The sequence below is a fragment of the Micromesistius poutassou genome, assembly GCF_964030765.1.
Source record: "Micromesistius poutassou genome assembly, chromosome: 8".
NCBI classification, from domain to species: domain Eukaryota; kingdom Metazoa; phylum Chordata; class Actinopteri; order Gadiformes; family Gadidae; genus Micromesistius; species Micromesistius poutassou.
Window position 1 is genome coordinate 10103724 of NC_140278.1, and position 72089 is coordinate 10175812.

General features: G+C 42.5%; 2 protein-coding genes across 2 annotated transcripts; both read right to left on the reverse strand.

The window, feature by feature from the left end:
* Positions 1-4983: 4983 nt before the first annotated feature.
* LOC311351279 (alpha-N-acetylgalactosaminidase-like) lies at positions 4984-9485 on the reverse strand. The gene is made up of 9 exons (XM_084471392.1): positions 9366-9485; positions 8981-9137; positions 8374-8514; positions 7765-7976; positions 7586-7680; positions 7306-7467; positions 6842-7039; positions 6105-6245; positions 4984-5959 (listed from the first exon to the last, which is right to left on the reverse strand). Exons 2-9 carry the CDS (start codon positions 9133-9135, stop codon positions 5780-5782), a joined length of 1284 nt encoding a protein of 427 aa, XP_084327518.1. The 5' UTR covers positions 9136-9137; positions 9366-9485; the 3' UTR covers positions 4984-5779.
* A 681-nt stretch (positions 9486-10166) lies between these two features.
* LOC311351765 (uncharacterized protein) lies at positions 10167-12194 on the reverse strand (the record flags this gene model as incomplete). Its single annotated transcript, XM_084471909.1, has 3 exons — positions 10167-10970; positions 11043-11668; positions 12176-12194. 3 exons carry the CDS (start codon positions 12192-12194, stop codon positions 10167-10169), a joined length of 1449 nt encoding a protein of 482 aa, XP_084328035.1.
* Between the last annotated feature and the right edge of the window lie 59895 nt (positions 12195-72089).

The following is a 72089-nucleotide window of genomic DNA, read 5'->3' on the forward strand; positions in this document are numbered from 1 at the left end:
TCTCTCTCTCTCTCTCTCTCTCTCTCTCTCTCTCTCTCTCTCTCTCTCTCTGTCTTTCTGTCTCTCTCTGTGCCTGGAAGCAGCTGACTCGTTGGCCCCTCGCCACCCCTCCAGGACTTAAGCAGCTCCAGCGGTCAGCCAGCCATGTAGTTGTCTGGGCGCGGGTCCAGAGAAGGGGCTTGTCTGCAGATAAAGGACAAGGTGGAAGTAGTTAGGGTCCACCTCAGGCTGTCACCACTTATCACGGTCACTACAGGAAAACTACATAATAACAAAAAAAATTGGGTAAATTTAAATATATGCCCCGCTGTTGTTTTTATATTTTGTGTATATGCTATTAATGGGAATTTTGGTTTACATGTCTCAGGGTTGTAAAGAAATTGCAACTACTCAAGTAACTCCAATTGAGTAGCTTTTTGGAGTAATTGCACTTATTTGACTGTTTAAAAAGATATTTTCTCTAAACTTGTTTTCATAAGGATTGCTGTGCTTTGTTACCTTTGAATGAGCCCTCTATATCTAAATAGGGAGAGGGTCGTCTTCAACAGAAGCTACCATGTTGCACCGTCGGACAAACGGCTCTCGAGATAACGTGCTTTCATTTAGATTTTTTTTATATTTCGTAAGTATAAGTGTTTACTCTACTTTGCTTAATTTAACTAAGCCGTAGATACAGAGTCCACATAGGCGCTCGCTGAAAAAAAGGATATTTTTATCCTTGCGCACATCCACAACATCCAAAGGCCAATCAAAGAAAACCGCCTGTTGTTACACTGATTCAACCTGATGCTTACGATTGGTTAGTCGGTTATCAATCACTCAAGTCTCAATCGTGCATTCATTTATTTATTTTATCAAGAGACTCACATAGGGTTTTTTAGTGTTGGTTTGGAGGTCATGTGCTTTGTTAAAAGTAACAAAGTAACTTTTTTCTCACAACCTACTTTTTACTTTTAGTTCTTTTAATTTAGTTTTTACCTTTTTATACCACTCAATTCTAATTCGAGTACAATTTTATAAAAATAACAGTAATTCAAAATGCTAGTAAACAGTAATAAATCAAACATTTTTCAGTACACTTTCTCTGTTTGATGTGTTGTTTATGTCGGCCATGTTCAGCTAAGTGTGTGACTCCATTGTCTCCATTGTCTCCATTGTCCAACCCTAATTGCTTGCATTATATAATCATTTGAGATAATGAATTGGTTGTACGTGCCCACAGTCAAGTCCCAATTATTAGTTTGCGTCATCAATGAACAGAAGGGCCACAGAAGAGGTTGAAACCTTGGGTAACCCCACTGTACGTTTCTATTATGACCAGACCTACTTTGTTCTCTTCTGAGACAATGTGCCATCGAAATGCTACCAAGGCCTTATTAGTGCAACAGGTACAGTTTTGGCCAGCATCTGCCACAGAACACTGATGAGAAACACATAAACAGACCGTGAGAAAATAAACAGACTAAATGAGCACCTCTCAACTGAAGGAACATAATGTTAGCCTCAAAGCAGAATTGTCTCAGTCATATTTTAAGGTTCATCTTGTATTTTGCGTCAAAAATGCCAAAGTCAAATAGATGACTTAAGCAGATACTGATTATGGAATGTAAAAAGCACTCTGATGCCCCGATGCTTTCCCCACGTCTTAAGTTACCACACTCACACCTTTTTCAGACTGGCTTATTCTGTCTCCCACAGGGGAAGCCCACCCCCACTGTGTCTCTACAACCCTGCGTAAGACAACAGCCACTGGGGCTGTACCTGGAGCTGTATGTCACTGACACAGCAGAGGGTCCCTCAAGAGTCACGCATGCCTTCCTTTCATCTGTACTTGTACATGCTCACTTTCTCTCATCAGTGGATTTGACCTATGCCTCGTCCCATGTGCCCCGACCATGAGATGGTAAGTCAGGGGAATTCCTGAGGGGTCATAGGGTGGAGGAGGCTGTGTATTCGGGGCAGTAAGTCAGAACAAGGGGCCGGATTAGCCCGTCCGTGGGGGTGACTATGGTTAAGCTCCTGCGGGAAGTTTTGGATCAGAACCCGGTGATCCGCTGATCAACATTTAGCAAGGGAACTGGAGGAACCGAATGCTGTGAGACTGTCCACGGCGCACAGACACACACTGCCTTCACACAACAACAACAACAATAAACACATACGGTCTGCAACATACACATTGGTGGCAGGGACTTCCATCTCTCAGCGTGTCTGACAGATTATCTTCAGAATGGCACTGTGTAGGGAGGGTGTGGTAAGGTCATCACTTACACTGACAAAATATCTTTAAATAGAGCTCGAGTCACGCTTCACCGCGATCACAGTATTTGAGGGGTGATGTTGTCGTAATCAAACTTGAGATCCCTGGATCTAAATGGAATGGTTCTCCACACTTGCAAAGCATGTGTTTTCTGTTTGTGATTCCTTTGTGTTCGTACTTTAAGAAGGTGTAGGGGCTGTGATAAAGTCGAGGTATGCAAATTAGCACATATTAATTCTGTTTTGTGACAACCATCCACAGTCATGTATACTCTATTGCCGAACACTCCTACAGAACTGTGGGTTAACGCAACAGCCTACAGGAATTCCAATAAAACAGCACAAGTCTTCAAAACAAGCAGGTCTTATTTGCAGAACATTCTCATCCTATTTTATTAGGGCAGATGCGTTTCCTCCGGGGACGCTTGGTCAACATGGAGCACCGCGGCCAAGAATGAGAAGAAAACTCCAGAACACAGAATGTTCTTCCATAAAGTCTTAAATAATAGTGTGGCTGCGTGGTTTCAAACGTGAAATGTACACACGGAGGTTGGAATGAGAGGAATCAGCAAATGTCACTAGGAGTGTTGAAGTGGAGATCCTGTAGAGTGGGTTCCTCAACAGCATTTTCTCCACCTTGTCTCGTCCTCTCTTTACGAAAGCAGTTCTCTGTGTTTCCTCTTGTTCCATCTCCTCGTCTCTCTCTTTCTTCTGTCTCCTTCTACAACCCCTAAACACTATTTAGACATAAATACTAAATACTACTATTTTGCATGTGACTCCCCATCATGTACAGTGAGTGGTGGGCGGGCTGGGATTTGTCCGTCAGGTCCACTCCCAGACCTCACCAACGGTAATTGCTGTGCTGAATCAACATATGAGGACGACGCCGCAGAGGTGCCTTCATCTTTGCACACAACGGGGGAACCTCGTGGTCAAAGTTTAGTTCTGTGGGTGCCGGGTGCTGTTCTGTACACCAAATCAAAGTATTTTTTGCCGCACGACAAACGACCCCTTCATCTGATCAGTCGGTGCAACAAGGGGGACCGTGCTATTTCTACAACAAAGCACTTCCACACCAATTCTCTGGTGGCCGACCCCAGAAAAACAGATGCTCTATATTCCCGTAATTATCCAAACGGTTCCAAGATGTGAACGTTGAAATATTCCCCGGTGCGGCTCTTCTGACTCCGATTCTCATTTTATCCTGCCGCATCTATATCCTCACTGAACCGGTTCTAACATGCTTTCATTTGAGCTTCTTTGATCTTTTTAATATGTAAATGAGGTCAACGGACTCATCCCAGCATGCATCAACATGAGGCTCCTGAATCAATTCACAACACATGATGTCATGGGCCACTCTCAGCCTTGCCCTTTCTCTCCATCTCCTCTCCTTCATCGCTTTCCTTCTTTTCACTGTGCTGCCGAGGGGCCGCTCGTCAATCCATACCTGTGTGAGCAGTCCTCTGTGTGAGTTGTTCTCTGTGGGAAGTTCGGTCTGCCCGTGGAACATGAGACCTGGGAACTTCATGGCTTCCTCTTTTACAGAGCCATAAAAGAGCTGCCCTGAAGCGCTGCAGGGGAAACGCTGCATGTCTTATGCGGTGCTGCAGGGCCCTGCGGCCCTGCAGAGAGAGCCAGTCACCTGCTGGGAGGCATCTGCTGCATGACCCACCGTTGTCACTTCCTGCCAAGTTCAACGGGACGCACGCGGTGATGTATGGAGGGCCGGTGTGGAGGGCCTCCGGTCTGATCCATGCCGCCGTATACAATGGCCTGTAGAACATCTCAGCTGGTACGCTCAAGAAAGAAAGCATGAAGTATTTGGTTCATGTTGTGTGGAGGGGCTGGTGCGTTTAAAGAGCTGCATTATGTGTTGGCTTCAGGTCAAGCACAAGAGGAGATTCTGTGCACAATCATGTGCAAAGGCACAGGAATGAAACAGGAATAAATAAATAAATAACACACTGATGCCTATTTACCCATTTCATATTAATAGCGTGGTGACATGATGGGAAAATGCAATTATATGATTCGATATGAATCATGAGTAATTTAATCACTTCTGAAATGGAAGAAGAAGCAATGTCATGGCACTTGAAATATGTCTTTCAATTTTAATCCTGTTAATCCCATATTTTGCATTATTAGTGAACTGCCACAGGCACAGTTTTGTCTAATTATTTTATTGAAAAATGTAACATTCCCACATTCAAGCAGGATTTGGTGCTGGCCCCCAAACTGTAAACATTTTCTTTTTTGGGATGAGTGCAAATCCCTCACATATTTTTGAAGAGCATGTGTGTGTGTGTGTGTGTGTGTGTGTGTGTGTGTGTGTGTGTGTGTGTGTGTGTGTGTGTGTGTGTGTGTGTGTGGGGGGGGGGGGGGGGGGGGGGCTCTCAGCATGTTCGGTGTCTTCCTGGTGGATCCATCCGTGAGTGATGGCAGCTGGCAGAGGGGCGCTGACCCCAAACGACCCCCCCGGCTGACCACAGGGTCCGTGGGAAAGACGTGGGTGGACCTAGGCTGAGCTTCCCTGGCTTCAACTCACTGGACCATTGGCAGAGCGATGCCCCCAGAGTGATGCAATGTGGGTAAAATATTATGCATGTAATACTGTATGCCTCCAACTGGGCTGGTCTGAAGGGGTCGGTGTTGATGGTAGATTTAATTTTTTGCAATGTCACTCTACTTCATTTGTTTCAGAAACAACGCAAAAAACAGATGCATTCATTATTTATTCATATGGAGCATTCGTTTTTATGGAGCATTAATTCACATGGAGTATTTATTCATTTATATTCATTCAGTAATATGCAGCATTCATTCTTTCGTATGGCACATTCATTTATTCATATATATTCATTAAGTCATTCAATAATATGGAACAAGTCTTGGTGTGATATTTGGAGCTTCAAAATGTGGTAAATGAAACCAAGTCACACTGTTTATTTTTCTTTTATTTAAACTATTTTAAGAACACACTGCTTTGTTTCAGCTGCAAAACACAAGGTTTCCAATGCCTTAAATTAAATAAGGTTAAACTTACACTAATACCAATTTACCATGCAGCAACCCATCCATAATCCACGAGAATCCACTGCTAAGGCTGCATCTTAGAAAGCTTATCCTAATATTGCACCAAGACACACACACACACGCACGCATACACAGGCTAGCCTAATCTATACCATGACCTTGCATTTCGTCTCAATGAAAGGTGTAGGAGGTTAATCGGATTATGGCTATTTATGTGTCTGTGGGGACTACAAGGAACAGTGTACTTTTTGTGGGTAATCTTTAAGTCCACACTGCCCCTCAGTGGTAGGTAAGCTTCTCCAACTGCACTGCTGAACTGGTATTGCCGTGATTCGAGATTTATTTCCCTTGCACAAAAGTGATTAAAAAATTACCAAAATGATTTAAATAAAAATTAATACATAAAAATAAAAAATCATGACATAAAAAACACCCTGCTACTTCAGAGCACAAAGGACAGTTTAATTATCTTGTGAAATTAGGACATCCTGTATTTTCTGCGCATGTATGGATATCTCCCTGTGTCCTTGGGGGGCCGGGGGGACTGTTTGGCCGGGTAGACGTACCACATGACGACACCAGAGGGGTTGATGGACACCGTGAACTCGGTTTCGTCAGTCAGGCCTCTCAGGGTCTTCCCAGAGAACACATCGTACGCCTGGCAAGAGGAAGAGACAAAGAAGAAAACCAAAAGAAGAAAGTTGAAATGTATAAAATAGAAAAGAAATAAGAACGAACAAACAAATAGACGAAGAAATAAAATAAGAATGTAATAAGATAAGAAGGATAAGATATGAGCAGACCTCGAAGCTGCCGGCTGGGAAGTTGAGCTTGGCCAGGGAACTGTGGTACAGATATGGCATGTCCTGGCGACGGCTCAGGAACACCAAGGCATTGGCTGAGTGGGACAACGGCCTCCAGTAGACCTCGATACGACTCTTCTCCTATGTGACCAGGGACAGAGACGTCATGACAAGACACAATACGATGACAGGAGATCAGGAAGAGACACTGTTTTCTCTGCATTTGTCCAACAGTTGATTATCCGATGTACTGTCCAGAGTTATCTAACAGATATACTATGGGAAGTATTATCTATAATATCGGTGCATCTTTATTTAAAAAAAAAAAGGTAAATCAACTCCATTTAAACAGTGTGGCTACTCAAAGTGCTTTACAGTGAATACCACAATAAGTGATAGCACACACGGATGCACACACCATGGTCGTACGCACGCCATACATGCACTAGTATGAGCTCACTGACTTTTCTAACATTTTCGATTATGCCACCAATGTTTTTGAATAATTAGGAAGGGAACAACCTCTTTTATGTTTGATTGTTTTATACTTTACAGTTTGCATTATCAAACCGCCGCTACTAGAAACACTGTCCTGGCCTGCTTTTAAGGTTATCTGTGGCCTGCAAGCCATTTAGCAGATAGCCAGTCCGGGCTGTTTGTATCCATTGGCCATCCATCATGGCCATCCTATGGATCAAGAATGAACTGTGAGACTGGTCTGTGATTGACCCAGTCACCTGTAGCAGCCGTCTCCCCTGGATCCCTCGGGGGTCCTGGTTGATGGCGATGGCCACTCTGTTCTGCAGGATGGCCCGAGCATCGGCGCTCAGGGTCCGAAGGTCATTGGACATAAGGAGCGGGGCAGCCATGATGGCCCACAAGGCCATCTGTGTCCGCGCCTGATCCAGACTGAGACCAAAGTTTCCAATGATGAGCTATGGAAAAACATTCAGAGTCAACAGAGGCTGGAGCAGCAAGAGAAGGCATTTAAAAAATTGAAGTTTGTTTATTTTGGAGAATACAGGAAAAGAAGAGAGAATTCAGAATATAGTTTGGTTTAATGAACAATGTATGTTGCAATGCAAATGACAGTGGTGGTGGATTTGACTATCACTACTACATAGTCGATAGGGGGAGACAGGTAGGCCTAAAGCTCAGCAAGATTGAAACATGACGCGTAAAATACAAACAAGCAACCAACCATGTCAGGATCATTCCAGCGTCCAGGGCCGGCGGCGGGCTGGAGATCGTCCTGGTTTGTGGAAAACCAGTCAAGGATGCTCTGCACGCTGGCCCACGAGTCCTCGATGTCGTCAAAGTTTCTCCACAAGTTGCATATGTCCCCTAGCAGAGAGTAGTTCACCTGTTTCGAACAGGTAGACACAACTGTAAAATTGTCTCGTATATACATAGATGTTCTTAGCACATTCTATTATTTAGCCTTTGCTTGGTTTGTATATTTATATTTATGGATAACTCACATTTGGGGGGAGTCCACCTACGTAGGCTGGCCAGCTGCAGGAATAGGCTATAGGTCTGCCTGTCGCATTCAATGCCTTGGACATTAAAGGATAACCTATATGGGCATATTGACATTGTTATTGTAAAATGTCTTTCCACTTTTATGCAATTTGATAGTGAATACCTACTTCAATAGTACCTATCAACTGCTCAATGGCGTTTGAGTTACAACCATCAAACTTCAAGTAGTCCACGCCCCAGCTGGCGAAGGTCTGGGCGTCAAGCTCTACTTTGTCCAGGGTTGTGCCAGGGAAGCCCATACATGTGGCGCTGCCCATGTCTGCGTAGATGCCAAGCTTCAGGCCACGATCGTGAATGTACCTCGCAAGGTTTGCAATGCCCCCTGGGAATCTGATTGTAAAAGGGAAAAGGCAAAGATCACACGGGCATTACGTGTGATCCCGAGAGGGAGTGTTACGATGCAAATATCCAGTACAAATTTAAAGTTGATCCTGCAATTTTTTGCCTTTTCGCCACATTGACATTGCGAGTTTAAATGAAATGTAAATCAAATGTTCCTTATATTGTTGCCAAAGGACAATAAAGTCATTCGCAAAATGCAGTATTGGAAATTGTGGCATTGAAAATCACTGTGACTAAGTGGCACTTGTACTGGGTAGAGACTGCTCTGGTTAGGAACTGTACTGGGTGGTGACTGCAATGGGTGGGGACTGTGCAGGGTGAGACTGTACTATACTAGGTGGGAACTTGGTAGGATGAATCAAATAACCAGTAGAACCAGTATAACCTGTCAGGATCAGGCTGAAGCCTCCCATCGCTGCTTCTCTGCATGGACATCCAGCAGTCATCTATCATGACATACTCGTACCCCAGCTCCCTCCATCCATCCTCAGATAGTCGGTCAGCCATGTCTCGGAACAGTTTCTCACTTCGGACAGACAGACAGACAGACAGACAGTCTTTATATTCATAGCCTTCATCAGTATTCCTCAGTATTAATGAAGCATAGGGAACCACAATACAACTTTCGTTGCATAACATTTACCCTTTTAATCTTGAGTTTCTGTTATTGATCAAATTCTAAACTGACATTCTGAATGGTATTGGTATAGGTGCAGCTTAATCTGCCTTAATCTATATCTGTGCTTAGATAAGTGTTTATTCTCCAACCTGCTGTATGACAGGAAAGAGGACTACATGTCTTGTTGTTCAGTGTTGTACTTTATATTGAGTGCCATTAGTTTGATCCAAAGTGCAAATCCTTTTTTGATTACCTTATAAATTGTGAATGATTCAAATCAATTTAATAATTATCAATTAAAAAAGGCTTATCATTTTAATGAATACAATATTCATAAAATCATTGCATAATCATGTTGTAATATGAGCGATACCTGATGCAGTTCATTGGGTCCTTATGACAATCGATATCACAGCGAAAGCGTTCCCATGCCATCCATCCCATAGGGGGCGTTCCCAGCAATCCATTGTCTAAACCTGTGCTCCCTGGGATCATGGCCAGCAGCAGGAATACTTGGAAATACCCCATTCCTGAAGGGAAGGATCAGGTTAATCAAGTTAAATGTACACACATACACGCACAGAGGAATGTGGCCTTAGGAAAGTATACAACATTTGCAATAATTCATTTAGGGGAAAATACCTTTGCTTGCTCTTTGATACAGTTTAGATCTATGCATAGGTAACAGCTAATGTCACTGCTGTAATGCTTTAAACATATGAAAAGTATTTAGCCTGTATACAACAAGCTTGTCCTACCTGTTTACATTGAGCCAGATTCACTAGTTGTTGGTTATCTGCATGTCTCACTAAGATACGCTTAGCATTTCTAACATTTTCTGCTTTCCCCCAGGCAGAACAGGGTATATCTTTTCCTTGTTCGACAAGGTATGATCATGTGACTGCTGTTGTGTCACATGATACCAAAGCAGGGAAATGTTTAGGCCGCAGATGCCTCTTGTGGTGAATAGGGTACATTATTATACTGTGTACTAACAATGTACTATTGTAAATTGGTATTATTATGTTCAAAGTACATTATATATTAAAAAATATAATGTATATATTAAACATATATAGCCTATATATTTGCACTGTATTTTTTAACGTTATCTTTCCATCTGGTATGGTGTGCTTTGCAGGGGTTAAATATTTACTTTGACTGATTCAACCAGCGTATACCTTCAGCTGAGGGATCCTGTGCAAACAAGCTGTCATGAAAACATCCTAAACATCTCGTGCTGAAAGGTTCACCTTTCAATTATGACACATTCACTTTGAGTGTTGCATACATGTAATAAAATATTGACTGGTTACAGGTACACGTTTATTGATTGAAACATTATACATCTTTTTTTTATTATTGTTACATTATTTTCAGAACTCTCGCCAAAATAAATGCATGGTTTACCTGACTTTATTGTTTTTGTGGCTCAATGGGAAGAATTTGAGTTGCCTATACTGTTTATTATGTCCTGTGGCTACACGGGACATAACAGTGCATTTGAATAAGGAATTCATAGAACTCCTTCAACGGGTTCATCAAAACTTGCATCCTCTTTAATATGGATTGGTCATGGCAAAGACGTAGGCTACAGGCAGCTGCAGTCCAATGTTTACAATGTGCCATTTCCCCATAACAAGTGCTCCCAACACCAGTCCAAATATGGTCCCTGACATCCCCGCCCAGGATGACCAGGCCCCAGCCATGGCTGCCGCGGCCCCTACGGACACTCCCGCTGCCCCCACGGCCCCCAGCAGAGCTCCGGCCCTCCCCCCTTGCCCCAACACAGGGGTTATGACCTCCACCACAACGATAAGAGTTCCAGCCAATCCCGCCGCCCCTATGATGATTTTGGCCTCTCCGGCTCCCCACCGCAGCAAAGGCCCACCAACCGTGGCGCCTAAGGCTAACTGGCACAGCCTGGCCACAAAGAAGCTCGCGTTCAGGGCCTCGAGGGAGGCCTTTTGATTCATAGTGGAGGTGAGGCTTTCCCTGGGGCGGTTCTGACCCACCGCTCGCAACTTGCTGTTGCTAATCAAGACCTCTTGTTCTGCGTGTAAAGTGAGCACAGCCACGACAAAGGTGGCGAGCATTCCCATGCATCCCGCCAGCATCCAGAACTTAAATTTGGACGCTTTCATCAGCGAGAAGGAGAGGACGACGACCAAAACCAAAAGGGCTATGAGTGCAGACTGGTGAGCTCCGTAGCCGTTCACGCCAAACACCGATGTAACAATGGCGATGAGGGTCATGGGTAATCCGGAGAACGCGATGAAGTCCACGTATTTAACCACGACGCTGTCGATCCAGTCTTGGATGGTTCTGTGTTCCATCTCCGTCTCCTCTCTCTCTATCCTCTCTCTCTCCATCTTTTCACTCTGCTGGAGCTCCTCCTCCCTACGAGCCATGTACTCTCTATCCCTGGCCCTCACACCTTTCTCCAATGCCTGGGTCCTCTGCTCCACCCGCACCGTCACCCTCTCCCTCTGTTCCGCTTCTTTGAGCTCTCTCTCTCGTTCGTCTCTCTCCCGGGCTAACACCGCCGGCCCTAGACCGCAACACACCTCCCGCTGCTGCCAGATCAAATTGAACAGGAAGTGGAGAGGCGGCTTCAGCACCGTGAACACACTCAGGGCGATCAGGAGTCCCACCATGCCCACGTTCGTCACAATCCACTCGATGACCATGCCGAGCGTGGCCCCGCTGAGCGTGGCCCCCGTGGCCCCCAGCACTCCGGACCACGCCCACAAGCCGATGGACTCTGCGTTTGTCACGGAGCAGCTTCCCTGGGACAGGACTACGGAGGCTGTGGCGGCGGCGAGGATCACGCCGGCCACCACGGAGCTCATGGAGGCGGTCAACGCCGTAGCCCCCAAGAGGGTGCCGAGGCCCAGGGGCCCCACAGTCCTGACCTCGTCCATCACGGGCTTGATGAAGTCCTCAGAAGTCATCACCGAGATGCTCTGGTCCACCGGATCCTCTGTGGCTCCCAGCACGCAGCCTGCAACGGCGCCCAGCGCAAAGCCCAGGGCCGCCTCCACCCAGGGTTCCCTCGCTCCTGAAATGTAACAGGGAAACATTGGTCCATATCAGAGGGAATGACAAAGTTCTTTAACAGGAAACATAAAGGTGTTTTAATGAACTACTATGCTGTTGGGTGACAGCCTCCATGAGAGGCGTCGTGCGTGAAGGGCATGCAGGTTGCAACTCAAAGAACTGGTTGTTCTGGATATACAAGCATAAGAGTTGTACGCTGTCATGTGAACTATGAGCACACTCTTGCGGCATGGCTTTAATGCCTTAATGGAATACATTACTGTATTAAGTTACTTATCTGGAGAAGAGGCAGGGGATCGTGACCATTTTAGAAAATATACCGCTTATTAATTGTAACCATGAGAACATTGGGTAAACATTTGTAAGTTTTTGGTCATTGCACGAACACAGTTGATTGCTTTCAAGTTAAGCCAAATAGCTATGTGTTGATTGCCTCACATTGCCTCACCTTATGCCTGTTCCGTGAGCAATGCATTGGAGAATGTGAGAGGAACCGGAAATTACTTACGCAGTTTTGAACGAGCCATGTTATCCTTTGGACAATAACTGAGAGAAGAGAGCTCCTGATTTCCTCTGGAGTGAGAAGACGTACTGTGTTCCCGGCGTTTTACAAGAAGACAACCCCTGCTTGCGTGTCACGGAACTGTAAAATGACAGTTGGCCAGCCTGGTAGGCATAAGGCATTGTTGGGACACACCCACAACCTGTTTCCCTTCCTTTTGTCCTCCTTAACAGCAGACTGATACTGATGCTGATTGAATAATCTCATTGATCATCATTATACTTGTGAGACATCATGTGAGCAACCAACGTTTCTTGAAACGGAATTACCTGATTAACCGGATATGTTAAATCAGAATTGTTTAATTAATAATAATTTGCATTTTTTATATAAATTGCCAATATGGGCCCTAGATGCTTAAAACGCTTCACATAATTTTGAATAAGTAAGTCAGAATGATGACCTAGTAGAAATTCAATAATAATTCAACAAAATATCAAATTTAAGATTATTAGGGGTCCTACGGAATCCGTAGGAAACCTATTGTATTCGTTAGTATTATTAGGGGTCCTACGGAATCCGTAGGAAACCTATTGTATTCGTTAGTATTATTATTATTATTATTATTATTATTAGGGGTCCTACGGAATCTCCGTAGGAAACCTATTGTATTCGTTAGTATTATTAGGGGTCCTACGGAATCCGTAGGAAACCTATTGTATTCGTTAGTATTATTATTATTAGGGGTCCTACGGAATCCGTAGGAAACCTATTGTATTCGTTAGTATTATTATTATTATTAGGGGTCCTACGGAATCCGTAGGAAACCTATTGTATTCGTTAGTATTATTAGGGGTCCTACGGAATCTCCGTAGGAAACCTATTGTATTCGTTAGTATTATTATTATTAGGGGTCCTACGGAATCCGTAGGAAACCTATTGTATTCGTTAGTATTATTAGGGGTCCTACGGAATCTCCGTAGGAAACCTATTGTATTCGTTAGTATTATTAGGGGTCCTACGGAATCCGTAGGAAACCTATTGTATTCGTTAGTATTATTAGGGGTCCTACGGAATCTCCGTAGGAAACCTATTGTATTCGTTAGTATTATTAGGGGTCCTACGGAATCCGTAGGAAACCTATTGTATTCGTTAGTATTATTATTATTATTATTATTATTATTATTATTATTATTATTATTATTTTTATCCTGACTTTTTGGCTCCAAAAGTTATAAAAATTGGCATGCTTGTAGAACTCGTAAAGTTAGTAAAGGAATCAAAAGATGGTCCAGAATAACACATAGGTGGCGCTATAATAAGGCCTTGAAGTTCAGGAATTCAACAGGCTGCCATTACCACTAGGAAGGTGCAATTTGTATGAAACTTGGTATACATGCACCATTTCTCATGATGAACAACTTTCACATTGCAACCCATATGGTCAGACCATTGGAATATAGTGCAGTGACCACAACTTGACCAAACACTCACACATTAACTGCTTTTGTGGTGAAAGTGGGAAAAGCTCCAAACTTGGCACACATGTACCAGGTCACTGTGGGACTATAGGCTGATTAAATAATAGCAATAAGGCAAAAGACGGCAGAGATATGCATTTTAAAGTGAAATACATGCACATGTATACAGCTCTACAACACGTTTAAACAGCTCCAACATTGAATCCAAAACACGTAGGCTCAGCTGTTGAATGTGGCTATTAAGAGGAGATTCCATAGTATACCCATGCCAAATTTGAAGACTATATCTGAAAAAACAATCAAAAAACATTTGTTTGAAGTTCTCCCTTCTGAACCATGGCCTCACTACAATGCAGGATGGGCCTTAAAGGGGTACACACGTTATTTTGCAAACATCCATTTGACAGTGGATTTTGACACCGTAGGCTTTAGTAACATGATTGTTTTGATATGTTAACTGCCGGAAAACCAGTTTTTAAGGCATACCAATGCATATTAACATACCAACCAAGCTCACCATACCTCCACATAGGAAAGACTTATATTTCTCAAAATATACTCCAACCTGCCCTTGGCAGTCTATGGTCATACTGTCATACTGTCATATTGTCGTTCATACAGTCATACGGTCATACTGTCATACTTTCGTTCATACAGTCATACGGTCATACTGTCATTCATACAGTCATACGGTCATACTGTCAGTTATACAATCATACTGTCTGTCATACAGTCATACTGTCTGTCATACTGTCGGTCATACAGTCATACTGTCATACTGTTGGTCATACTGTCATACTGTCGGTCATACGGTCATGTGAGAATGTGAAAATCCCTTCTCACTGTCTCTCCCCTCACATCATATTTAATGTGGTATTTGGACTTCCGGAGCACTAGGGGGCAGAAGGTTCACCCCGCCTTGGCCAGGGAAGTTCCCCTTATTATTGGTATGGCCCAATCAGTCCACCTGGGACTTATTGGCTTATATAAGGGGAGTCTCATTTTGTGGTAGAGGGGGAAGGTGTTGGCTTGACAAGAGGCCAGTACTAGAGCACATGGTATATGTGGCTGCTAGGCTGATGGCTAGGCTGATGGCTAGGCTGATGGCTAGGCTGGTGGCTAGGCTGGTGGCTAGGCTGGTGGCTAGGCTGGTGGCTAGGCTGGTGGCTAGGCTGGTGGCTGTTATACCGTAGGACCCCGTTATTGTTGCTGGCAACTATATTTATTATTATTATTTTTATTCTGACTTTTTGGCTCCAAAAGTTATAAAAATTGGCAGGCTTGTAGAACTCATAAAGTTAGTAAAGGAATCAAAAGATGGTCCAGAATAACACATAGGTGGCGCTATAACAAGGCCTTGAAGTTCAGGACTTCAACAGGCTGCCATTACCACTAGGAAGGTACAATTTGTATGAAACTTGGTATACATGCACCATTTCTCATGATGAACAACTTTCACATTGCAACCCATATGGTCAGACCATTGGGATATAGTGCAGTGACCACAACTTGACCAAACACCCACACATTAACTCCTTTGGTGCTGAAAGTGGGAAAAGCTCCAAACTTGGCACACATGTACCAGGTCACTGTGGAACTATAGGGTGATCAAATAATAGCAATAAGGCAAAAGATGGCAGAGATATGTATTTTAAAGTGAAATACATGCATATGTATACAGCTCTACAACATGTTTAAACAGCTCCAACATTGCATCCAAAAGACCTAGGCCCAGCTGTTGAATGTGGCTATTAAGAGGAGATTCCATAGTATACCCATGCCAAATTTGAAGACTATATCTGAAAAAACAACCAAAAAACATTAGTTTGAAGTTCTCCCTTCTGAACCATGGCCTCTCTACAATGCAGGCTGGGCCTTAAAGGGGTACACACGTTATTTCGCAAACATCTGTTTGACAGTGGATTTTGACACAGTAGGCTTTAGAAACATGGTTGGTGATTGTTTTGATATGTTAACTGCCGGAAAACCAGTTTTTAAGGCATACCAATGCATATTACCATACCAACCAAGCTCACCATACCTCCACATAGGAAAGACTTATATTTCTCAAAATATACTCCAATCTGCCCTTGGCAGTCTACAGTCATACTGTCAGTCATACTGTCATACTGTCATATTGTCGTTCATACAGTCATACGGTCATACTGTCATACTTTTGTTCATACAGTCATACGGTCATACTGTCAGTTATACAGTCATACTGTTGGTCATACTGTCATACAGTCATACTGTCGGTCATAGTATTGGTCGTACTGTCATACTGTCGGTAATACAGTTGGTCATACAGTCATACAGTTGGTCATACAGTCATACAGTTGGTCATACTGTCATACTGTCTGTCATACTGTCATGTGAGTGTCAAAATCTCTTCTCACTGTCTCTCCCCTCACATCATATTTAATGTGGTATTTGGACTTCCGGAGCACTAGGGGGCAGAAGGTTAACCCCGCCTTGGCCAGGGAAGTTCCCCTTATTATTGGTATGGCCCAATCAGTCCACCTGGGACTCATTGGCTTATATAAGGGGAGTCTCATTTTGTGGCAGGTGCTTGCTTGACAAGAGGCCAGTACTAGAGCACATGGTATATGTGGCGGCTAGGCTGATGGCTAGGCTGATGGCTAGGCTGATGGCTAGGCTGATGGCTAGGCTGATGGCTAGGCTGATGGCTAGGCTGATGGCTAGGCTGATGGCTAGGCTGATGGCTGTTATACCGTAGGACCCCGTTATTGTTGCTGGCAACTATATTTATTATTATTTTTATTCTGACTTTTTGGCTCCAAAAGTTATAAAAATTGGCAGGCTTGTAGAACTCATAAAGTTAGTAAAGGAATCAAAAGATGGTCCAGAATAACACATAGGTGGCGCTATAACAAGGCCTTGAAGTTCAGGACTTCAACAGGCTGCCATTACCACTAGGAAGGTACAATTTGTATGAAACTTGGTCTACATGCACCATTTCTCATGATGAACAACTTTCACATTGCAACCCATATGGTCAGACCATTGGGATATAGTGCAGTGACCACAACTTGACCAAACACCCACACATTAACTCCTTTGGTGCTGAAAGTGGGAAAAGCTCCAAACTTGGCACACATGTACCAGGTCACTGTGGGACTATAGGGTGATCAAATAATAGCAATAAGGCAAAAGATGGCAGAGATATGTATTTTAAAGTGAAATACATGCATATGTATACAGCTCTACAACATGTTTAAACAGCTCCAACATTGCATCCAAAAGACCTAGGCCCAGCTGTTGAATGTGGCTATTAAGAGGAGATTCCATAGTATACCCATGCCAAATTTGAAGACTATATCTGAAAAAACAACCAAAAAACATTAGTTTGAAGTTCTCCCTTCTGAACCATGGCCTCTCTACAATGCAGGCTGGGCCTTAAAGGGGTACACACGTTATTTCGCAAACATCCGTTTGACAGTGGATTTTGACACAGTAGGCTTTAGAAACATGGTTGGTGATTGTTTTGATATGTTAACTGCCGGAAAACCAGTTTTTAAGGCATACCAATGCATATTACCATACTAACCAAGCTCACCATACCTCCACATAGGAAAGACTTATATTTCTCAAAATATACTCCAATCTGCCCTTGGCAGTCTACGGTCATACTGTCAGTCAAACTGTCATATTGTCGTTCATACAGTCATACTGTCATACTTTTGTTCATACAGTCATACGGTCATACTGTCAGTTATACAGTCATACTGTTGGTCATACTGTCATACAGTCATACTGTCTGTCATACTGTCGGTCATAGTGTTGGTCGTACTGTCATACTGTCGGTCATACAGTTGGTCATACAGTCATACAGTTGGTCATACTGTCATACAGTTGGTCATACTGTCATACTGTCTGTCATACTGTCATGTGAGAATGTCAAAATCTCTTCTCACTGTCTCTCCCCTCACATCATATTTAATGTGGTATTTGGACTTCCGGAGCACTAGGGGGCAGAAGGTTAACCCCGCCTTGGCCAGGGAAGTTCCCCTTATTATTGGTATGGCCCAATCAGTCCACCTGGGACTCATTGGCTTATATAAGGGGAGTCTCATTTTGTGGCAGGTGCTTGCTTGACAAGAGGCCAGTACTAGAGCACATGGTATATGTGGCGGCTAGGCTGATGGCTAGGCTGATGGCTAGGCTGATGGCTAGGCTGATGGCTAGGCTGATGGCTAGGCTGATGGCTAGGCTGATGGCTAGGCTGATGGCTAGGCTGATGGCTAGGCTGATGGCTAGGCTGATGGCTAGGCTGATGGCTAGGCTGATGGCTAGGCTGATGGCTGTTATACCGTAGGACCCCGTTATTGTTGCTGGCAACTATATTTATTATTAGGGGTCCTACGGAATCTCCGTAGGAAACCTATTGTATTCGTTAGTATTATTATTATTATTTTTATTCTGACTTTTTGGCTCCAAAAGTTATAAAAATTGGCAGGCTTGTAGAACTCATAAAGTTAGTAAAGGAATCAAAAGATGGTCCAGAATAACACATAGGTGGCGCTATAACAAGGCCTTGAAGTTCAGGACTTCAACAGGCTGCCATTACCACTAGGAAGGTACAATTTGTATGAAACTTGGTATACATGCACCATTTGTCATGATGAACAACTTTCACATTGCAACCCATATGGTCAGACCATTGGGATATAGTGCAGTGACCACAACTTGACCAAACACCCACACATTAACTTCTTTGGTGCTGAAAGTGGGAAAAGCTCCAAACTTGGCACACATGTACCAGGTCACTGTGGGACTATAGGGTGATCAAATAATAGCAATAAGGCAAAAGATGGCAGAGATATGTATTTTAAAGTGAAATACATGCATATGTATACAGCTCTACAACATGTTTAAACAGCTCCAACATTGCATCCAAAAGACCTAAGCCCAGCTGTTGAATGTGGCTATTAAGAGGAGATTCCATAGTATACCCATGCCCAATTTGAAGACTATATCTGAAAAAACAACCAAAAAACATTAGTTTGAAGTTCTCCCTTCTGAACCATGGCCTCTCTACAATGCAGGCTGGGCCTTAAAGGGGTACACACGTTATTTCGCAAACATCCATTTGACAGTGGATTTTGACACAATAGGCTTTAGAAACATGGTTGGTGATTGTTTTGATATGTTAACTGCCGGAAAACCAGTTTTTAAGGCATACCAATGCATATTACCATACTAACCAAGCTCACCATACCTCCACATAGGAAAGACTTATATTTCTCAAAATATACTCCAATCTGCCCTTGGCAGTCTACGGTCATACTGTCGGTCATACTGTCAAACTGTCATATTGTCGTTCATACAGTCATACTGTCATACTTTTGTTCATACAGTCATACGGTCATACTGTCAGTTATACAGTCATACTGTTGGTCATACTGTCATACAGTCATACTGTCTGTCATACTGTCATACTGTCGGTCATAGTGTTGGTCGTACTGTCATACTGTCAGTCATATAGTTGGTCATACAGTCATACAGTTGGTCATACTGTCATACTGTCTGTCATACTGTCATGTGAGAATGTCAAAATCTCTTCTCACTGTCTCTCCCCTCACATCATATTTAATGTGGTATTTGGACTTCCGGAGCACTAGGGGGCAGAAGGTTAACCCCGCCTTGGCCAGGGAAGTTCCCCTTATTATTGGTATGGCCCAATCAGTCCACCTGGGACTCATTGGCTTATATAAGGGGAGTCTCATTTTGTGGTAGAGGGGGAAGGTGCTGGCTTGACAAGAGGCGAGTACCAGAGCACATGGTATATGTGGCTGATGGCTAGGCTGATGGCTAGGCTGATGGCTAGGCTGATGGCTAGGCTGGTGGCTAGGCTGGTGGCTGTTATACCGTAGGACCCCGTTATTGTTGCTGGCAACTATATTTATTATTATTATTATTATTTTTATTCTGACTTTTTGGCTCCAAAAGTTATAAAAATTGGCAGGCTTATAGAACTCGTAGAGTTAGTTAAGGAATCAAAAGATGGGCCAGAATAACACATAGGTGGCGCTATAACAAGGTCTTGAAGTTCAGGACTTCAACAGGCTGCCATTACCACTAGGAAGGTGCAATTTGTATGAAACTTGGTATACATGCACCATTTGTCATGATGAACAACTTTCTCATTGCAACCCATATGGTCAGACCATTGGGATATAGTGCAGTGACCACAACTTGACCAAACACCCACACATTAACTCCTTTGGTGCTGAAAGTGGGAAAAGCTCCAAACTTGGCAAACATGTACCAGGTCACTGTGGGACTATAGGGTGATCAAATAATAGCAATAAGGCAAAAGATGACAGAAATATGTATTTTAAAGTGAAATACATGCATATGTATACAGCTCTACAACATGTTTAAACAGCTCCAACATTGCATCCAAAAGACCTAGGCCCAGCTGTTGAATGTGGCTATTAAGAGGAGATTCCATAGTATACCCATGCCAAATTTGAAGACTATATCTGAAAAAACAACCAAAAAACATTAGTTTGAAGTTCTCCCTTCTGAACCATGGCCTCAATACAATGCAAGATGGGCCTTAAAGGGGTACACACGTTATTTCGCAAACATCCGTTTGACAGTGGATTTTGAAACAGTAGGCTTTAGTAACATGGTTGGTGATTGTTTTGATATGTTAACTGCCGGAAAAATAGTTTTTAAGGCATACCAATGCATATTACCATACCAACCAAGCTCACCATACCTCCACATAGGAAAGACTTATATTTCTCAAAATATACTCCAATCTGCCCTTGGCAGTCTACGGTCATACTGTCGGTCATACTGTCATACTGTCATACTGTCATATTGTCGTTCATACAGTCATACGGTCATACTGTCATACTTTTGTTCATACAGTCATACGGTCATACTGTCAGTTATACAGTCATACTGTTGGTCATACTGTCATACAGTCATACTGTCTGTCATACTGTCGGTCATAGTGTTGGTCGTACTGTCATACTGTCGGTCATACAGTTGGTCATACAGTCATACAGTTGGTCATACTGTCATACAGTTGGTCATACTGTCATACTGTCTGTCATACTGTCATGTGAGAATGTCAAAATCCCTTCTCACTGTCTCTCCCCTCACATCATATTTAATGTGGTATTTGGACTTCCGGAGCACTAGGGGGCAGAAGGTTAACCCCGCCTTGGCCAGGGAAGTTCCCCTTATTATTGGTATGGCCCAATCAGTCCACCTGGGACTCATTGGCTTATATAAGGGGAGTCTCATTTTATGGCAGGTGCTTGCTTGACAAGAGGCCAGTACTAGAGCACATGGTATATGTGGTGGCTAGGCTGATGGCTAGGCTGGTGGCTAGGCTGGTGGCTAGGCTGGTGGCTGTTATACCGTAGGACCCCGTTATTGTTGCTGGCAACTATATTTATTATTATTTTTATTCTGACTTTTTGGCTCCAAAAGTTATAAAAATTGGCAGGCTTGTAGAACTCATAAAGTTAGTAAAGGAATCAAAAGATGGTCCGGAATAACACATAGGTGGCGCTATAACAAGGCCTTGAAGTTCAGGACTTCAACAGGCTGCCATTACCACTAGGAAGGTACAATTTGTATGAAACTTGGTATACATGCACCATTTCTCATGATGAACAACTTTCACATTGCAACCCATATGGTCAGACCATTGGGATATAGTGCAGTGACCACAACTTGACCAAACACCCACACATTAACTCCTTTGGTGCTGAAAGTGGGAAAAGCTCCAAACTTGGCACACATGTACCAGGTCACTGTGGGACTATAGGGTGATCAAATAATAGCAATAAGGCAAAAGATGGCAGAGATATGTATTTTAAAGTGAAATACATGCATATGTATACAGCTCTACAATATGTTTAAACAGCTCCAACATTGCATCCAAAAGACCTAGGCCCAGCTGTTGAATGTGGCTATTAAGAGGAGATTCCATAGTATACCCATGCCAAATTTGAAGACTATATCTGAAAAAACAACCAAAAAACATTAGTTTGAAGTTCTCCCTTCTGAACCATGGCCTCTCTACAATGCCGGCTGGGCCTTAAAGGGGTACACACGTTATTTCGCAAACATCCATTTGACAGTGGATTTTGACACAATAGGCTTTAGAAACATGGTTGGTGATTGTTTTGATATGTTAACTGCCGGAAAACCAGTTTTTAAGGCATACCAATGCATATTACCATACTAACCAAGCTCACCATACCTCCACATAGGAAAGACTTATATTTCTCAAAATATACTCCAATCTGCCCTTGGCAGTCTACGGTCATACTGTCGGTCATACTGTCAAACTGTCATATTGTCGTTCATACAGTCATACTGTCATACTTTTGTTCATACAGTCATACGGTCATACTGTCAGTTATACAGTCATACTGTTGGTCATACTGTCATACAGTCATACTGTCTGTCATACTGTCATACTGTCGGTCATAGTGTTGGTCGTACTGTCATACTGTCAGTCATATAGTTGGTCATACAGTCATACAGTTGGTCATACAGTCATACAGTTGGTCATACTGTCATACTGTCTGTCATACTGTCATGTGAGAATGTCAAAATCTCTTCTCACTGTCTCTCCCCTCACATCATATTTAATGTGGTATTTGGACTTCCGGAGCACTAGGGGGCAGAAGGTTAACCCCGCCTTGGCCAGGGAAGTTCCCCTTATTATTGGTATGGCCCAATCAGTCCACCTGGGACTCATTGGCTTATATAAGGGGAGTCTCATTTTGTGGTAGAGGGGGAAGGTGCTGGCTTGACAAGAGGCGAGTACTAGAGCACATGGTATATGTGGCTCCTAGGCTGATGGCTAGGCTGATGGCTAGGCTGATGGCTAGGCTGATGGCTAGGCTGATGGCTAGGCTGGTGGCTAGGCTGGTGGCTGTTATACCGTAGGACCCCGTTATTGTTGCTGGCAACTATATTTATTATTTTTATTCTGACTTTTTGGCTCCAAAAGTTATAAAAATTGGCAGGCTTGTAGAACTCATGAAGTTAGTAAAGGAATCAAAAGATGGTCCAGAATAACACATAGGTGGCGCTATAACAAGGCCTTGAAGTTCAGGACTTCAACAGGCTGCCATTACCACTAGGAAGGTACAATTTGTATGAAACTTGGTATACATGCACCATTTCTCATGATGAACAACTTTCACATTGCAACCCATATGGTCAGACCATTGGGATATAGTGCAGTGACCACAACTTGACCAAACACCCACACATTAACTCCTTTGGTGCTGAAAGTGGGAAAAGCTCCAAACTTGGCACACATGTACCAGGTCACTGTGGGACTATAGGGTGATCAAATAATAGCAATAAGGCAAAAGATGGCAGAGATATGTATTTTAAAGTGAAATACATGCATATGTATACAGCTCTACAACATGTTTAAACAGCTCCAACATTGCATCCAAAAGACCTAGGCCCAGCTGTTGAATGTGGCTATTAAGAGGAGATTCCATAGTATACCCATGCCAAATTTGAAGACTATATCTGAAAAAACAACCAAAAAACATTAGTTTGAAGTTCTCCCTTCTGAACCATGGCCTCTCTACAATGCAGGATGGGCCTTAAAGGGGTACACACGTTATTTCGCAAACATCTGTTTGACAGTGGATTTTGACACAGTAGGCTTTAGAAACATGGTTGGTGATTGTTTTGATATGTTAACTGCCGGAAAATCAGTTTTTAAGGCATACCAATGCATATTACCATACCAACCAAGCTCACCATACCTCCACATAGGAAAGACTTATATTTCTCAAAATATACTCCAATCTGCCCTTGGCAGTCTACAGTCATACTGTCGGTCATACTGTCATACTGTCATATTGTCGTTCATACAGTCATACGGTCATACTGTCATACTTTTGTTCATACAGTCATACGGTCATACTGTCAGTTATACAGTCATACTGTTGGTCATACTGTCATACAGTCATACTGTCGGTCATAGTATTGGTCGTACTGTCATACTGTCGGTAATACAGTTGGTCATACAGTCATACAGTTGGTCATACAGTCATACAGTTGGTCATACTGTCATACTGTCTGTCATACTGTCATGTGAGTGTCAAAATCTCTTCTCACTGTCTCTCCCCTCACATCATATTTAATGTGGTATTTGGACTTCCGGAGCACTAGGGGGCAGAAGGTTAACCCCGCCTTGGCCAGGGAAGTTCCCCTTATTATTGGTATGGCCCAATCAGTCCACCTGGGACTCATTGGCTTATATAAGGGGAGTCTCATTTTGTGGTAGGTGCTTGCTTGACAAGAGGCCAGTACTAGAGCACATGGTATATGTGGCGGCTAGGCTGATGGCTAGGCTGATGGCTAGGCTGATGGCTAGGCTGATGGCTAGGCTGATGGCTAGGCTGATGGCTAGGCTGATGGCTAGGCTGATGGCTAGGCTGATGGCTAGGCTGATGGCTAGGCTGATGGCTAGGCTGATGGCTAGGCTGATGGCTAGGCTGGTGGCTAGGCTGGTGGCTAGGCTGGTGGCTAGGCTGGTGGCTAGGCTGGTGGCTGTTATACCGTAGGACCCCGTTATTGTTGCTGGCAACTATATTTATTATTAGGGGTCCTACGGAATCTCCGTAGGAAACCTATTGTATTCGTTAGTATTATTATTATTATTTTTATTCTGACTTTTTGGCTCCAAAAGTTATAAAAATTGGCAGGCTTGTAGAACTCATAAAGTTAGTAAAGGAATCAAAAGATGGTCCAGAATAACACATAGGTGGCGCTATAACAAGGCCTTGAAGTTCAGGACTTCAACAGGCTGCCATTACCACTAGGAAGGTACAATTTGTATGAAACTTGGTATACATGCACCATTTCTCATGATGAACAACTTTCACATTGCAACCCATATGGTCAGACCATTGGGATATAGTGCAGTGACCACAACTTGACCAAACACCCACACATTAACTCCTTTGGTGCTGAAAGTGGGAAAAGCTCCAAACTTGGCACACATGTACCAGGTCACTGTGGGACTATAGGGTGATCAAATAATAGCAATAAGGCAAAAGATGGCAGAGATATGTATTTTAAAGTGAAATACATGCATATGTATACAGCTCTACAACATGTTTAAACAGCTCCAACATTGCATCCAAAAGACCTAGGCCCAGCTGTTGAATGTGGCTATTAAGAGGAGATTCCATAGTATACCCATGCCAAATTTGAAGACTATATCTGAAAAAACAACCAAAAAACATTAGTTTGAAGTTCTCCCTTCTGAACCATGGCCTCTCTACAATGCAGGCTGGGCCTTAAAGGGGTACACACGTTATTTCGCAAACATCTGTTTGACAGTGGATTTTGACACAGTAGGCTTAAGAAACATGGTTGGTGATTGTTTTGATATGTTAACTGCCGGAAAACCAGTTTTTAAGGCATACCAATGCATATTACCATACCAACCAAGCTCACCATACCTCCACATAGGAAAGACTTATATTTCTCAAAATATACTCCAATCTGCCCTTGGCAGTCTAGAGTCATACTGTCGGTCATACTGTCATACTGTCATATTGTCGTTCATACAGTCATACGGTCATACTGTCATACTTTTGTTCATACAGTCATACGGTCATACTGTCAGTTATACAGTCATACTGTTGGTCATACTGTCATACAGTCATACTGTCATACTGTCGGTCATAGTGTTGGTCGTACTGTCATACTGTCGGTAATACAGTTGGTCATACAGTCATACAGTTGGTCATACAGTCATACAGTTGGTCATACTGTCATACTGTCTGTCATACTGTCATGTGAGTGTCAAAATCTCTTCTCACTGTCTCTCCCCTCACATCATATTTAATGTGGTATTTGGACTTCCGGAGCACTAGGGGGCAGAAGGTTAACCCCGCCTTGGCCAGGGAAGTTCCCCTTATTATTGGTATGGCCCAATCAGTCCACCTGGGACTTATTGGCTTATATAAGGGGAGTCTCATTTTGTGGTAGAGGGGGAAGGTGCTGGCTTGACAAGAGGCCAGTACTAGAGCACATGGTATATGTGGCGGCTAGGCTGATGGCTAGGCTGATGGCTAGGCTGATGGCTAGGCTGATGGCTAGGCTGATGGCTAGGCTGATGGCTAGGCTGATGGCTAGGCTGATGGCTGTTATACCGTAGGACCCCGTTATTGTTGCTGGCAACTATATTTATTATTATTTTTATCCTGACTTTTTGGCTCCAAAAGTTATAAAAATTGGCAGGCTTGTAGAACTCATAAAGTTAGTAAAGGAATCAAAAGATGGCCCAGAATAACACATAGGTGGCGCTATAACAAGGCCTTGAAGTTCAGGACTTCAACAGGCTGCCATTACCACTAGGAAGGTACAATTTGTATGAAACTTGGTATACATGCACCATTTCTCATAATGAACAACTTTCACATTGCAACCCATATGGTCAGACCATTGGGATATAGTGCAGTGACCACAACTTGACCAAACACCCACACATTAACTCCTTTGGTGCTGAAAGTGGGAAAAGCTCCAAACTTGGCACACATGTACCAGGTCACTGTGGGACTATAGGGTGATCAAATAATAGCAATAAGGCAAAAGATGGCAGAGATATGTATTTTAAAGTGAAATACATGCATATGTATAGAGCTCTACAACATGTTTAAACAGCTCCAACATTGCATCCAAAAGACCTAGGCCCAGCTGTTGAATGTGGCTATTAAGAGGAGATTCCATAGTATACCCATGCCAAATTTGAAGACTATATCTGAAAAAACAACCAAAAAACATTAGTTTGAAGTTCTCCCTTCTGAACCATGGCCTCTCTACAATGCAGGCTGGGCCTTAAAGGGGTACACACGTTATTTCGCAAACATCTGTTTGACAGTGGATTTTGACACAGTAGGCTTTAGAAACATGGTTGGTGATTGTTTTGATATGTTAACTGCCGGAAAACCAGTTTTTAAGGCATACCAATGCATATTACCATACCAACCAAGCTCACCATACCTCCACATAGGAAAGACTTATATTTCTCAAAATATACTCCAATCTGCCCTTGGCAGTCTACAGTCATACTGTCGGTCATACCGTCATACTGTCATATTGTCGTTCATACAGTCATACGGTCATACTGTCATACTTTCGTTCATACAGTCATACTGTCGGTTATACAGTCATACTGTTGGTCATACTGTCTGTCATACTGTCATACTGTCTGTCATACAGTTGGTCATACTATTATACTGTCGGTCATACGGTCATGTGAGAATGTGAAAATCCCTTCTCACTGTCTCTCCCCTCACATCATATTTAATGTGGTATTTGGACTTCCGGAGCACTAGGGGGCAGAAGGTTAACCCCGCCTTGGCCAGGGAAGTTCCCCTTATTATTGGTATGGCCCAATCAGTCCACCTGGGACTCATTGGCTTATATAAGGGGAGTCTCATTTTGTGGCAGAGGGGGAAGGTGCTGGCTTGACAAGAGGCCAGTACTAGAGCACATGGTATATGTGGCGGCTAGGCTGATGGCTAGGCTGATGGCTAGGCTGATGGCTAGGCTGATGGCTAGGCTGATGGCTAGGCTGATGGCTAGGCTGATGGCTAGGCTGATGGCTAGGCTGATGGCTGTTATACCGTAGGACCCCGTTATTGTTGCTGGCAACTATATTTATTATTATTTTTATTCTGACTTTTTGGCTCCAAAAGTTATAAAAATTGGCAGGCTTGTAGAACTCATAAAGTTAGTAAAGGAATCAAAAGATGGTCCAGAATAACACATAGGTGGCGCTATAACAAGGCCTTGAAGTTCAGGACTTCAACAGGCTGCCATTACCACTAGGAAGGTACAATTTGTATGAAACTTGGTATACATGCACCATTTGTCATGATGAACAACTTTCACATTGCAACCCATATGGTCAGACCATTGGGATATAGTGCAGTGACCACAACTTGACCAAACACCCACACATTAACTCCTTTGGTGCTGAAAGTGGGAAAAGCTCCAAACTTGGCACACATGTACCAGGTCACTGTGGGACTATAGGGTGATCAAATAATAGCAATAAGGCAAAAGATGGCAGAGATATGTATTTTAAAGTGAAATACATGCATATGTATACAGCTCTACAACATGTTTAAACAGCTCCAACATTGCATCCAAAAGACCTAGGCCCAGCTGTTGAATGTGGCTATTAAGAGGAGATTCCATAGTATACCCATGCCAAATTTGAAGACTATATCTGAAAAAACAACCAAAAAACATTAGTTTGAAGTTCTCCCTTCTGAACCATGGCCTCTCTACAATGCAGGCTGGGCCTTAAAGGGGTACACACGTTATTTCGCAAACATCCATTTGACAGTGGATTTTGACACAATAGGCTTTAGAAACATGGTTGGTGATTGTTTTGATATGTTAACTGCCGGAAAACCAGTTTTTAAGGCATACCAATGCATATTACCATACTAACCAAGCTCACCATACCTCCACATAGGAAAGACTTATATTTCTCAAAATATACTCCAATCTGCCCTTGGCAGTCTACGGTCATACTGTCGGTCATACTGTCAAACTGTCATATTGTCGTTCATACAGTCATACTGTCATACTTTTGTTCATACAGTCATACGGTCATACTGTCAGTTATACAGTCATACTGTTGGTCATACTGTCATACAGTCATACTGTCTGTCATACTGTCATACTGTCGGTCATAGTGTTGGTCGTACTGTCATACTGTCAGTCATATAGTTGGTCATACAGTCATACAGTTGGTCATACAGTCATACAGTTGGTCATTCTGTCATACTGTCATGTGAGAATGTCAAAATCTCTTCTCACTGTCTCTCCCCTCACATCATATTTAATGTGGTATTTGGACTTCCGGAGCACTAGGGGGCAGAAGGTTAACCCCGCCTTGGCCAGGGAAGTTCCCCTTATTATTGGTATGGCCCAATCAGTCCACCTGGGACTCATTGGCTTATATAAGGGGAGTCTCATTTTGTGGTAGAGGGGGAAGGTGCTGGCTTGACAAGAGGCGAGTACTAGAGCACATGGTATATGTGGCTGCTAGGCTGATGGCTAGGCTGATGGCTAGGCTGATGGCTAGGCTGGTGGCTAGGCTGGTGGCTAGGCTGGTGGCTAGGCTGGTGGCTGTTATACCGTAGGACCCCGTTATTGTTGCTGGCAACTATATTTAGGGGTCCTACGGAATCTCCGTAGGAAACCTATTGTATTCGTTAGTATTATTATTATTTTTATTCTGACTTTTTGGCTCCAAAAGTTATAAAAATTGGCAGGCTTGTAGAACTCATAAAGTTAGTAAAGGAATCAAAAGATGGTCCAGAATAACACATAGGTGGCGCTATAACAAGGCCTTGAAGTTCAGGACTTCAACAGGCTGCCATTACCACTAGGAAGGTACAATTTGTATGAAACTTGGTATACATGCACCATTTGTCATGATGAACAACTTTCACATTGCAACCCATATGGTCAGACCATTGGGATATAGTGCAGTGACCACAACTTGACCAAACACCCACACATTAACTCCTTTGGTGCTGAAAGTGGGAAAAGCTCCAAACTTGGCACACATGTACCAGGTCACTGTGGGACTATAGGGTGATCAAATAATAGCAATAAGGCAAAAGATGGCAGAGATATGTATTTTAAAGTGAAATACATGCATATGTATACAGCTCTACAACATGTTTAAACAGCTCCAACATTGCATCCAAAAGACCTAGGCCCAGCTGTTGAATGTGGCTATTAAGAGGAGATTCCATAGTATACCCATGCCAAATTTGAAGACTATATCTGAAAAAACAACCAAAAAACATTAGTTTGAAGTTCTCCCTTCTGAACCATGGCCTCTCTACAATGCAGGCTGGGCCTTAAAGGGGTACACACGTTATTTCGCAAACATCCATTTGACAGTGGATTTTGACACAATAGGCTTTAGAAACATGGTTGGTGATTGTTTTGATATGTTAACTGCCGGAAAACCAGTTTTTAAGGCATACCAATGCATATTACCATACTAACCAAGCTCACCATACCTCCACATAGGAAAGACTTATATTTCTCAAAATATACTCCAATCTGCCCTTGGCAGTCTACGGTCATACTGTCGGTCATACTGTCAAACTGTCATATTGTCGTTCATACAGTCATACTGTCATACTTTTGTTCATACAGTCATACGGTCATACTGTCAGTTATACAGTCATACTGTTGGTCATACTGTCATACAGTCATACTGTCTGTCATACTGTCATACTGTCGGTCATAGTGTTGGTCGTACTGTCATACTGTCAGTCATATAGTTGGTCATACAGTCATACAGTTGGTCATACAGTCATACAGTTGGTCATTCTGTCATACTGTCATGTGAGAATGTCAAAATCTCTTCTCACTGTCTCTCCCCTCACATCATATTTAATGTGGTATTTGGACTTCCGGAGCACTAGGGGGCAGAAGGTTAACCCCGCCTTGGCCAGGGAAGTTCCCCTTATTATTGGTATGGCCCAATCAGTCCACCTGGGACTCATTGGCTTATATAAGGGGAGTCTCATTTTGTGGTAGAGGGGGAAGGTGCTGGCTTGACAAGAGGCGAGTACTAGAGCACATGGTATATGTGGCTGCTAGGCTGATGGCTAGGCTGGTGGCTAGGCTGGTGGCTAGGCTGGTGGCTAGGCTGGTGGCTGTTATACCGTAGGACCCCGTTATTGTTGCTGGCAACTATATTTATTATTATTATTATTTTTATCCTGACTTTTTGGCTCCAAAAGTTATAAAAATTGGCAGGCTTGTAGAACTCATAAAGTTAGTAAAGGAATCAAAAGATGGTCCAGAATAACACATAGGTGGCGCTATAACAAGGCCTTGAAGTTCAGGACTTCAACAGGCTGCCATTACCACTAGGAAGGTACAATTTGTATGAAACTTGGTATACATGCACCATTTGTCATGATGAACAACTTTCACATTGCAACCCATATGGTCAGACCATTGGGATATAGTTCAGTGACCACAACTTGACCAAACACCCACACATTAACTCCTTTGGTGCTGAAAGTGAGAAAAGCTCCAAACTTGGCACACATGTACCAGGTCACTGTGGGACTATAGGGTGATCAAATAATAGCAATAAGGCAAAAGATGGCAGAGATATGTATTTTAAAGTGAAATACATGCATATGTATACAGCTCTACAACATGTTTAAACAGCTCCAACATTGCATCCAAAAGACCTAGGCCCAGCTGTTGAATGTGGCTATTAAGAGGAGATTCCATAGTATACCCATGCCAAATTTGAAGACTATATCTGAAAAAACAACCAAAAAACATTAGTTTGAAGTTCTCCCTTCTGAACCATGGCCTCTCTACAATGCAGGCTGGGCCTTAAAGGGGTACACACGTTATTTCGCAAACATCTGTTTGACAGTGGATTTTGACACAGTAGGCTTTAGAAACATGGTTGGTGATTGTTTTGATATGTTAACTGCCGGAAAACCAGTTTTTAAGGCATACCAATGCATATTACCATACCAACCAAGCTCACCATACCTCCACATAGGAAAGACTTATATTTCTCAAAATATACTCCAATCTGCCCTTGGCAGTCTACAGTCATACTGTCGGTCATACCGTCATACTGTCATATTGTCGTTCATACAGTCATACGGTCATACTGTCATACTTTCGTTCATACAGTCATACTGTCGGTTATACAGTCATACTGTTGGTCATACTGTCTGTCATACTGTCATACTGTCTGTCATACAGTTGGTCATACTATTATACTGTCGGTCATATGGTCATGTGAGAATGTGAAAATCCCTTCTCACTGTCTCTCCCCTCACATCATATTTAATGTGGTATTTGGACTTCCGGAGCACTAGGGGGCAGAAGGTTAACCCCGCCTTGGCCAGGGAAGTTCCCCTTATTATTGGTATGGCCCAATCAGTCCACCTGGGACTTATTGGCTTATATAAGGGGAGTCTCATTTTGTGGTAGAGGGGGAAGGTGCTGGCTTGACAAGAGGCCAGTACTAGAGCACATGGTATATGTGGCTGCTAGGCTGATGGCTAGGCTGATGGCTAGGCTGATGGCTAGGCTGATGGCTAGGCTGATGGCTAGGCTGATGGCTAGGCTGATGGCTAGGCTGATGGCGCTAGGCTGATGGCTGTTATACCGTAGGACCCCGTTATTGTTGCTGGCAACTATATTTATTATTTTTATTCTGACTTTTTGGCTCCAAAAGTTATAAAAATTGGCAGGCTTGTAGAACTCATAAAGTTAGTTAAGGAATCAAAAGATGGGCCAGAAAAACACATAGGTGGCGCTATCACAAGGCCTTGAAGTTCAGGACTTCAACAGGCTGCCATTACCACTAGGAAGGTGCAATGTGTATGAAACTTGGTATACATGCACCATTTGTCATGATGAACAACTTTCACATTGCAACCCATATGGTCAGGCCATTGGGATATAGTGAAGTGACCACAACTTGACCAAACACCCACACATTAACTTCTTTGGTGCTGAAAGTGGGAAAAGCTCCAAACTTGGCACACATGTACCAGGTCACTGTGGGACTATAGGCTGAATAAATAATAGCAATAAGGCAAAAGACGGCCGAGATATGCATTTTAAAGTGAAATACATGCACATGTATACAGCTCTACAACACGTTTAAACAGCTCCAACATTGCATCCAAAACACCTAGGCCCAGCTGTTGAATATGGCTATTAAGAGGAGATTCCATAGTATACCCATGCCAAATTTGAAGACTATATCTGAAAAAACAATCAAAAAACATTCGTTTTAAGTTCTCCCTTCTGAACCATGGCCTCAATACAATGCAGGATGGGCCTTAAAGGGGTACACACGTTATTTCGCAAACATCTGTTTGACAGTGGATTTTGACACAGTAGGCTTTAGTAACATGGTTGGTAATTGTTTTGATATGTTAACTGCCGGAAAACCAGTTTTTAAGGCATACCAATGCATATTACCATACCAACCAAGCTCACCATACCTCCACTTAGGAAAGACTTAGATTTCTCAAAATATACTCCAATCTGCCCTTGGCAGTCTACGATCATACTGTCGTTCATACAGTCATACTGTCATATTGTCGTTCATACAGTCATACTGTCATACTGTCGTTCATACAGTCATACGGTCATACTGTCAGTTATACAGTCATACTGTCTGTCATACTGTCATACTGTCGGTCATACAGTCATACTGTTGGTCATACTGTCATACTGTCGGTCATACAGTTGGTCATACTATTATACTGTCGGTCATACTGTCATGTGAGAATGTCAAAATCTCTTCTTACTGTCTCTCCCCTCACATCATATTTAATGTGGTATTTGGACTTCCGGAGCACTAGGGGGCAGAAGGTTAACCCCGCCTTGGCCAGGGAAGTTCCCCTTATTTTTGGTATGGCCCAATCAGTCCACCTGGGACTTATTGACTTATATAAGGGGAGTCTCATTTTGTGGCAGAGGGGGAAGGTGCTGGATTGACAAGAGGCCAGTACTAGAGCACATGGTATATGTGGCGGCTAGGCTGGTGGCTAGGCTGGTGGCTAGGCTGGTGGCTAGGCTGGTGGCTAGGCTGATGGCTAGGCTGATGGCTAGGCTGGTGGCTAGGCTGGTGGCTGTCATACCGTAGGACCCCGTTATTGTTGCTGGCAACTATATTTATTATTAGGGGTCCTACGGAATCCGTAGGAAACCTATTGTATTTGTTAGTATTATTATTATTATTATTATTATTATTATTTTTATTCTGACTTTTTGGCTCCAAAAGTTATAAAAATTGGCAGGCTTGTAGAACTCATAAAGTTAGTAAAGGAATCAAAAGATGGTCCAGAATAACACATAGGTGGCGCTATAACAAGGCCTTGAAGTTCAGGACTTCAACAGGCTGCCATTACCACTAGGAAGGTACAATTTGTATGAAACTTGGTATACATGCACCATTTCTCATGATGAACAACTTTCACATTGCAACCCATATGGTCAGACCATTGGGATATAGTGCAGTGACCACAACTTGACCAAACACCCACACATTAACTCCTTTGGTGCTGAAAGTGGGAAAAGCTCCAAACTTGGCACACATGTACCAGGTCACTGTGGGACTATAGGGTGATCAAATAATAGCAATAAGGCAAAAGATGGCAGAGATATGTATTTTAAAGTGAAATACATGCATATGTATACAGCTCTACAACATGTTTAAACAGCTCCAACATTGCATCCAAAAGACCTAGGCCCAGCTTTTGAATGTGGCTATTAAGAGGAGATTCCATAGTATACCCATGCCAAATTTGAAGACTATATCTGAAAAAACAATCAAAAAACATTAGTTTGAAGTTCTCCCTTCTGAACCATGGCCTCACTACAATGCAGGATGGGCCTTAAAGGGGTACACACGTTATTTTGCAAACATCTGTTTGACAGTGGATTTTGACACAGTAGGCTTTAGTAACATGGTTGGTGATTGTTTTGATATGTTAACTGCCGGAAAACCAGTTTTTAAGGCACCATACCTCCACATAGGAAAGACTTATATTTCTCAAAATATACTCCAATCTGCCCTTGGCAGTCTACGGTCATACTGTCGGTCATACTGTCAAACTGTCATATTGTCGTTCATACAGTCATACTGTCATACTTTTGTTCATACAGTCATACGGTCATACTGTCAGTTATACAGTCATACTGTTGGTCATACTGTCATACAGTCATACTGTCTGTCATACTGTCGGTCATAGTGTTGGTCGTACTGTCATACTGTCGGTCATACAGTTGGTCATACAGTCATACAGTTGGTCATACTGTCATACAGTTGGTCATACTGTCATACTGTCTGTCATACTGTCATGTGAGAATGTCAAAATCTCTTCTCACTGTCTCTCCCCTCACATCATATTTAATGTGGTATTTGGACTTCCGGAGCACTAGGGGGCAGAAGGTTAACCCCGCCTTGGCCAGGGAAGTTCCCCTTATTATTGGTATGGCCCAATCAGTCCACCTGGGACTCATTGGCTTATATAAGGGGAGTCTCATTTTCTGGCAGGTGCTTGCTTGACAAGAGGCCAGTACTAGAGCACATGGTATATGTGGCGGCTAGGCTGATGGCTAGGCTGATGGCTAGGCTGATGGCTAGGCTGATGGCTAGGCTGATGGCTAGGCTGATGGCTAGGCTGATGGCTAGGCTGATGGCTAGGCTGATGGCTAGGCTGATGGCTAGGCTGATGGCTGTTATACCGTAGGACCCCGTTATTGTTGCTGGCAACTATATTTATTATTATTATTATTAGGGGTCCTACGGAATCCGTAGGAAACCTATTGTATTCGTTAGTATTATTATTATTATTATTAGGGGTCCTACGGAATCCGTAGGAAACCTATTGTATTCGTTAGTATTATTATTATTATTATTATTTTTATCCTGACTTTTTGGCTCCAAAAGTTATAAAAATTGGCAGGCTTGTAGAACTCATAAAGTTAGTAAAGGAATCAAAAGATGGTCCAGAATAACACATAGGTGGCGCTATAACAAGGCCTTGAAGTTCAGGACTTCAACAGGCTGCCATTACCACTAGGAAGGTACAATTTGTATGAAACTTGGTATACATGCACCATTTGTCATGATGAACAACTTTCACATTGCAACCCATATGGTCAGACCATTGGGATATAGTTCAGTGACCACAACTTGACCAAACACCCACACATTAACTCCTTTGGTGCTGAAAGTGAGAAAAGCTCCAAACTTGGCACACATGTACCAGGTCACTGTGGGACTATAGGGTGATCAAATAATAGCAATAAGGCAAAAGATGGCAGAGATATGTATTTTAAAGTGAAATACATGCATATGTATACAGCTCTACAACATGTTTAAACAGCTCCAACATTGCATCCAAAAGACCTAGGCCCAGCTTTTGAATGTGGCTATTAAGAGGAGATTCCATAGTATACCCATGCCAAATTTGAAGACTATATCTGAAAAAACAACCAAAAAACATTAGTTTGAAGTTATCCCTTCTGAACCATGGCCTCACTACAATGCAGGATGGGCCTTAAAGGGGTACACACGTTATTTTGCAAACATCCGTTTGACAGTGGATTTTGACACAGTAGGCTTAAGTAACATGGTTGGTGATTGTTTTGATATGTTAACTGCCGGAAAACCAGTTTTTAAGGCACCATACCTCCACATAGGAAAGACTTATATTTCTCAAAATATACTCCAATCTGCCCTTGGCAGTCTACGGTCATACTGTCGGTCATACTGTCAAACTGTCATATTGTCGTTCATACAGTCATACTGTCATACTTTTGTTCATACAGTCATACGGTCATACTGTCAGTTATACAGTCATACTGTTGGTCATACTGTCATACAGTCATACTGTCTGTCATACTGTCGGTCATAGTGTTGGTCGTACTGTCATACTGTCGGTCATACAGTTGGTCATACAGTCATACAGTTGGTCATACTGTCATACAGTTGGTCATACTGTCATACTGTCTGTCATACTGTCATGTGAGAATGTCAAAATCTCTTCTCACTGTCTCTCCCCTCACATCATATTTAATGTGGTATTTGGACTTCCGGAGCACTAGGGGGCAGAAGGTTAACCCCGCCTTGGCCAGGGAAGTTCCCCTTATTATTGGTATGGCCCAATCAGTCCACCTGGGACTCATTGGCTTATATAAGGGGAGTCTCATTTTGTGGCAGGTGCTTGCTTGACAAGAGGCCAGTACTAGAGCACATGGTATATGTGGCGGCTAGGCTGATGGCTAGGCTGATGGCTAGGCTGATGGCTAGGCTGATGGCTAGGCTGATGGCTAGGCTGATGGCTAGGCTGATGGCTAGGCTGATGGCTAGGCTGATGGCTAGGCTGATGGCTAGGCTGATGGCTAGGCTGATGGCTAGGCTGATGGCTAGGCTGATGGCTAGGCTGATGGCTAGGCTGATGGCTAGGCTGATGGCTGTTATACTGTAGGACCCCGTTATTGTTGCTGGCAACTATATTTATTATTAGGGGTCCTACGGAATCCGTAGGAAACCTATTGTATTCGTTAGTATTATTATTATTTTTATTCTGACTTTTTGGCTCCAAAAGTTATAAAAATTGGCAGGCTTGTAGAACTCATGAAGTTAGTAAAGGAATCAAAAGATGGTCCAGAATAACACATAGGTGGCGCTATAACAAGGCCTTGAAGTTCAGGACTTCAACAGGCTGCCATTACCACTAGGAAGGTACAATTTGTATGAAACTTGGTATACATGCACCATTTCTCATGATGAACAACTTTCTCATTGCAACCCATATGGTCAGACCATTGGGATATAGTGCAGTGACCACAACTTGACCAAACACCCACACATTAACTCCTTTGGTGCTGAAAGTGGGAAAAGCTCCAAACTTGGCACACATGTACCAGGTCACTGTGGGACTATAGGGTGATCAAATAATAGCAATAAGGCAAAAGATGGCAGAGATATGTATTTTAAAGTGAAATACATGCATATGTATACAGCTCTACAACATGTTTAAACAGCTCCAACATTGCATCCAAAAGACCTAGGCCCAGCTGTTGAATGTGGCTATTAAGAGGAGATTCCATAGTATACCCATGCCAAATTTGAAGACTATATCTGAAAAAACAACCAAAAAACATTAGTTTGAAGTTCTCCCTTCTGAACCATGGCCTCTCTACAATGCAGGATGGGCCTTAAAGGGGTACACACGTTATTTCGCAAACATCTGTTTGACAGTGGATTTTGACACAGTAGGCTTTAGAAACATGGTTGGTGATTGTTTTGATATGTTAACTGCCGGAAAATCAGTTTTTAAGGCATACCAATGCATATTACCATACCAACCAAGCTCACCATACCTCCACATAGGAAAGACTTATATTTCTCAAAATATACTCCAATCTGCCCTTGGCAGTCTACAGTCATACTGTCGGTCATACTGTCATACTGTCATATTGTCGTTCATACAGTCATACGGTCATACTGTCATACTTTTGTTCATACAGTCATACGGTCATACTGTCAGTTATACAGTCATACTGTTGGTCATACTGTCATACAGTCATACTGTCGGTCATAGTATTGGTCGTACTGTCATACTGTCGGTAATACAGTTGGTCATACAGTCATACAGTTGGTCATACAGTCATACAGTTGGTCATACTGTCATACTGTCTGTCATACTGTCATGTGAGTGTCAAAATCTCTTCTCACTGTCTCTCCCCTCACATCATATTTAATGTGGTATTTGGACTTCCGGAGCACTAGGGGGCAGAAGGTTAACCCCGCCTTGGCCAGGGAAGTTCCCCTTATTATTGGTATGGCCCAATCAGTCCACCTGGGACTCATTGGCTTATATAAGGGGAGTCTCATTTTGTGGTAGGTGCTTGCTTGACAAGAGGCCAGTACTAGAGCACATGGTATATGTGGCGGCTAGGCTGATGGCTAGGCTGATGGCTAGGCTGATGGCTAGGCTGATGGCTAGGCTGATGGCTAGGCTGATGGCTAGGCTGATGGCTAGGCTGATGGCTAGGCTGATGGCTAGGCTGATGGCTAGGCTGGTGGCTAGGCTGGTGGCTAGGCTGGTGGCTAGGCTGGTGGCTAGGCTGGTGGCTAGGCTGGTGGCTAGGCTGGTGGCTGTTATACCGTAGGACCCCGTTATTGTTGCTGGCAACTATATTTATTAGGGGTCCTACGGAATCCGTAGGAAACCTATTGTATTCGTTATTGGGGGTCAAGCAGCGAAGCTGCGAGACAACCATTGTTATTCTACGTTTTCTTATTATTTATTATTATTATCCTTCAATGGGAGTCTATGGCAGCCCATAGAACCCCATGGTACAAAGTTGTGAAATTTGGCACACTGATTCAGGACAGTCCCACAAGCCCTCACAGCAAATTTGAGGTTGCTAGCCCATAAGCTCTAGCGCCACCAACAGGTCAAACATTATTTTCATTCAATGGGAGTCTATGGCAGCCCATAGAACCCAATGGCAAAAGGTTGTGAAATTTGGCACACTGATTCAGGACAGTCCCCTAAGCCCTCACAGCAAATTTGAGGTCGCTAACCCATGAGCTCTAGCGCCACCAACAGGTCAAAGTTGGACATGCATTCATGTTTATAACTTTTGACCCATTCATCCAATATTCACAAACAAGGCATCATTGGAATCCTTGGGCCAAGCCGAGTTCAACGCACCCTATGACGTCATTTTGCGTCATGATAGATTTTCCGCCATCTTGGTTTATGTCAAAAACCTTCAAAATGTTTCACACATCACACATTTTGTCCAATCATCTCCAAACTTGGCACATATGTTGCTCAGGCCATGCCTCACAAAACTTATCAAACAGATTCTTCAAATTCAAAACCGTTTGGCCGCAACAGCCAATCAAATTTGACCACGAAGCCGCCAAACAAGAAGTAAGCCTGTTTCTCAGCAGCCCTTTGACATATCATAACCAAACTTGGTACATAGACCCATGACATCATCACGGAGACGCTCATTAGGTTTGGTGACCTTTGACCTCTAGGGGGCGCTATAATTAATGAATATGTGTTTTAACTCCTCTCTCTTCACATGAGTATATTTCAAACACATTTTCAATGTCTGGTGATACTATGAGACCTCCCCATATAGCTAGTAAATGATATCTCACGGAAATAACCGCGACAGCCAATCATATTCGACTGCAAAACCGCCAAACAGGAAATAAGCCAATTTCTCAGCAACCCTTTGACATATCATAACCAAACTTGGTACATAGACCCATGACATCATCATGGAGACACTCAATGAATTTGGTGACCTTTGACCTATAAGGGGGTGAGTGTTATCATATCTCACTCGACCCTTTATTTTTTGACGTGCAACTTGTCGAAAGTGCTGAAGGCCGCGTGTTTGGCCTGTTAGATCTATCTTTTATGTTTTCATTTTGTTTAATTAGTTTATCAGCTTGACTCCCTCAACACTGCTCGCAGTTTTAATTATTATTATTATCCTGCCATTGGAGTCTATGGCAGCCCATAGAACCCCATGGTAAAAAGTTGTGAAATTTGGCACACTGATTCAGGACAGTCCCATAAGCCCTCACAGCAAATCTGAGGCCGCTAGCTCATGAGCTCTAGCGCCACCAACAGGTCAAAGTTGGACATGCATTCAAGTTCATAACTTTTGACCCATTCATCCAATATTCACAAACAAGGCATCATTGGAATCCTTGGGCCAAGCCGAGTTCAACGCACCCTATGACGTCATTTTGCGTCAGGATAGATTTTCCGCCATCTTGGTTTATGTCAAAAACCTTCAAAATGTTTCACACATCACAAATTTTGTCCAATCATCTCGAAACTTGGCACAGATCATGTTCAGACCATGCTTCACAAAAGTTATCCAACAGATTTTTGAATTTCAAAACCGTTTGGCCGTGACAGCCAATCAAATTCGACTGCAAAGCCGCCAAACAGGAAGTAAGCCAATTTCTCAGCAGCCCTTTGACATATCATAACCAAACTTGGTAAATAGACCCATGACATCATCACGGAGACGCTCATTAGGTTTGGTGACCTTTGACCTCTAGGGGGCGCTATAATTAATGAATATGTGTTTTAACTCCTCTCTCTTCACATGAGTATATTTCAAACAAATTTCCAATGTCTGGTGATACTATCAGACCTCCCCATAGAGCTGGTAAATGAATTGTCACGAAAATATCCACGACAGCCAATCAAATTTGACCACAAAGCTGCCAATCAGGAAATAAGCCAATTTCTCAGCAGCCCTTTGACATATCATAACCAATCTTGGTACATAGATCCATGACATCATCATGGGTACACTCAATGAATTTGGTGACATTTGACCTCTAGGGGGCGCTGTTATTAATGAATATGTGTTTTAACTCTTCTCTCTTCACATGAGTATATTTCAAACAAATGTTCAATGTCTGGTGATACTGTCAGACCTTCCCATATAGCTCATGAAGTATTTTTCATGGAAACATCTGAATTTGGCCACTGTGTTGAAAGTTGTCAAAATCAATAGTACATATCCACGGGCCACAAATTCTGTCGAATCTTCATGAAACTTACCATACATGATCTTCAGACCAAGCTGAACACTTGTGTCAAACAGCTTTTTCAAATTCACAACCGTTTGGCCGCGACAGCCAATCAAGTTTGACCACGAAGCCGCCAAACAGGAAGTAAGCCTGTTTCTCAGCAGCCCTTTGACATATCATAACCAAACTTGGTATTTTATGTTTTAATTTTGTTTTATTAGTTTATCAGCTTGACTCCCTCAACACTGCTCGCAGTTTTAATTAGGGGTCCTACGGAATCTCCGTAGGAAACCTATTGTATTCGTTAGTATTATTATTATTATTATTTTTATTCTGACTTTTTGGCTCCAAAAGTTATAAAAATTGGCAGGCTTGTAGAACTCATAAAGTTAGTAAAGGAATCAAAAGATGGTCCAGAATAACACATAGGTGGCGCTATAACAAGGCCTTGAAGTTCAGGACTTCAACAGGCTGCCATTACCACTAGGAAGGTACAATTTGTATGAAACTTGGTATACATGCACCATTTCTCATGATGAACAACTTTCACATTGCAACCCATATGGTCAGACCATTGGGATATAGTGCAGTGACCACAACTTGACCAAACACCCACACATTAACTCCTTTGGTGCTGAAAGTGGGAAAAGCTCCAAACTTGGCACACATGTACCAGGTCACTGTGGGACTATAGGGTGATCAAATAATAGCAATAAGGCAAAAGATGGCAGAGATATGTATTTTAAAGTGAAATACATGCATATGTATACAGCTCTACAACATGTTTAAACAGCTCCAACATTGCATCCAAAAGACCTAGGCCCAGCTGTTGAATGTGGCTATTAAGAGGAGATTCCATAGTATACCCATGCCAAATTTGAAGACTATATCTGAAAAAACAACCAAAAAACATTAGTTTGAAGTTCTCCCTTCTGAACCATGGCCTCTCTACAATGCAGGATGGGCCTTAAAGGGGTACACACGTTATTTCGCAAACATCTGTTTGACAGTGGATTTTGACACAGTAGGCTTTAGAAACAAGGTTGGTGATTGTTTTGATATGTTAACTGCCGGAAAAACAGTTTTTAAGGCATACCAATGCATATTACCATACCAACCAAGCTCACCATACCTCCACATAGGAAAGACTTATATTTCTCAAAATATACTCCAATCTGCCCTTGGCAGTCTACAGTCATACTGTCGGTCATACCGTCATACTGTCATATTGTCGTTCATACAGTCATACGGTCATACTGTCATACTTTCGTTCATACAGTCATACTGTCGGTTATACAGTCATACTGTTGGTCATACTGTCTGTCATACTGTCATACTGTCTGTCATACAGTTGGTCATACTATTATACTGTCGGTCATACGGTCATGTGAGAATGTGAAAATCCCTTCTCACTGTCTCTCCCCTCACATCATATTTAATGTGGTATTTGGACTTCCGGAGCACTAGGGGGCAGAAGGTTAACCCCGCCTTGGCCAGGGAAGTTCCCCTTATTATTGGTATGGCCCAATCAGTCCACCTGGGACTTATTGGCTTATATAAGGGGAGTCTCATTTTGTGGTAGAGGGGGAAGGTGTTGGCTTGACAAGAGGCCAGTACTAGAGCACATGGTATATGTGGCTGATGGCTAGGCTGATGGCTAGGCTGATGGCTAGGCTGATGGCTAGGCTGATGGCTAGGCTGATGGCTAGGCTGATGGCTAGGCTGATGGCTAGGCTGATGGCTAGGCTGATGGCTAGGCTGATGGCTAGGCTGATGGCTAGGCTGATGGCTGTTATACCGTAGGACCCCGTTATTGTTGCTGGCAACTATATTTTTGGGAGTCAAGCAGCGAAGCTGCGAGACAACCATTGTTATTCTACGTTTTCCTATTATTATTGGGGGTCAAGCAGCGAAGCTGCGAGACAACCATTGTTTTCGTATTGTTTCCTATTATTATTATTATTATCCTGCCATTGGAGTCTATGGCAGCCCATAGAACCCCATGGTAAAAAGTTGTGAAATTTGGCACACTGATTCAGGACAGTCCCATAAGCCCTCACAGCAAATTTGAGGTTGCTAGCCCATAAGCTCTAGCGCCACCAACAGGTCAAACATTATTTTCATTCAATGGGAGTCTATGGCAGCCCATAGAACCCAATGGCAAAAGGTTGTGAAATTTGGCACACTGATTCAAGACAGTCCCATAAGCTCTCACAGCAAATTTGAGGTCGCTAGCCCATGAGCTCTAGCGCCACCAACAGGTCAAAGTTGGACATGCATTCATGTTTATAACTTTTGACCCATTCATCCAATATTCACAACCAAGGTATCATTGGAATCCTTGGGCCAAGCCGAGTTCAACGCACCCTATGACGTCATATTGCGTCATGATAAATTGTCCGCCATCTTGGTTTATGTCAAAAACCTTCAAAATGTTTCACACATCACATATTTTGTCCAATCATCTCGAAACTTGGCACATATGTTGATCAGACTATGCCTCACAAAAGTTATCGAACAGATTGTTCAAATTCAAAACCGTTTGGCCGCAACAGCCAATCAAATTTGACCACGAAGCCGCCAAACAGGAAGTAAGCCTGTTTCTCAGCAGCCCTTTGACATATCATAACCAAACTTGGTATTTTATGTTTTAATTTTGTTTAATTAGTTTATCAGCTTGACTCCCTCAACACTGCTCGCAGTTTTAATTATTATTATCCTTCAATGGGAGTCTATGGCAGCCCATAGAACCCCATGGTAAAAAGTTGTGAAATTTGGCACACTGATTCAGGACATTCCCATAAGCCCTCACAGCAAATTTGAGGTCGCTAGCCCATAAGCTCTAGCGCCACCAACAGGTTAAATATTATTTTCCTTCAATGGGAGTCTATGGCAGCCCATAGAACCCAATGGTCAAAGGTTGTGAAATTTGGCACACTGATTCAGGACTGTCCCATAAGCCCTCACAGCAAATTTGAGGTCGCTAGCCCATGATCTCTAGCGCCACCAACAGGTCAAAGTTGGACATGCATTCATGTTTATAACTTTTGACCCATTCATCCAATATTCACAAACAAGGCATCATTGGAATCCTTGGGCCAAGCCGAGTTCAACGCACCCTATGACGTCATTTTGCGTCATGATAGATTTTCCGCCATCTTGGTTTATGTCAAAAACCTTCAAAATGTTTCACACATCACACATTTTGTCCAATCATCTTCAAACTTGGCACATATGTTGATCAGACCATGCCTCACAAAAGCTATACAACAGATTATCCAAATTCAAAACCGTTTGGCCGCAACAGTCAATCAAATTTGACCACGAAGCCTCCAAACAGGAAGTAAGCCAATTTCTCAGCAGCCCTTTGACATATCATAACCAAACTTTGTACATAGACCCATGACATCATCATGGGGACGCTCATTAGGTTTGGTGACCTTTGACCTCTAGGGGGCGCTATAATTAATGACAATGTGTTTTAACTCCTCTCTCTTCACATGAGTATATTTCAAACACATTTCCAATGTCTGGTGATACTATGAGACCTCCCCATATAGCTAGTAAATGATTTCTCACGGAAATATCTGCGACAGCCAATCAAATTTGACCGCAAAACCGCCAAACAGGAAATAAGCCAATTTCTCAGCAACCCTTTGACATATCATAACCAAACTTGGTACATAGACCCATGACATCATCATGGAGATACTCAATGAATTTGGTGACCTTTGACCTATAAGGGGGTGAGTGTTATCATATCTCAGTCGATCCTTTATTTTTTGACGTGCAACTTGTCGAAAGTGCTGAAGGCCGCGTGTTTGGCCTGTTAGATCTATCTTTTATGTTTTAATTTTGTTTAATTAGTTTATCAGCTTGACTCCCTCAACACTGCTCGCAGTTTTAATTGGGGGTCAAGCAGCGAAGCTGCGAGACAACCATTGTTATTCTACGTTTTCCTATTATTATTATTATTATTATTATTATTATTATTTTCCTGACATTGGAGTCTATGGCAGCCCATAGAACCCCATGGTAAAAAGTTGTGAAATTTGGCACACTGATTCAGGACAGTCCCATAAGCCCTCACAGCAAATTTGAGGTTGCTAGCCCATAAGCTCTAGCGCCACCAACAGGTCAAACATTATTTTCATTCAATGGGAGTCTATGGCAGCCCATAGAACCCAATGGCAAAAGGTTGTGAAATTTGGCACACTGATTCAGGACAGTCCCATAAGCCCTCACAGCAAATTTGAGGTCGCTAGCCCATGAGCTCTAGCGCCACCAACAGGTCAAAGTTGGACATGCATTCATGTTTATAACTTTTGACCCATTCATCCAATATTCACAAACAAGGCATCATTGGAATCCTTGGGCCAAGCCCAGTTCAACGCACCCTATGACGTCATATTGCGTCATGAAGGATTGTCCGCCATCTTGGTTTATGTCAAAAACCTTCAAAATGTTTCACACATCACATATTTTGTCCAATCATCTCGAAACTTGGCACATATGTTGATCAGACTATGCCTCACAAAAGTTATCGAACAGATTGTTCAAATTCAAAACCGTTTGGCCGCAACAGCCAATCAAATTTGACCACGAAGCCGCCAAACAGGAAGTAAGCCTGTTTCTCAGCAGCCCTTTGACATATCATAACCAAACTTGGTACATAGACCCATGACATCATCATGGGGACGCTCATTAGGTTTGGTGACCTTTGACCTCTAGGGGGCGCTGTAATTAATGACAATGTGTTTTAACTCCTCTCTCTTCACATGAGTATATTTCAAACACATTTCCCATGTCTGGTGATACTATCAGACCTCCCCATATAGCTAGTAAATGATTTTTCACGGAAATATCTGCGACAGCCAATCAAATTCGACCGCAAAACCGCCAAACAGGAAATAAGCCTGTTTCTCAGCAACCCTTTAACATATCATAGCCAAACTTGATACATAGACTCATGACATCATCCCGGGGACACCCAAACAATTTGGTAACCTTTGACCTCAGGGGCACGTTAAACAGGAAGTGAGCTCATATCTCTGCAAGGCTTTCATGTATCCAAACCAAACTTGGCTCATAGACTTATGACCCTATCCTGATGATGCCCAATGAATTTGGTGACCTTTGACCTCTAGGGGGGCGAATGTGATCGTATCTCAGTCAATCCTTTATTTTTTGACGTGCAACTTGTCGAAAGTGCTGAAGGCCGCGTGTTTGGCCTGTTAGATCTATCTTTTATGTTTTAATTTTGTTTAATTAGTTTATCAGCTTGACTCCCTCAACACTGCTCGCAGTTTTAATTGGGGGTCAAGCAGCGAAGCTGCGAGACACCTATTGTTTTCGTACTGTTTCCTATTATTGGGGGTCAAGCAGCGAAGCTGCGAGACAACCATTGTTTTCGTATTGTTTCCTATTATTAGGGACCGAGCAGAACCTGCAAGGTCCCTATTGTTTTTGATCCGATTATTATTATTCTTTTTTTTAGGCCTCTTTGACTGCATTTTTCCCCCCCTGAACATATACGAAAAGCCAATTTTACTTGGTGCATTTGTGGGGACTGGTGAAAAATTTCATATTCTAGCCGTCAAATTCACATTCGCCCCAAGGTGGCGCTATACCAACTGTTCAAAAGTGCTAACTTCGCACTAGCAGCACGCATCACCGGTTTGACCTACACTCATGAAACTTTGCACACACATGCAAATCCTCATGATGAACAAAAAAGTCTCTTCAACTGAACATTTCCGGGTTGCCAGATTTTCCGCCATTTTGAATTATGTTAAAAACAGCAAATTCCCCAAGGATCCCAGGTTTTTCGACTTTGACAAAAATCCTTTGGCACATATCATCTATGGCCCATTATCTTCAATCTGACATAAGGATTAGTCTGTACAATAAAGTTTAAAGCTCCCATGAGCCTTTGAGTTCTAAAATGGGTGTGGTTAAAAATTACTCAAAGGTTAATTGCTCATATCAACACCAACTTTCACTCCTATGATGTTGACCCAGATACAAAAGTTGTTCCGAATCAAATTCTGAACAAGATAGAGTAAAAAAAAAAAAATATGGGGCGTGGCTTCAAAATGGGCGTGGCCTGTTACTAAAATAGCCACAGTTCATAGACGCAATGTTTGATTTGAGCGGGACCAACTCAGTGGCCTTTGGGGACCAAAGTTCTAACTGCTCAAGTAAAATGACGTCGATTGGAAAAACAACATGGCCGCCAGAGGAGGGTAAATCACACTGCGGAGACCGTCATAGTTATGAATATGAAATTCACAGGACACGTGTAGACTGTTGCCTGTAGCTCACATACCAAAAATCGTGGTTTTCATGTTTGTAGCGCCCCCTACAGGAACTTTAAAAACCAGCCCCTGCGTCACGTTTCACCAATATGCATGAAACTCGGTAGGCCCGTACAACATGACAATACCTACAGAAAAGCCTCTTGGAACCATGCCCCAAAACCCACCGGAAGTCGGCTGTTCTCTTTTTTAATTTGCACTTTTACCGGCAATTTTCGCTTTTTCGCCTTGTATTTCAACGAACTCCTCCTAGGGAATTTATCGGATCTGCTTCACAATTTGTCAGTACAGTCAGAAAATGGGGCTGAACCAACGCCGTGTTATTTGTGACTGTACGTTGATGGGCGTGTCCGTGGCGTGCCTTCAAATTGGCCGTTTTGAATTCCGTGCTCTTATTTTCGCTTTTTTCGCCTTGTACTTGAACGAACTCCTCCTAGGAAATTTATCAGATCTGCTTCACAATTGGTCAGTACAGTCAAAAAATGGGGCTCAACCAACGCCGTGTTATTTGTGACTGTACGTTGAAGGGTGTGACCGTGGCGTGCCTTCAAAGTTGGCCGTTTTTCATGGAATTTTTTCACTTTTTCGCCTTGTATTTCAACAAACTCCTCCTAGGGAATGTATCTCATCTGCTTCTACAGATTACATGAATTCGCAAAAAATTAAAATTAAAACTGCGCGCAGTGATGAACGGGACCTCGTAGCAGCGCACATGTTACGAGGTCCCGTTCATCACTGCACGCAGTTTTAATTATTATTATTATTATGCTGCCATTGGAGTCTATGGCAGCCCATAGAACCCCATGGTAAAAAGTTGTGAAATTTGGCACACTGATTCAGGACAGTCCCATAAGCCCTCACAGCAAATTTGAGGTTGCTAGCCCATGAGCTCTAGCGCCACCAACAGGTCAAAGTTGGACATGCATTCAAGTTCATAACTTTTGACCCATTCATCCAATATTCACAAACAAGGCATCTATGGAATCCTTGGGCCAAGCCGAGTTCAACGCACCCTATGACGTCATTTTGCGTCATGATAGATTTTCCGCCATCTTGGTTTATGTCAAAAACCTTCAAAATGTTTCACACATCACACATTTTGTCCAATCATCTCCAAACTTGGCACATATGTTGATCAGACCATGCCTCACAAAAGCTATACAGCAGATTATCCAAATTCAAAACCGTTTGGCCGCAACAGTCAATCAAATTTGACCACGAAGCCTCCAAACAGGAAGTAAGCCAATTTCTCAGCAGCCCTTTGACATATCATAACCAAACTTGGTAAATAGACCCATGACATCATCACGGAGACGCTCATTAGGTTTGGTGACCTTTGACCTCTAGGGGGCGCTATTATTAATGAATATGTGTTTTAACTCCTCTCTCTTCACATGAGTATATTTCAAACAAATTTCCAATGTCTGGTGATACTTTCAGACCTCCCCATAGAGCTGGTAAATGAATTGTCACGAAAATATCCACGACAGCCAATCAAATTCGACCACAAAGCTGCCAAACAGGAAATAAGCCAATTTCTCAGCAGCCCTTTGACATATCATAACCAATCTTGGTACATAGATCCATGACATCATCATGGGTACACTCAATGAATTTGGTGACATTTGACCTCTAGGGGGCGCTGTTATTAATGAATATGTGTTTTAACTCTTCTCTCTTCACATGAGTATATTTCAAACAAATGTTCAATGTCTGGTGATACTGTCAGACCTTCCCATATAGCTCATGAAGTATTTTTCATGGAAACATCAGAATTTGGCCACTGTGTTGAAAGTTGTCAAAATCAATAGTACATATCCACGGGCCACAAATTCTGTCGAATCTTCATGAAACTTACCATACATGATCTTCAGACCAAGCTGAACACTTGTGTCAAACAGCTTTTTCAAATTCACAACCGTTTGGCCGCGACAGCCAATCAAGTTTGACCACGAAGCCGCCAAACAGGAAGTAAGCCTGTTTCTCAGCAGCCCTTTGACATATCATAACCAAACTTGGTATTTTATGTTTTAATTTTGTTTAATTAGTTTATCAGCTTGACTCCCTCAACACTGCTCGCAGTTTTAATTATTATTATTATTATTATTATCCTTCAATGGGAGTCTATGGCAGCCCATAGAACCCCATGGTAAAAAGTTGTGAAATTTGGCACACTGATTCAGGACAGTCCCATAAGCCCTCACAGCAAATTTGAGGTTGCTAGCCCATAAGCTCTAGCGCCACCAACAGGTCAAACATTATTTTCATTCAATGGGAGTCTATGGCAGCCCATAGAACCCAATGGCCAAAGGTTGTGAAATTTGGCACACTGATTCAGGACAGTCCCATAAGCCCTCACAGCAAATTTGAGGTCGCTATCCCATGAGCTCTAGCGCCACCAACAGGTCAAAGTTGGACATGCATTCATGTTTATAACTTTTGACCCATTCATCCAATATTCACAAACAAGGCATCATTGGAATCCTTGGGCCAAGCCCAGTTCAACGCACCCTATGACGTCATATTGCGTCATGATGGATTTTCCGCCATCTTGGTTTATGTCAAAAACCTTCAAAATGTTTCACACATCACAAATTTTGTCCAATCATCTCCAAACTTGGCACATAAGTTGATCAGACCATGCCTCACAAAAGCTATACAACAGATTATCCAAATTCAATACCGTTTGGCCGCAACAGTCAATCAAATTTGACCACGAAGCCTCCAAACAGGAAGTAAGCCAATTTCTCAGCAGCCCTTTGACATATCATAACCAAACTTGGTACATAGACCCATGACATCATCACGGGGACGCTCATTAGGTTTGGTGACCTTTAACCTCTAGGGGGCGCTGTAATTAATGACAATGTGTTTTAACTCCTCTCTCTTCACATGAGTATATTTCAAACACATTTCCCATGTCTGGTGATACTATCAGACCTCCCCATATAGCTAGTAAATGATTTTTCACGGAAATATCTGCGACAGCCAATCAAATTCGACCGCAAAACCGCCAAACAGGAAATAAGCCTGTTTCTCAGCAACCCTTTAACATATCATAGCCAAACTTGGTACATAGACTCATGACATCATCCCGGGGACACCCAAACAATTTGGTAACCTTTGACCTCAGGGGCACGTTAAACAGGAAGTGAGCTCATATCTCTGCAAGGCTTTCATGTATCCAAACCAAACTTGGCTCATAGACTTATGACCCTATCCTGATGATGCCCAATGAATTTGGTGACCTTTGACCTCTAGGGGGGCGAATGTGATCGTATCTCAGTCAATCCTTTATTTTTTGACGTGCAACTTGTTGAAAGTGCTGAAGGCCGTGTGTTTGGCCTGTTAGATCTATCTTTTATGTTTTAATTTAGTTTAATTAGTTTATCAGCTTGACTCCCTCAACACTGCTCGCAGTTTTAATTATTGGGGGTCAAGCAGCGAAGCTGCGAGACAACCTATTGTTTTCGTACTGTTTCCTATTATTATTATTATTTTCCTGACATTGGAGTCTATGGCAGCCCATAGAACCCCATGGTAAAAAGTTGTGAAATTTGGCACACTGATTCAGGACAGTCCCATAAGCCCTCACAGCAAATTTGAGGTTGCTAGCCCATAAGCTCTAGCGCCACCAACAGGTCAAACATTATTTTCATTCAATGGGAGTCTATGGCAGCCCATAGAACCCAAAGGCAAAAGGTTGTGAAATTTGGCACACTGATTCAGGACAGTCCCATAAGCCCTCACAGCAAATTTGAGGTCGCTAGCCCATGAGCTCTAGCGCCACCAACAGGTCAAAGTTGGACATGCATTCATGTTTATAACTTTTGACCCATTCATCCAATATTCACAAACAAGGCATCATTGGAATCCTTGGGCCAAGCCGAGTTCAACGCACCCTATGACGTCATTTTGCGTCATGATAGATTTTCCGCCATCTTGGTTTATGTCAAAAACCTTCAAAATGTTTCACACATCACACATTTTGTCCAATCATCTCCAAACTTGGCACATATGTTGCTCAGGCCATGCCTCACAAAACTTATCAAACAGATTCTTCAAATTCAAAACCGTTTGGCCGCAACAGCCAATCAAATTTGACCACGAAGCCGCCAAACAAGAAGTAAGCCTGTTTCTCAGCAGCCCTTTGACATATCATAACCAAACTTGGTACATAGACCCATGACATCATCACGGGGACGCTCATTAGGTTTGGTGACCTTTAACCTCTAGGGGGCGCTGTAATTAATGACAATGTGTTTTAACTCCTCTCTTCACATGAGTATATTTCAAACACATTTCCCATGTCTGGTGATACTATCAGACCTCCCCATATAGCTAGTAAATGATTTTTCACGGAAATATCTGCGACAGCCAATCAAATTCGACCGCAAAACCGCCAAACAGGAAATAAGCCTGTTTCTCAGCAACCCTTTAACATATCATAGCCAAACTTGATACATAGACTCATGACATCATCCCGGGGACACCCAAACAATTTGGTAACCTTTGACCTTAGGGGCACGTTAAACAGGAAGTGAGCTCATATCTCTGCAAGGCTTTCATGTATCCAAACCAAACTTGGCTCATAGACTTATGACCCTATCCTGATGATGCCCAATGAATTTGGTGACCTTTGACCTCTAGGGGGGCGAATGTGATCGTATCTCAGTCAATCCTTTATTTTTTGACGTGCAACTTGTCGAAAGTGCTGAAGGCCGCGTGTTTGGCCTGTTAGATCTATCTTTTATGTTTTAATTTTGTTTAATTAGTTTATCAGCTTGACTCCCTCAACACTGCTCGCAGTTTTAATTATTATTATTATTATTTACCTGCCATTGGAGTCTATGGCAGCCCATAGAACCCCATGGTAAAAAGTTGTGAAATTTGGCACACTGATTCAGGACAGTCCCATAAGCCCTCACAGCAAATTTGAGCTTGCTAGCCCATAAGCTCTAGCGCCACCAACAGGTCAAACATTATTTTCCTTCAATGGGAGTCTATGGCAGCCCATAGAACCCAATGGTAAAAGGTTATGAAATTTGGCACACTGATTCAGGACAGTCCCATAAGCCCTCACAGCAAATTTGAGGTCGCTAGCCCATGAGCTCTAGCGCCACCAACAGGTCAAAGTTGGACATGCATTCATGTTTATAACTTTTGACCCATTCATCCAATATTCACAAACAAGGCATCATTGGAATCCTTGGGCCAAGCCCAGTTCAACGCACCCTATGACGTCATATTGCGTCATGAAGGATTGTCCGCCATCTTGGTTTATGTCAAAAACCTTCAAAATGTTTCACACATCACATATTTTGTCCAATCATCTCGAAACTTGGCACATATGTTGATCAGACTATGCCTCACAAAAGTTATCGAACAGATTGTTCAAATTCAAAACCGTTTGGCCGCAACAGCCAATCAAATTTGACCACGAAGCCGCCAAACAGGAAGTAAGCCTGTTTCTCAGCAGCCCTTTGACATATCATAACCAAACTTGGTACATAGACCCATGACATCATCATGGGGACGCTCATTAGGTTTGGTGACCTTTGACCTCTAGGGGGCGCTGTAATTAATGACAATGTGTTTTAACTCCTCTCTCTTCACATGAGTATATTTCAAACACATTTCCCATGTCTGGTGATACTATCAGACCTCCCCATATAGCTAGTAAATGATTTTTCACGGAAATATCTGCGACAGCCAATCAAATTCGACCGCAAAACCGCCAAACAGGAAATAAGCCTGTTTCTCAGCAACCCTTTAACATATCATAGCCAAACTTGATACATAGACTCATGACATCATCCCGGGGACACCCAAACAATTTGGTAACCTTTGACCTCAGGGGCACGTTAAACAGGAAGTGAGCTCATATCTCTGCAAGGCTTTCATGTATCCAAACCAAACTTGGCTCATAGACTTATGACCCTATCCTGATGATGCCCAATGAATTTGGTGACCTTTGACCTCTAGGGGGGCGAATGTGATCGTATCTCAGTCAATCCTTTATTTTTTGACGTGCAACTTGTCGAAAGTGCTGAAGGCCGCGTGTTTGGCCTGTTAGATCTATCTTTTATGTTTTAATTTTGTTTAATTAGTTTATCAGCTTGACTCCCTCAACACTGCTCGCAGTTTTAATTGGGGGTCAAGCAGCGAAGCTGCGAGACACCTATTGTTTTCGTACTGTTTCCTATTATTATTATTATTATTATTTACCTGCCATTGGAGTCTATGGCAGCCCATAGAACCCCATGGTAAAAAGTTGTGAAATTTGGCACACTGATTCAGGACAGTCCCATAAGCCCTCACAGCAAATTTGAGCTTGCTAGCCCATAAGCTCTAGCGCCACCAACAGGTCAAACATTATTTTCCTTCAATGGGAGTCTATGGCAGCCCATAGAACCCAATGGTAAAAGGTTATGAAATTTGGCACACTGATTCAGGACAGTCCCATAAGCCCTCACAGCAAATTTGACGTCGCTAGCCTATGATCTCTAGCGCCACCAACAGGTCAAAGTTGGACATGCATTCAAGTTCATAACTTTTGACCCATTCATCCAATATTCACAAACAAGGCATCATTGGAATCCTTGGGCCAAGCCCAGTTCAAAGCACCCTATGACGTCATATTGCGTCATGATGGATTGTCCGCCATCTTGGTTTATGTCAAAAACCTTCAAAATGTTTCACACATCACACATTTTGTCCAATCATCTCCAAACTTGGCACCTATGTTGATCAGACCATGCCTCACAAAACTTACCCAACAGATTTTTCAAATTCAAAACCGTTTGGCCGCAACAGCCAATCAAATTCGACCACGAAGCCGCCAAACAGGAAGTAAGCCAATTTCTCAGCAGCCCTTTGACATATCATAACCAAACTTTGTACATAGACCCATGACATCATCATGGGGACGCTCATTAGGTTTGGTGACCTTTGACCTCTAGGGGGCGCTATAATTAATGACAATGTGTTTTAACTCCTCTCTCTTCTAATGCAAATATTTCAAACACATTTCCAATGTCTGGTGATACTATCAGACCTCCCCATATAGTTAATAAATGATTTCTCACGGAAATATCCGCGACAGCCAATCAAATTCGACCGCAAAACCGCAAACAGGAAATTAGCCAATTTCTCAGCGACCCTTTGACATATCATGACCAAACTTGGTACATAGACCCATGACATCATCATGGAGATACTCAATTAATTTGGTGACCTTTGACCTATAAGGGGGTGAGTGTTATCATATCTCAGTTGATCCTTTATTTTTTGACGTGCAACTTGTCGAAAGTGCTGAAGGCCGTGTGTCTGACATAGATCTATCTTGTTGATGTTGCTACTCTGGTCTATTCTGCAAATTGGTTTATGGAGTCCCATTCAGCTTGACCCCCACATTACTGCATGCAGTTATATTTATTATTATTATCCTGCCATTGGAGTCTATGGCAGCCCATAGAACCCCATGGTAAAAAGTTGTGAAATTTGGCACACTGATTCAGGACAGTCCCATAAGCCCTCACAGCAAATTTGAGGTTGCTAGCCCATAAGCTCTAGCGCCACCAACAGGTCAAACATTATTTTCATTCAATGGGAGTCTATGGCAGCCCATAGAACCCAATGGCAAAAGGTTGTGAAATTTGGCACACTGATTCAGGACAGTCCCATAAGCCCTCACAGCAAATTTGAGGTCGCTAGCCCATGAGCTCTAGCGCCACCAACAGGTCAAAGTTGGACATGCATTCATGTTTATAACTTTTGACCCATTCATCCAATATTCACAACCAAGGTATCATTGGAATCCTTGGGCCAAGCCGAGTTCAACGCACCCTATGACGTCATATTGCGTCATGATAAATTGTCCGCCATCTTGGTTTATGTCAAAAACCTTCAAAATGTTTCACACATCACATATTTTGTCCAATCATCTCGAAACTTGGCACATATGTTGATCAGACTATGCCTCACAAAAGTTATCGAACAGATTGTTCAAATTCAAAACCGTTTGGCCGCAACAGCCAATCAAATTTGACCACGAAGCCGCCAAACAGGAAGTAAGCCTGTTTCTCAGCAGCCCTTTGACATATCATAACCAAACTTGGTACATAGACCCATGACATCATCATGGGGACACTCATTAGGTTTGGTGACCTTTGACCTCTAGGGGGCGCTATAATTAATGACAATGTGTTTTAACTCCTCTCTCTTCACATGAGTATATTTCAAACACATTTCCAATGTCTGGTTAAACTATGAGACCTCCCCATATAGCTAGTAAATGATATCTCACGGAAATAACCGCGACAGCCAATCATATTCGACTGCAAAACCGCCAAACAGGAAATAAGCCAATTTCTCAGCAACCCTTTGACATATCATAACCAAACTTGGTACATAGACCCATGACATCATCATGGAGACACTCAATGAATTTGGTGACCTTTGACCTCAGGGGCACGTCAAACAGGAAGTGAGCTCATATCTCTGCAAGGCTTTCATGTATCCAAACCAAACTTGGCTCATAGACTTATGACCCTATCCTGATGATGCCCAATGAATTTGGTGACCTTTGACCTCTAGGGGGGCGAATGTGATCGTATCTCAGTCAATCCTTTATTTTTTGACGTGCAACTTGTTGAAAGTGCTGAAGGCCGTGTGTTTGGCCTGTTAGATCTATCTTTTATGTTTTAATTTTGTTTAATTAGTTTATCAGCTTGACTCCCTCAACACTGCTCGCAGTTTTAATTATTATTATTATTATTTTTATTCTGACTTTTTGGCTCCAAAAGTTATAAAAATTGGCAGGCTTGTAGAACTCATAAAGTTAGTAAAGGAATCAAAAGATGGTCCAGAATAACACATAGGTGGCGCTATAACAAGGTCTTGAAGTTCAGGACTTCAACAGGCTGCCATTACCACTAGGAAGGTGCAATTTGTATGAAACTTGGTATACATGCACCATTTGTCATGATGAACAACTTTCTCATTGCAACCCATATGGTCAGACCATTGGGATATAGTGCAGTGACCACAACTTGACCAAACACCCACACATTAACTCCTTTGGTGCTGAAAGTGGGAAAAGCTCCAAACTTGGCACACATGTACCAGGTCCCTGTGGGACTATAGGGTGATCAAATAATAGCAATAAGGCAAAAGATGGCAGAAATATGTATTTTAAAGTGAAATACATGCATATGTATACAGCTCTACAACATGTTTAAACAGCTCCAACATTGCATCCAAAAGACCTAGGCCCAGCTGTTGAATGTGGCTATTAAGAGGAGATTCCATAGTATACCCATGCCAAATTTGAAGACTATATCTGAAAAAACAACCAGAAAACATTAGTTTGAAGTTCTCCCTTCTGAACCATGGCCTCTCTACAATGCAGGCTGGGCCTTAAAGGGGTACACACGTTATTTCGCAAACATCCGTTTGACAGTGGATTTTGACACAGTAGGCTTTGGTGAGGCATGGTTGGTGATTGTTTTGATATGTTAACTGCCGGAAAACCAGTTTTTAAGGCATATCAATGCATATTACCATACTAACCAAGCTCACCATACCTCCACATAGGAAAGACTTATATTTCTCAAAATATACTCCAATCTGCCCTTGGCAGTCTACGGTCATACTGTCGGTCATACTGTCAAACTGTCATATTGTCGTTCATACAGTCATACTGTCATACTTTTGTTCATACAGTCATACTGTTGGTCATACTGTCATACAGTCATACTGTCTGTCATACTGTCATACTGTCGGTCATAGTGTTGGTCGTACTGTCATACTGTCGGTCATACAGTTGGTCATACAGTCATACAGTTGGTCATACAGTCATACAGTTGGTCATACTGTCATACTGTCTGTCATACTGTCATGTGAGAATGTCAAAATCTCTTCTCACTGTCTCTCCCCTCACATCATATTTAATGTGGTATTTGGACTTCCGGAGCACTAGGGGGCAGAAGGTTAACCCCGCCTTGGCCAGGGAAGTTCCCCTTATTATTGGTATGGCCCAATCAGTCCACCTGGGACTCATTGGCTTATATAAGGGGAGTCTCATTTTGGGGCAGGTGCTTGCTTGACAAGAGGCCAGTATTAGAGTACATGGTATATGTGGCGGCTAGGCTGATGGCTAGGCTGATGGCTAGGCTGATGGCTAGGCTGATGGCTAGGCTGATGGCTAGGCTGATGGCTAGGCTGATGGCTAGGCTGGTGGCTAGGCTGGTGGCTAGGCTGGTGGCTAGGCTGGTGGCTGTTATACCGTAGGACCCCGTTATTGTTGCTGGCAACTATATTTATTATTGGGGGTCAAGCAGCGAAGCTGCGAGACAACCATTGTTATTCTACGTTTTCCTATTATTATTGGGGGTCAAGCAGCGAAGCTGCGAGACAACCATTGTTATTCTACGTTTTCCTATTATTATTGGGAGTCAAGCAGCGAAGCTGCGAGACAACCATTGTTATTCTACGTTTTCCTATTATTGGGGGTCAAGCAGCGAAGCTGCGAGACAACCATTGTTATTCTACGTTTTCCTATTATTATTGGGGGTCAAGCAGCGAAGCTGCGAGACAACCATTGTTTTCGTATTGTTTCCTATTATTATTATTATTATTATGCTGCCATTGGAGTCTATGGCAGCCCATAGAACCCCATGGTAAAAAGTTGTGAAATTTGGCACACTGATTCAGGACAGTCCCATAAGCCCTCACAGCAAATTTGAGGTTGCTAGCCCATGAGCTCTAGCGCCACCAACAGGTCAAAGTTGGACATGCATTCAAGTTCATAACTTTTGACCCATTCATCCAATATTCACAAACAAGGCATCATTGGAATCCTTGGGCCAAGCCGAGTTCAACGCACCCTATGACGTCATTTTGCGTCATGATAGATTTTCCGCCATCTTGGTTTATGTCAAAAACCTTCAAAATGTTTCACACATCACACATTTTGTCCAATCATCTCCAAACTTGGCACATATGTTGATCAGACCATGCCTCACAAAAGCTATACAGCAGATTATCCAAATTCAAAACCGTTTGGCCGCAACAGTCAATCAAATTTGACCACGAAGCCTCCAAACAGGAAGTAAGCCAATTTCTCAGCAGCCCTTTGACATATCATAACCAAACTTGGTAAATAGACCCATGACATCATCACGGAGACGCTCATTAGGTTTGGTGACCTTTGACCTCTAGGGGGCGCTATAATTAATGAATATGTGTTTTAACTCCTCTCTCTTCACATGAGTATATTTCAAACAAATTTCCAATGTCTGGTGATACTATCAGACCTCCCCATAGTGCTGGTAAATGAATTGTCACGAAAATATCCACGACAGCCAATCAAATTCGACCACAAAGCTGCCAAACAGGAAATAAGCCAATTTCTCAGCAGTCCTTTGACATATCATAACCAATCTTGGTACATAGATCCATGACATCATCATGGGTACACTCAATGAATTTGGTGATATTTGACCTCTAGGGGGCGCTGTTATTAATGAATATGTGTTTTAACTCTTCTCTTTTCACATGAGTATATTTCAAACAAATGTTCAATGTCTGGTGATACTGTCAGACCTTCCCATATAGCTCATGAAGTATTTTTCATGGAAACATCAGAATTTGGCCACCGTGTTGAAAGTTGTCAAAATCAATAGTACATATCCACGGGCCACAAATTCTGTCGAATCTTCATGAAACTTACCATACATGATCTTCAGACCAAGCTGAACACTTGTGTCAAACAGCTTTTTCAAATTCACAACCGTTTGGCCGCGACAGCCAATCAAGTTTGACCACGAAGCCGCCAAACAGGAAGTAAGCCTGTTTCTCAGCAGCCCTTTGACATATCATAACCAAACTTGGTATTTTATGTTTTAATTTTGTTTAATTAGTTTATCAGCTTGACTCCCTCAACACTGCTCGCAGTTTTAATTATTATTATTATTATTGGGGGTCAAGCAGCGAAGCTGCGAGACAACCATTGTTATTCTACGTTTTCCTATTATTATTATTGGGGGTCAAGCAGCGAAGCTGCGAGACAACCATTGTTATTCTACGTTTTCCTATTATTATTATTATTATTATTATTTTCCTGACATTGGAGTCTATGGCAGCCCATAGAACCCCATGGTAAAAAGTTGTGAAATTTGGCACACTGATTCAGGACATTCCCATAAGCCCTCACAGCAAATTTGAGGTTGCTAGCCCATAAGCTCTAGCGCCACCAACAGGTCAAACATTATTTTCCTTCAATGGGAGTCTATGGCAGCCCATAGAACCCAATGGTCAAAGGTTATGAAATTTGGCACACTGATTCAGGACAGTCCCATAAGCCCTCACAGCAAATTTGAGGTCGCTAGCCTATGATCTCTAGCGCCACCAACAGGTCAAAGTTGGACATGCATTCATGTTTATAACTTTTGACCCATTCATCCAATATTCACAACCAAGGTATCATTGGAATCCTTGGGCCAAGCCGAGTTCAACGCACCCTATGACGTCATATTGCGTCATGATAAATTGTCCGCCATCTTGGTTTATGTCAAAAACCTTCAAAATGTTTCACACATCACATATTTTGTCCAATCATCTCGAAACTTGGCACATATGTTGATCAGACTATGCCTCACAAAAGTTATCGAACAGATTGTTCAAATTCAAAACCGTTTGGCCGCAACAGCCAATCAAATTTGACCACGAAGCCGCCAAACAGGAAGTAAGCCTGTTTCTCAGCAGCCCTTTGACAGATCATAACCAAACTTGGTACATAGACCCATGACATCATCATGGGGACACTCATTAGGTTTGGTGACCTTTGACCTCTAGGGGGCGCTATAATTAATGACAATGTGTTTTAACTCCTCTCTCTTCACATGAGTATATTTCAAACACATTTCCAATGTCTGGTTAAACTATGAGACCTCCCCATATAGCTAGTAAATGATATCTCACGGAAATAACCGCGACAGCCAATCATATTCGACTGCAAAACCGCCAAACAGGAAATAAGCCAATTTCTCAGCAACCCTTTGACATATCATAACCAAACTTGGTACATAGACCCATGACATCATCATGGAGACACTCAATGAATTTGGTGACCTTTGACCTCAGGGGCACGTCAAACAGGAAGTGAGCTCATATCTCTGCAAGGCTTTCATGTATCCAAACCAAACTTGGCTCATAGACTTATGACCCTATCCTGATGATGCCCAATGAATTTGGTGACCTTTGACCTCTAGGGGGGGCGAATGTGATCGTATCTCAGTCAATCCTTTATTTTTTGACGTGCAACTTGTTGAAAGTGCTGAAGGCCGTGTGTTTGGCCTGTTAGATCTATCTTTTATGTTTTAATTTTGTTTAATTAGTTTATCAGCTTGACTCCCTCAACACTGCTCGCAGTTTTATTGGGGGTCAAGCAGCGAAGCTGCGAGACAACCATTGTTATTCTACGTTTTCCTATTATTATTATTATTATTATTATGCTGCCATTGGAGTCTATGGCAGCCCATAGAACCCCATGGTAAAAAGTTGTGAAATTTGGCACACTGATTCAGGACAGTCCCATAAGCCCTCACAGCAAATTTGAGGTCGCTAGCCCATGAGCTCTAGCGCCACCAACAGGTCAAACATTATTTTCATTCAATGGGAGTCTATGGCAGCCCATAGAACCCAATGGCAAAAGGTTGTGAAATTTGGCACACTGATTCAGGACAGTCCCATAAGCCCTCACAGCAAATCTGAGGCCGCTAGCCCATGAGCTCTAGCGCCACCAACAGGTCAAAGTTGGACATGCATTCAAGTTCATAACTTTTGACCCATTCATCCAATATTCACAAACAAGGCATCATTGGAATCCTTGGGCCAAGCCGAGTTCAACGCACCCTATGACGTCATTTTGCGTCAGGATAGATTTTCCGCCATCTTGGTTTATGTCAAAAACCTTCAAAATGTTTCACACATCACAAATTTTGTCCAATCATCTCGAAACTTGGCACAGATCATGTTCAGACCATGCTTCACAAAAGTTATCCAACAGATTTTTGAATTTCAAAACCGTTTGGCCGTGACAGCCAATCAAATTCGACCGCAAAGCCGCCAAACAGGAAGTAAGCCAATTTCTCAGCAGCCCTTTGACATATCATAACCAAACTTGGTAAATAGACCCATGACATCATCACGGAGACGCTCATTAGGTTTGGTGACCTTTGACCTCTAGGGGGCGCTATAATTAATGAATATGTGTTTTAACTCCTCTCTCTTCACATGAGTATATTTCAAACACATTTTCAATGTCTGGTGATACTATGAGACCTCCCCATATAGCTAGTAAATGATATCTCACGGAAATAACCGCGACAGCCAATCATATTCGACTGCAAAACCGCCAAACAGGAAATAAGCCAATTTCTCAGCAACCCTTTGACATATCATAACCAAACTTGGTACATAGAAAAGTTATACATAGTAAAAAGTTGTGAAATTTGGCACACTGATTCAGGACAGTCCCATAAGCCCTCACAGCAAATCTGAGGCCGCTAGCCCATGAGCTCTAGCGCCACCAACAGGTCAAAGTTGGACATGCATTCATGTTTATAACTTTTGACACATTCAACCAATATTCACAAACAAGGCATCATTGGAATCCTTGAGCCAAGCCGAGTTCAACGCACCCTATGACGTCATATTGCGTCATGATAAATTGTCCGCCATCTTGGTTTATGTCAAAAACCTTCAAAATGTTTCACACATCACACATTTTGTCCAATCATCTCCAAACTTGGCACATATGTTTCTCAGGCCATGCCTCACAAAACTTATACACAGAATCTTCAAATTCAAAACCGTTTGGCCGCAACAGCCAATCAAATTTGACCACAAAGCCGCAAAACAGCAAGTAAACCTGTATCTCAGCAGCCCTTTGACATATCATAACCAAACTTGGTAGTTTATGTTTTAATTTTGTTTAATTAGTTTATCAGCTTGACTCCCTCAACACTGCTCGCAGTTTTAATTATTATTATTATTATGCTGCCATTGGAGTCTATGGCAGCCCATAGAACCCCATGGTAAAAAGTTGTGAAATTTGGCACACTGATTCAGGACAGTCCCATAAGCCCTCACAGCAAATTTGAGGTTGCTAGCCCATAAGCTCTAGCGCCACCAACAGGTCAAACATTATTTTCATTCAATGGGAGTCTATGGCAGCCCATAGAACCCAATGGCAAAAGGTTGTGAAATTTGGCACACTGATTCAGAACAGTCCCATAAGCCCTCACAGCAAATTTGAGGTCGCTAACCCATGAGCTCTAGCGCCACCAACAGGTCAAAGTTGGACATGCATTCATGTTTATAACTTTTGACCCATTCATCCAATATTCACAACCAAGGTATCATTGGAATCCTTGGGCCAAGTCGAGTTCAACGCACCCTATGACGTCATATTACGTCATGATGGAATTTCCGCCATCTTGGTTTATGTCAAAAACCTTCAAAATGTTTCACACATCACAGATTTTGTCCAATCATCTCCAAACTTGGCACATATGTTGATCAGACCATGCCTCACAAAACTTATCAAACAGAATCTTCAAATTCAAAACCGTTTGGCCGCAACAGCCAATCAAATTTGACCACGAAGCCGCAAACAGCAAATAAGCCTGTTTCTCAGCAGCCCTTTGACATATCATAACCAAACTTGGTACATAGACCCATGACATCATCACGGGGACGCTCATTAGGTTTGGTGACCTTTAACCTCTAGGGGGCGCTGTAATTAATGACAATGTGTTTTAACTCCTCTCTCTTCACATGAGTATATTTCAAACACATTTCCCATGTCTGGTGATACTATCAGACCTCCCCATATAGCTAGTAAATGATTTTTCACGGAAATATCTGCGACAGCCAATCAAATTCGACCGCAAAACCGCCAAACAGGAAATAAGCCTGTTTCTCAGCAACCCTTTAACATATCATAGCCAAACTTGATACATAGACTCATGACATCATCCCGGGGACACCCAAACAATTTGGTAACCTTTGACCTTAGGGGCACGTTAAACAGGAAGTGAGCTCATATCTCTGCAAGGCTTTCATGTATCCAAACCAAACTTGGCTCATAGACTTATGACCCTATCCTGATGATGCCCAATGAATTTGGTGACCTTTGACCTCTAGGGGGGCGAATGTGATCGTATCTCAGTCAATCCTTTATTTTTTGACGTGCAACTTGTCGAAAGTGCTGAAGGCCGCGTGTTTGGCCTGTTAGATCTATCTTTTATGTTTTAATTTTGTTTAATTAGTTTATCAGCTTGACTCCCTCAACACTGCTCGCAGTTTTAATTATTATTATTATGCTGCCATTGGAGTCTATGGCAGCCCATAGAACCCCATGGTAAAAAGTTGTGAAATTTGGCACACTGATTCAGGACAGTCCCATAAGCCCTCACAGCAAATTTGAGGTCGCTAGCCCATGAGCTCTAGCGCCACCAACAGGTCAAAGTTGGACATGCATTCAAGTTCATAACTTTTGACCCATTCATCCAATATTCACAAACAAGACATCATTGGAATCCTTGGGCCAAGCCGAGTTCAACGCACCCTATGACGTCATTTTGCGTCATGATAGATTTTCCGCCATCTTGGTTTATGTCAAAAACCTTCAAAATGTTTCACACATCACAAATTTTGTCCAATCATCTCGAAACTTGGCACAGATCATGTTCAGACCATGCTTTACAAAATTTATCCAACAGATTTTTGAATTTCAAAACCGTTTGGCCGTGACAGCCAATCAAATTCGACCGCAAAGCCGCCAAACAGGAAGTAAGCCTGTTTCTCAGCAGCCCTTTGACATATCATAACCAAACTTGGTAAATAGACCCATGACATCATCACGGAGACGCTCATTAGGTTTGGTGACCTTTGACCTCTAGGGGGCGCTATAATTAATGAATATGTGTTTTAACTCTTCTCTCTTCACATGAGTATATTTCAAACAAATTTCCAATGTCTGGTGATACTATGAGACCTCCCCATAGAGCTGGTAAATGAATTGTCACGAAAATATCCACGACAGCCAATCAAATTCCACCACAAAGCTGCCAAACAGGAAATAAGCCAATTTCTCAGCAGCCCTTTGACATATCATAACCAATCTTGGTACATAGATCCATGACATCATCATGGGTACACTCAATGAATTTGGTGACATTTGACCTCTAGGGGGCGCTGTTATTAATGAATATGTGTTTTAACTCTTCTCTCTTCACATGAGTATATTTCAAACAAATGTTCAATGTCTGGTGATACTGTCAGACCTTCCCATATAGCTCATGAAGTATTTTTCATGGAAACATCAGAATTTGGCCACTGTGTTGAAAGTTGTCAAAATCAATAGTACATATCCACGGGCCACAAATTCTGTCGAATCTTCATGAAACTTACCATACATGATCTTCAGACCAAGCTGAACACTTGTGTCAAACAGCTTTTTCAAATTCACAACCGTTTGGCCGCGACAGCCAATCAAGTTTGACCACGAAGCCGCCAAACAGGAAGTAAGCCTGTTTCTCAGCAGCCCTTTGACATATCATAACCAAACTTGGTATTTTATGTTTTAATTTTGTTTAATTAGTTTATCAGCTTGACTCCCTCAACACTGCTCGCAGTTTTAATTATTATTATTATCCTTCAATGGGAGTCTATGGCAGCCCATAGAACCCCATGGTAAAAAGTTGTGAAATTTGGCACACTGATTCAGGACAGTCCCACAAGCCCTCACAGCAAATTTGAGGTTGCTAGCCCATGAGCTCTAGCGCCACCAACAGGTCAAACATTATTTTCATTCAATGGGAGTCTATGGCAGCCCATAGAACCCAATGGCAAAAGGTTGTGAAATTTGGCACACTGATTCAGGACAGTCCCCTAAGCCCTCACAGCAAATTTGAGGTCGCTAACCCATGAGCTCTAGCGCCACCAACAGGTCAAAGTTGGACATGCATTCATGTTTATAACTTTTGACCCATTCATCCAATATTCACAAACAAGGCATCATTGGAATCCTTGGGCCAAGCCGAGTTCAACGCACCCTATGACGTCATTTTGCGTCATGATAGATTTTCCGCCATCTTGGTTTATGTCAAAAACCTTCAAAATGTTTCACACATCACACATTTTGTCCAATCATCTCCAAACTTGGCACATATGTTGCTCAGGCCATGCCTCACAAAACTTATCAAACAGATTCTTCAAATTCAAAACCGTTTGGCCGCAACAGCCAATCAAATTTGACCACGAAGCCGCCAAACAAGAAGTAAGCCTGTTTCTCAGCAGCCCTTTGACATATCATAACCAAACTTGGTACATAGACCCATGACATCATCACGGGGACGCTCATTAGGTTTGGTGACCTTTAACCTCTAGGGGGCGCTGTAATTAATGACAATGTGTTTTAACTCCTCTCTCTTCACATGAGTATATTTCAAACACATTTCCCATGTCTGGTGATACTATCAGACCTCCCCATATAGCTAGTAAATGATTTTTCACGGAAATATCTGCGACAGCCAATCAAATTCGACCGCAAAACCGCCAAACAGGAAATAAGCCTGTTTCTCAGCAACCCTTTAACATATCATAGCCAAACTTGATACATAGACTCATGACATCATCCCGGGGACACCCAAACAATTTGGTAACCTTTGACCTCAGGGGCACGTTAAACAGGAAGTGAGCTCATATCTCTGCAAGGCTTTCATGTATCCAAACCAAACTTGGCTCATAGACTTATGACCCTATCCTGATGATGCCCAATGAATTTGGTGACCTTTCACCTCTAGGGGGGCGAATGTGATCGTATCTCAGTCAATCCTTTATTTTTTGACGTGCAACTTGTCGAAAGTGCTGAAGGCCGCGTGTTTGGCCTGTTAGATCTATCTCTTATGTTTTAATTTTGTTTAATTAGTTTATCAGCTTGACTCCCTCAACACTGCTCGCAGTTTTAATTATTATTATTGGGGGTCAAGCAGCGAAGCTGCGAGACAACCATTGTTTTCGTATTGTTTCCTATTATTGGGGGTCAAGCAGCGAAGCTGCGAGACAACCATTGTTATTCTACGTTTTCCTATTATTATTATTATTATTATTATTATTTTCCTGACATTGGAGTCTATGGCAGCCCATAGAACCCCATGGTAAAAAGTTGTGAAATTTGGCACACTGATTCAGGACAGTCCCATAAGCCCTCACAGCAAATTTGAGGTTGCTAGCCCATAAGCTCTAGCGCCACCAACAGGTCAAACATTATTTTCATTCAATGGGAGTCTATGGCAGCCCATAGAACCCCATGGCAAAAGGTTGTGAAATTTGGCACACTGATTCAGGACAGTCCCATAAGCCCTCACAGCAAATTTGAGGTCGCTAGCCCATGAGCTCTAGCGCCACCAACAGGTCAAAGTTGGACATGCATTCATGTTTATAACTTTTGACCCATTCATCCAATATTCACAACCAAGGTATCATTGGAATCCTTGGGCCAAGCCGAGTTCAACGCACCCTATGACGTCATATTGCGTCATGATAAATTGTCCGCCATCTTGGTTTATGTCAAAAACCTTCAAAATGTTTCACACATCACATATTTTGTCCAATCATCTCCAAACTTGGCACATATGTTGATCAGACTATGCCTCACAAAAGTTATCGAACAGATTTTTCAAATTCAAAACCGTTTGGCCGCAACAGCCAATCAAATTCCACCACAAAGCTGCCAAACAGGAAGTAAGCCTGTTTCTCAGCAGCCCTTTGACATATCATAACCAAACTTGGTACATAGACCCATGACATCATCACGGAGACGCTCATTAGGTTTGGTGACCTTTGACCTCTAGGGGGCGCTATAATTAATGAATATGTCTTTTAACTCCTCTCTCTTCACATGAGTATATTTCAAACAAATTTCCAATGTCTGGTGATACTGTCAGACCTCCCCATATAGCTCCATGAATTATTTTTCATGGAAACATCAGAATTTGGCCACCGTGTTCAAAGTTGTCAAAATTAATAGTACATATCCACAGGCCACAAATTCTGTCAAATCTTCTTGAAACTTGCCAGATATGGTCTTCAGACCAAGCTGAACACATATGTCTTACAGCTTTTTGAAATATAAAACTGTTTGGCCGTGACAGCCAATCAACGAGACGGCGAAGCCGCCAAACAGGAAGTAAGCCTGTTTCTCAGCAACCCTTTAACATATCATAGCCAAACTTGGTACATAGACTCATGACATCATCCTGGGGACACCCAAACAATTTGGTGACCTTTGACCTCAGGGGGACGTCAAACAGGAAGTGAGCTCATATCTCTGCAAGGCTTTCATGTATCCAAACCAAACTTGGCTCATAGACTTATGACCCTATCCTGATGCCCAATGAATTTGGTGACCTTTGACCTCTAGGGGGGCGAGTGTGATCATATCTCAGTCCATCCTTTATTTTTTGACGTGCAACTTGTCGAAAGTGCTGAAGGCCGCGTGTTTGGCCTGTTAGATCTATCTTTTATGTTTTAATTTTGTTTAATTAGTTTATCAGCTTGACTCCCTCAACACTGCTCGCAGTTTTAATTATTATTATTATTATTATTTTCCTGACATTGGAGTCTATGGCAGCCCATAGAACCCCATGGTAAAAAGTTGTGAAATTTGGCACACTAATTCAGGACAGTCCCATAAGCCCTCACAGCAAATTTGAGGTTGCTAGCCCATAAGCTCTAGCGCCACCAACAGGTCAAACATTATTTTCATTCAATGGGAGTCTATGGCAGCCCATAGAACCCAATGGCAAAAGGTTGTGAAATTTGGCAAACTGATTCAGGACAGTCCCATAAGCCCTCACAGCAAATTTGAGGTCGCTAGCCCATGAGCTCTAGCGCCACCAACAGGTCAAAGTTGGACATGCATTCATGTTTATAACTTTTGACCCATTCATCCAATATTCACAACCAAGGTATCATTGGAATCCTTGGGCCAAGCCGAGTTCAACGCACCCTATGACGTCATATTGCGTCATGATCAATTGTCCGCCATCTTGGTTTATGTCAAAAACCTTCAAAATGTTTCACACATCACATATTTTGTCCAATCATCTCGAAACTTGGCACATATGTTGATCAGACTATGCCTCACAAAAGTTATCGAACAGATTGTTCAAATTCAAAACCGTTTGGCCGCAACAGCCAATCAAATTTGACCACGAAGCCGCCAAACAGGAAGTAAGCCTGTTTCTCAGCAGCCCTTTGACATATCATAACCAAACTTGGTACATAGACCCATGACATCATCATGGGGACACTCATTAGGTTTGGTGACCTTTGACCTCTAGGGGGCGCTATAATTAATGACAATGTGTTTTAACTCCTCTCTCTTCACATGAGTATATTTCAAACACATTTCCAATGTCTGGTTAAACTATGAGACCTCCCCATATAGCTAGTAAATGATATCTCACGGAAATAACCGCGACAGCCAATCATATTCGACTGCAAAACCGCCAAACAGGAAATAAGCCAATTTCTCAGCAACCCTTTGACATATCATAACCAAACTTGGTACATAGACCCATGACATCATCATGGAGACACTCAATGAATTTGGTGACCTTTGACCTCAGGGGCACGTCAAACAGGAAGTGAGCGCATATCTCTGCAAGGCTTTCATGTATCCAAACCAAACTTGGCTCATAGACTTATGACCCTATCCTGATGATGCCCAATGAATTTGGTGACCTTTGACCTCTAGGGGGGGCGAATGTGATCGTATCTCAGTCAATCCTTTATTTTTTGACGTGCAACTTGTTGAAAGTGCTGAAGGCCGTGTGTTTGGCCTGTTAGATCTATCTTTTATGTTTTAATTTTGTTTAATTAGTTTATCAGCTTGACTCCCTCAACACTGCTCGCAGTTTTAATTATTATTATTATTATTTACCTGCCATTGGAGTCTATGGCAGCCCATAGAACCAAATGGTAAAAAGTTGTGAAATTTGGCACACTGATTCAGGACAGTCCCATAAGCCCTCACAGCAAATTTGAGGTTGCTAGCCCATGAGCTCTAGCGCCACCAACAGGTCAAAGTTGGACATGCATTCAAGTTCATAACTTTTGACCCATTCATCCAATATTCACAAACAAGGCATCATTGGAATCCTTGGGCCAAGCCGAGTTCAACGCACCCTATGACGTCATTTTGCGTCAGGATAGATTTTCCGCCATCTTGGTTTATGTCAAAAACCTTCAAAATGTTTCACACATCACAAATTTTGTCCAATCATCTCGAAACTTGGCACAGATCATGTTCAGACCATGCTTCACAAAAGTTATCCAACAGATTTTTGAATTTCAAAACCGTTTGGCCGTGACAGCCAATCAAATTTGACCGCAAAGCAGCCAAACAGGAAGTAAGCCAATTTCTCAGCAGCCCTTTGACATATCATAACCAAACTTGGTTTATAGACCCATGACATCATCACGGAGACGCTCATTAGGTTTGGTGACCTTTGACCTCTAGGGGGCGCTATAATTAATGAATATGTGTTTTAACTCCTCTCTCTTCACATGAGTATATTTCAAACAAATTTCCAATGTCTGGTGATACTATCTGACCTCCCCATAGAGCTGGTAAATGAATTGTCACGAAAATATCCACGACAGCCAATCAAATTCGACCACGAAGCCGCCAAACAGGAAATAAGCCAATTTCTCAGCAGTCCTTTGACATATCATAACCAATCTTGGTACATAGATCCATGACATCATCATGGGTACACTCAATGAATTTGGTGACATTTGACCTCTAGGGGGCGCTGTTAATAATGAATATGTGTTTTAACTCTTCTCTCTTCACATGAGTATATTTCAAACAAATGTTCAATGTCTGGTGATACTGTCAGACCTTCCCATATAGCTCATGAAGTATTTTTCATGGAAACATCAGAATTTGGCCACCGTGTTGAAAGTTGTCAAAATCAATAGTACATATCCACGGGCCACAAATTCTGTCGAATCTTCATGAAACTTACCATACATGATCTTCAGACCAAGCTGAACACTTGTGTCAAACAGCTTTTTCAAATTCACAACCGTTTGGCCGCGACAGCCAATCAAGTTTGACCACGAAGCCGCCAAACAGGAAGTAAGCCTGTTTCTCAGCAGCCCTTTGACATATCATAACCAAACTTGGTAGGTTATGTTTTAATTTTGTTTAATTCGTTTATCAGCTTGACTCCCTCAACACTGCTCGCAGTTTTAATTATTATTATTATTATGCTGCCATTGGAGTCTATGGCAGCCCATAGAACCCCATGGTAAAAAGTTGTGAAATTTGGCACACTGATTCAGGACAGTCCCATAAGCCCTCACAGCAAATTTGAGGTTGCTAGCCCATGAGCTCTAGCGCCACCAACAGGTCAAAGTTGGACATGCATTCAAGTTCATAACTTTTGACCCATTCATCCAATATTCACAAACAAGGCATCAATGGAATCCTTGGGCCAAGCCGAGTTCAACGCACCCTATGACGTCATTTTGCGTCATGATAGATTTTCCGCCATCTTGGTTTATGTCAAAAACCTTCAAAATGTTTCACACATCACACATTTTGTCCAATCATCTCCAAACTTGGCACATATGTTGATCAGACCATGCCTCACAAAAGCTATACAGCAGATTATCCAAATTCAAAACCGTTTGGCCGCAACAGTCAATCAAATTTGACCACGAAGCCTCCAAACAGGAAGTAAGCCAATTTCTCAGCAGCCCTTTGACATATCATAACCAAACTTGGTAAATAGACCCATGACATCATCACGGAGACGCTCATTAGGTTTGGTGACCTTTGACCTCTAGGGGGCGCTATAATTAATGAATATGTGTTTTAACTCCTCTCTCTTCACATGAGTATATTTCAAACAAATTTCCAATGTCTCGTGATACTTTCAGACCTCCCCATAGAGCTGGTAAATGAATTGTCACGAAAATATCCACGACAGCCAATCAAATTCGACCACAAAGCTGCCAAACAGGAAATAAGCCAATTTCTCAGCAGCCCTTTGACATATCATAACCAATCTTGGTACATAGACCCATGACATCATCATGGAGATACTCAATGAATTTGGTGACATTTGACCTCTAGGGGGCGCTGTTATTAATGAATATGTGTTTTAACTCTTCTCTCTTCACATGAGTATATTTCAAACAAATGTTCAATGTCTGGTGATACTGTCAGACCTTCCCATATAGCTCATGAAGTATTTTTCATGGAAACATCAGAATTTGGCCACTGTGTTGAAAGTTGTCAAAATCAATAGTACATATCCACGGGCCACAAATTCTGTCGAATCTTCATGAAACTTACCATACATGATCTTCAGACCAAGCTGAACACTTGTGTCAAACAGCTTTTTCAAATTCACAACCGTTTGGCCGCGACAGCCAATCAAGTTTGACCACGAAGCCGCCAAACAGGAAGTAAGCCTGTTTCTCAGCAGCCCTTTGACATATCATAACCAAACTTGGTATTTTATGTTTTAATTTTGTTTAATTAGTTTATCAGCTTGACTCCCTCAACACTGCTCGCAGTTTTAATTATTATTATTATCCTGCCATTGGAGTCTATGGCAGCCCATAGAACCCCATGGTAAAAAGTTGTGAAATTTGGCACACTGATTCAGGACAGTCCCATAAGCCCTCACAGCAAATTTGAGGTTGCTAGCCCATAAGCTCTAGCGCCACCAACAGGTCAAACATTATTTTCATTCAATGGGAGTCTATGGCAGCCCATAGAACCCAATGGCAAAAGGTTGTGAAATTTGGCACACTGATTCAGGACAGTCCCATAAGCCCTCACAGCAAAT

Bases quoted from the DNA above. Each gene is read 5' to 3' on its own strand.
- LOC311351279 (XM_084471392.1), bottom strand. From the start codon at position 9,135: ATGGGGTATTTCCAAGTATTCCTGCTGCTGGCCATGATCCCAGGGAGC. The intron at 7,977-8,373 runs GTTATACTGGTT...TTTTACAATCAG, and splicing joins CTTCAGCCTGATCCTGACAG to ATTCCCAGGGGGCATTGCAA. The intron at 7,681-7,764 runs GTACTATTGAAG...ATGCCCATATAG, and splicing joins CGCCATTGAGCAGTTGATAG to GTTATCCTTTAATGTCCAAG.